General features: G+C 35.7%; 1 protein-coding gene across 1 annotated transcript; it reads left to right on the top strand.

Moving 5' to 3' along the window:
* The first annotated feature begins 37177 nt into the window (after positions 1-37177).
* Positions 37178-55917, top strand: LOC138704260 (atherin-like). Its single transcript, XM_069832132.1, has 4 exons — positions 37178-37253; positions 38564-38659; positions 43400-43594; positions 55182-55917. Exons 1-4 carry the CDS (start codon positions 37178-37180, stop codon positions 55859-55861), a joined length of 1047 nt encoding a protein of 348 aa, XP_069688233.1. The 3' UTR covers positions 55862-55917.
* Positions 55918-67515: the final 11598 nt, after the last annotated feature.

The following is a 67515-nucleotide window of genomic DNA, read 5'->3' as shown; positions in this document are numbered from 1 at the left end:
ATGTACGGTTTGGTTATAGCTTTAATATGTTCATTATTTCTTGTGTGAAAGATTCTTCCTGTCTGTCCTATGTAAAAATGTGGGCAACTATTGCATTTTAGTTTGTAAACTCCAGTTGAATTATATTTATTTGAATGTTTAATGTGATTATTTAGATATTTCTGTGTTGTGTTATTTGTTTTGTATGCTATCTTGTATTTTAGTTTTCTGAATCAAGTTGCAATTTTGTGGGTATTGGTATTGTGATATGTTAATGTTACGTATTTATTCTCGCGTGCTGTTTGTGTTGGTTTGTTCTGTTTTTGTTTTGCCTTTTTTATTAGTGTGTCTATTATGTTAGGGTTATATCCATTGTCTTGTGCTATATATTTTATTGTGTTTAATTCTTCAGTGTAGTTGTCATTGTTCATTGGTATATTAATTAATTTGTGTGTCACTGTACGGAAAGCTGCATGTTTATGTTGTATGGGATGGTTTGATGAACTGTGTATGTGTGTTGTGGTTGTAGTGGGTTTCCTGTATATTTTGAATTCGTGTCCGTTATTTGTTTTGGTTATGGTGATGTCTGAGAAGTTTATAGCTTGGTTATCTTCTGTTTCTATTGCATAAGCCTACTTCAATTTGGGATGTATTTTGTTGAGTTGTTGATGTAGGTTTTCTATTTGTCTTTTGTTTCCATTATATAGGACTATTATGTCATCTACATATCGATGCCAGTACATTATTTTCTCTGCATGTTTGTTGTTGTCGGTGTTTAGTATGTGTGTTTGTTCTATGTTGTGAATAAAGATTTCAGCTAATATACTTGATATAGGTGAACCCATTGGTAATCCTTCAGTTTGTGTATAATATTTATTGTTATGTGTGTTATGTATGAATATGAAGAAATTTTGTCAGTTCTATTCAGAACCTTTTTTCTTGCCTTTTCAAAGCTTTAAGATAATTAGATGGTGCATTGAAGACCGTGATGAATGAACAGTGAACTCTTTTTTTTTTTTTTTTTTATGTAACAGACTAACAGAGGACAGATGGAGATAGGATTTATTTCTTCCATTAAAATTATAAATGTATTGATTACTACGTACTAAATGTATCTTGGTTTGTAACATAAAATACCATCAGGGAAAGAATGTATACTCACAAAGTAAGGCCAATAGCATATTTCTATAGTTTAGAAAATAGGTTATTTTAAAGATATGATGTGAAGGCCTTGACGTCATTGATGATGTTACAAACATATTTGTAACCAATACAGTAGTCATATTGAATTAAATATAGTCTCCATTTTTGTAATAAATTTTATACTCGACCATGCCGAAATGTAGTAATTGTACACCTGGTAGCAGTCCTTTAATGCATGTCATTAAAGTACACCTATTCATTAAAGTTCAGGTTTTCGATTATTCTCGGATATGCAATCGAAAGACAACGAGGCAAACATCACGGAGGCTGGAAATCCAATTTGTCGCAGAAGGTTATGTTCTGTTACTATAATAATTAGCGTTAATTGTAAATAATATTCAAATAAATTCAATTTGTCATCTCGTTTTTCAATTCTAAATCAATTTTCAGGTTATATCAAAATTAGTTCATGTTATTCTTTACATTACATCAAGGTCAATGACATTATTGTTCCTCGGAAAAAATCAATACTTTCGCGTCTGCACACATCTCACAATATACGAGCTATGCACAAGGTCACTTCCGATCTTCAGTCAGATACAAATAAAATGAATACTTCTGAATAATTTCAAGTTAGAAATATGGTCGAGCATAAAAAGTCGTATGAAACTTGCCTATAATGGTAATTAAGACGCTTGTATGAAAATTATGAAACTCGCGCTCATTTCATAAACAAACATACTCGCGTCTTAATTACTATCATTATAGGCTCGTTGCATAATGTACTGTTATGAAATTCACATGATGTAAAATATAATTACCAACAAAACTTCCAAACGTTATATACCATAACATAAGAGAAAAAAACCATACATTACAAAAAAAAAAAATCCCGTTGTTTTCATAAATTTTCTTATATGTTCCATCCCATTTGAGCTAGGTAGGCTGTCTCTCTTGCTTTGCTTAATGCATTCATGCAATGGAGATGGTGGCAGCAGAGAGACTGTGGTCTCGTTCTGAAAAATGTAAATTTAGGTAGACCACCATATTGTCAGATAGAGATGCTAAAAATCGCAACATTTGGGTCAACTCAACATTTATGATGATACCAAAATTATGAAAGAGGAGTGCATGAACCATGTTGCCAAGCGAATGGGCACAGGACTGAGAAATTTGATCAGAGAGTGGAAGGTAAATGCATAACACTTGGAAGAAGAGGTGTGGGAAAGCTGAATGAAAAAACAATTTCAGCTCTCACTAATTACTATAGAGCTGCAATTGTAAGTGGCATCCCTGATATACAGGGAATGAAAAAGGGAATTTATGCAACTTTGCGCCATTGCATGTCAACTGATCAGAAACCGAGCCATAATCACAGTCCAACAGGTGTCGATTCCTGATGCTTTTACAATAGAAGCCAGGCTAAGGGAGAGGAGCTTCAGAGTCACCACAAAATGAAACACCAGTTGAGCTCTGGAGTAGTGACAAAGTTAATCCCCCTATATCAACATTTGGCATGTAATGAAATTCTAGCCAGGTATACACGGAGTGCCACACAAAATACAAATGTGTTCATTCAGTAATCTAGGCCAAATGTCCAAAAAAAATATTTGTTTCAAAGAAACGAATTGATTTTGCAATGACAAATAATGAACTGAAGAGGTAGCCCAAATTGTATACAAGAGACATGACGAAAAGAGAAAATGTATAAGTGAATGGAAAAGCTCTGAAAAGAGAACAAGAATATAGTTAGCCATAAAATCCAAAAAAAAAAAAAAAAACATGCAGAGGATGAATAAAGAAAGAAAAAGGGAGAACATATGATCCTGGGCAGTTTTAGAAGTGTGAGTTCGCTTGTTGCAGGGTATTTTAAAAATTGCCATTTCAGTTCTCACTGAGCGACAAGTGGAGCTGGATGTGAATGACCGCGCGCCGTATAAAGTAGCGAAGTGAAAATAGTACATATAAATCGTTCTAAAGTTTAAAGAATTGTGAAGTGAGTGTTTCGAGTAAAATGGATCCGGAAAGTCTTAGGGAAAGCATCGTTAAAATTAATAAGAAGATAGTAGAATTGCAAGAGGAGAACATGATGTTGAAGAGGAAAGTGAAAGACTTAGAAGAAAAGAAGCGGAAGAATAATTTAGTATTTTTCGGGATTGAAGAACAGGAAAGGGAGCAATCTTGGGAAACATATGAGGTGATACTGACTGTGTGCTGGGAGGGGATGGGATTAGATATTAGTAACGGACAAGTGAAAGAGATCTACAGAGTGGGACATGGGGCTAACTGGCCTATACTAGTCAAATTGGCGAACTGTATGGTAAAGGATATGATAATGAGCAAAAAGAGTGAGTTAAAAGACTCTAATATTAGAATCGATAGTGACTTTATGAAGTGAGGTGCAGGAGGAAAGTGTTAGTGCCTTTTTTGAAAGTGGCAAGGTCAAACATTCACTACGCGAAACTAGTGAAGGACAAATTAAAAATTAATGGCGAGACTTTCGACGTAGAGTTCTGTTTGGACAGCCTGAATAAATCTGGAATAGGTGAAAATATAAGCGAAGAAAAAAGAAAAATGCTTAAGGATAAAGTAATGGGGATAGTGATGGAAAACTCATTTAGTACAAGGAACCAAGGCTTGAAGAGGAAGAAACCTGAAATGCTAGAGAGTGTGGAAGTCGGAGTTTTGTCGAGGACAGAAAATTCCGATCGAGAAGCATGCGGCAGAACGACGACCCCGGCCCGGTGGATGACGAAAGGTGAAGACAGGGAAGACCGCGAGGAGTCGAGAGGGGAAAAGTGGCATGGACGCATGGAGGAAATCTGTAGTGACGTCACCACAGGTTCACAACAAGAGTGTAATGTGTCAAGTAAATGAGAGCGGTAATGTAGACGTGTGTGGTGTCAGCGAAAGAAATGAAGGCAACGTGAGCCAACAGCAGGTGCAAAAGAGAGACGATAGGGATAAGAAAGAGGAGTTAGTGGTAAGAAGTGAAAATATAGAGAAGGTAAATAGAGCAGTTAGAGGAAATAAGGCGGAGAGTAGCAAAGACAAACCAGCATACAATCTAAGGAAATGGTGTGTCAGTGGAATGAAGGATTAATTAAGGGTGCAGTGAATATAGATGAATAGTGTTTAAGTATGAGAAGGGTCATGATGAGTTTATTTAATTAGTAGGAATGAGTAGGACGTACTGTAAATATAGGAAGAGTAGAGGAGCTAGACTAGCTAGGTATCAGTAGGACAAAGAAATAATATAGATTGTTATAAAGCAAATAATAGAGGGTAGGCCTAGTAAGACTATGGTACAGTAAAATGATTGTAGTGATTTGTAAATAAGTTGGGTCTGTGAAAATGCAGAGTAGAAAAAGTAATTGTTATGTTGTTATTACGAATAGGAAATAGCAGAAGGTAGGATTAGAAGGAAAGAAGGAATAGTTAATAAACGCAGAAATATAGGAAGTGTGGTGAACGAACATGAAAGACATAGTGGGTGAACATTAAATGATGAAGAGGTGTCAGTCATTAACATCGGGTATTGTGCAAGTTGTAAATAGTATATGGAAGGGACTGCTGGCCCGAATACTAGAATGTGAAGGGCCAGCAGGACCAAAGGTTTGAGTGAGAATAAACCATACCATACCAAATTGCCATTTTTCTCAGAATGACATTTTCACATCTTCAAAACGCTCCAAAATGATTATTTTTCATCTGATTGCTGTGAAATTTTGCTTGCATATCACTAATATGTGGTTAACAAACTGTAGTGGCATTTTTTGGAAATTCACAATATGAACTGGTTAAGGAGCATTTATAACCCTGCAAAACTTAAAAAAAAAAAGAAAATTAAATATCATTATTAATTTTAACAATGTAGTAACCCACTTCTACATATGTGGTGTAGTATAGAACAGTCTTTACTTTTTAGTCACATGGATTGGATCCTTAGGTCTTGGCGTTGACAAACAGCAGTAACAAGAATCTATAGTCAGTAGATAGATGTTTTATTCTAGTATAAATGTTACAATTTTAAGTGGACTTTCCTGAAGCAAGATCCAGAGAGAAATCAGACACAGGTTACAATGTCCCTCTTCTTTTATAATATTGGGTCAGGATGTGATATAACCTTTCGACCCTTTAATTGCTTCTTTGAGAAATGAAATGTTCGGAATATGTATGATAATAACTTTCTTGTGTTAAATTTTAACGTACCTTGTTAACATGTTTCGACCTATTTTGGGTCATCTTCAGAACTGGTCGTTGTTGGTCTTGGCGCCTCTTGTTTCCTGTGAGGGTGCATTCATAGTGTAGAGTCAAAGAGTGTATGTGTTTTGAAATTGAGTTGTGTGTTGAGAATATCGTGGGCGTGTGTTTTCGTGTGTCTGTATATTTCATATTGTTCTAGTGTGTTGAGTTTCTGGCTTTTTGGTTGGATGTGCAGTAACAAACAACACTCTACAAAAACATCTCAACACACAAACAACACAAACAAACAAATACAACCCCACAGGCGTGTACAAACTCAAATGTAACACCTGCAACAACTTCTACATAGGACAGACAGGCAGAACATTTCAAACACATTACAAAGAACACATCACAGCCATAACAAAATTACAAAACACCTCCACATATGCAGAACACATCACAAATGCCAACCACACCTACAGAGACATCAACACAGACATAGAAATACTGCACATCCAACCAAAAAGCCAGAAACTCAACACACTATAACAATACGAAATATACAGACACATGAAAACAACGATCAGTTCTGAAGATGACCCAAAATAGGTCGAAACATGTTAACAAGGTACGTTAAAATTTAACACAAGAAAGTTCTTATCATACATATTCCGAAGTGATACAGTGTTAAAAGTTGTGTAATCAAGATGTATAAAATAAAATGTTTTCTCAAGTCTCTACGGGAATTAGGTATGCTTAGGGTCGTGTGAAAGGCTATGCCACCCCCTCTCACCACATATGTACCGTGAAGCAAAATCGATATTCCCTGCAAGAAACTCTATTCTGAGGGTTGCTTTAGCTGCATGCAAGAAGAGTCCATCTTACTTCCTAATTTTACCTGATACATTATACTAGCTTAGTACATCAATTGACATGGTTAGACTTTACAAATACATTCTTATGCTGTTACATTTCATTTACATATGGTACAGACACATTTCACCACACACATAAGAATGGCAAACCTGCACTCAGAAATCAAAAGTAAGGTTCAATTTATTATTTAAACAAGTTAAACATCCAAAATCAAATTTTTCAAATTTTGAGGCTCGTCAAATAAGCAAATTTAAAAAATACAAAATACTTAATAACTTCGGAACCAAACAACCAATCAGCTTCAAATTTTCCAATACTTAGTTTTATATCATTGCATGTACTATATAAAAATCATTCAGATCGGTTGAAAATTGTAAAAGTTAGAAAACTGACTAGTATTCCCCCTTAAAAGAAAATGTTTACACATAAAAGTAGAGTATTCACAGATGATCGCTTGATCAAATCTCAATTCGACTACGACCATTACTAAAAATTAAGCTATGTTTAGTCGAATTCGGCCACAGTTGGCAATGCTGGCAGGATGTCTTTCTTCGGCTTCCTTGTTAGGACTTAGGACTGACAACTTAAGTCAAAAGCACGCATGTTCATTTTCCATTTCTTTGAATTTGAATTCATTGGTGGAATGTTGGTAAGAATTGGTGGTAGCACTCATAGTGCTGGTTAGAAGAGTTAGCGATTAACAGGGAAAAGGATAGTGATGAATCCCTCTCTTATATTATAGCCCTCTTGATCTTTATGGACAGGGAAAGCTTAGTAAAGACAATTCGGTTTGGTTGCCAGTAGTTGAGTTTCCGAGATTTCCAAAAAGTCTAACAGCCAGTTTAAGGGGAGGTTGTAAGCTGATTTGGATCAAAATTAACATTTTTTGGTTTTTAGCTGAACTAATAAATTAAGAAAAAGTCGGTAGGTTAAGGAAGGTCACAACTACAGGTGTGCAAATTTTCATAGATGTAGATTGAATAGTTTCTGAGATAAGTGTACCTGAAGTTGCTAAATTTAACACGGCGAGGATAGGGCTTACAACCTCCCCTTAATTAAAAATAGAAGGAAAAAGGAAACCCGGACAATGCCGGGTGCTTTCAACTAATCTTATACAGGGTTTCCATGAAAGAACTCCAGGATATAAAAAGAATCATAATAGGAGAAATAAGTGAGATGAAAACATCCTATTTTTCACGGATGTTCAGTAACTCAAAATGTTTGGTGTAGTATAAATGGGTCGTTAGTTGGCTCACCTGCACAAATTTACAGGCATTTGTTTGTTTTTACATTTCATTGCTATCATCTGTGCATTTCGAGCTGGCAGTTCAAGGTCACATACAAAAGTACAAACCATGCACGAGTCACTGAACTGAAGCACTGATAATCCCAGCTGTTCCAGCTGACTTGAGAACGGTCCAGGATTGGGGTAAGTACACATCACAAATGCAGTCCATTGCTTGACCTTGAGCTGCCATTTCGAAATGCACAGAAATGTCAGAATGGCAATGCCACAGCAGAAAGCACAGACTGTAATTTGGATATTTGAAGCACGGTCAATTGTAAAAGTTCAACGAAATTTTCGTTGAGAAGATTGTGGTGATGCTCTAACTCAGTGGTCATCAGCACAGAGCACCCTGGGGCTAGCGTCTCTTACCTGTGGAGAACACAGTACACCATGGTGCACTCATAGCTGCTAGCAGGTATGCTCTCTACCTCTTCCTGCTGCACGACGGGGCACACAGAACGGCTCCACTTACCCTTTGCATATCTCAGCACTGCTCTAACTGGTAAGACTATTCATCAGTGGTTAAAATGTACAGCGTTAAACTTGTGGTTTTCTAACAGATGTGTTGGAAGAGGAGGGTGGATCTCATGGTCACCACAAAGTCCAGACATTATAACCTCTTGACTTTTTTATGTGGGGGTATGTTAAGAATGTTGTGTACTCTGAAAAATTTCGTGACCTTCATCATTTATGATCTACGTGAAAGGATACTTGCAGGCCTAGCAAACATAACTCCCAACATGATGGCATGCATATAGAAGTGATTGAATATTGTTTACACATATGCAGAGCTACAAACTGAGTGCGAATTGAAATCTACTAAATGTTGCTTTCATGTCATATATACATGTAAGTTGACCTTTTGTTCTTAGTGTAATAAATAGACATCGGATTTATATGCACTAAAAATATCTAAAATATGCATGCATTTATGCTGTCAAAATCTTTAAAATATGCTCCATTTCGAAAATATGCATTAAACATGCACTAAAAATTTTAATTTTAGGCTTATGTATTTTGTTACTTATGATGTACATTCTTCCTTAGACGTCATTCTGGTCATTGTAATTTGATTTGCAGTACACAATGATTATTTTCTCCAAATGCTCGGGTAAGTTTATGAGCACTCTGAAGTTTACTCTAAACATCCTTGAGGATGGATAAAGATACATGTAAAGACAAACCATATTTTTTAAGTTTCATGTGACTTCAGCTACGTATAACTTTGAAATATGCCTTGATTACAGCCAACTCCCTTTGCATATATTCACTATTAAAATATTCTGTGAAAGTTGAATTGACAAGGCATCAATTGGATTTAGTGCATCAACGAATTCTTTAAGTGCATTGAAATTATCTGAATAGAGAGAGCAGTTTCAATCCACGTACCCCAGCAGGTGAGTATTGGCTCTGGGAGTAATGGGAGGCCTGTAAATTTTTCTTTGTAAGCATTAACTCTGGATGGGACTCGCAAACACTTCTGCTTTCAACTGTAAATAGGAATGTTATTCCCCAGTAACATGTTATTTTGTCAGTAGCACTCGGAGAGACTCCTTACAGGTGCCTCCACAGTAAGGACTTTATTATCTTGTCACTAATATGTTTAAATTTTAATTTTAAAATTAAAAAGAGTTTCCGAGATTTCTGAAAAGCCTTAATAACCTGTTTAATTAAAAATAGACGTAAAAAGAAAAACCCGGTCAACACTGATATTTTCAGGCAACGCCAGGTGCTTTCAGCTAGCACAACATAAAAATTGCATTATTTTGTTTTGTTAAAAAATAAAATGAATTAAGAATACAATAATGATTACTTTCACGTGTTAATAGAACTAAGTTTAAGAATACCATAGTTGAATACATTTGAAACACATTCCAGTTACAAAGAACACATCACAGCCATAATCAAATCACACAATACTTCCAAATACGCACAACACCTCATGAATGCCATCCACACCTACAGCAACATAGACACAGACATTGAAATTCTACATATCCAACCGAAAAACCAGAAACTAAACACGCTACAACAATACCACACCAAATATACAGGTACACAAAAACACACCCACAACAAATCCTCAACACACAACTGAATTTCAGAACACACACTATTTGACTTCACATTGCACAACACAAACGCATCCCCACTGGGGGGCGAAGATACCTGAAACCACGAGGACCAATGCAGTTCTGAAAATGGCTCCCAAGCCAAAACTAGTCAATTAAGGTAATTCTTAAACTTACAAGAAGTTGTCAGAACAATGTCACAATTTTGTATGGGGATTTTTTTTGGTGAAAATACACTAAAAATAAAAAGACTCGTGTCTCAGTGTTCTCTGCCATAGGTCATAAAAAATGTACTGTATAAGAGCAAATTTTTTAATATTCGTATGTATTGGAAATGCAATTTAACATCATGCAGAAACTTGGATTCTTTTTAGTTGATAGAGAATAAAAAATCAAGGGATACATGTTTCGGCATTTCCTTTCATGTGATCTAGATAAACCCAAAATAATAGTCCCTTCTTGCGCGCATAGACTCATTGTCAGTTATAGTTATACCACAGTGTAGTACATACAGTCACTAAGCTCAATACGTAGGGAATATGCATGCAATGACAATAGAACTTCAGTTGCTAGCTGCTAGGATCACACAGACTATCGTTCCTAGTACCCTCAGTTGCTAACTGCTTGGAGCATTGTATCACGAGAAATGCAAAAATCACCTCAAGCTTCGTGACTGTATGTATTAGACTGTGGTTATACTCCCACGTAGCTACTGTCATACTGCAGATCAATTCATGAAGGTCATGCCGCATCTGTTCTGAGGCATAGCTGCCACAATACCGTGATGAGTCAGAAGTAGACCTAATGCTTTACATTGTTCTTTCAAGGATTCTAATCAAGACATTTTTGGAAAACTTATTATGTTGTCTTTCATGTGTTAAAAGTTGTGTAATCAAGATGTACACTTAGTGGCAAAAAGAATGGGCCGGCCGACAATTTCTAAATTCCGGAGACATAACATTGCGCATGCTCATCTCGTCAAAGCTGTAGTTCACTAGGTAACAATAATTAAACCATTTAAATTTGCTATATTTTGTTTAAAAGTCTAAAATATGTAATAAAATCGAATGGAGGGTTGATTCTAGATACATCAGGGCCCTTAAAGAGTGAAATAATAATAAAATTGATAAATACAAAATCAACCAGAGCGAATATGAATAGGAAAACCACGTATTATGCTGAACTGATATTAACAGTCACAGTCATTACGGCATTGGTGTATTGAACAAGTTGAACAAGTTGATACAGTAGCTCAAGGTTCGAATCTCCTCCAATCTTTTTTTTTATTACAAATTTGCCATCATATGTGTCTCGCAAAGCTATAATTATGTGGTGATATCTCTTAGAATATGCCCAAACTCTAATAAATAATAAACCTCCCTCTCTCTTTCAAGCAATACTGCTATCTGTTAATACAACGGAAAACGATATCCAGAAGGAACACTTTTCTTCCAGCAGGATAATCATCTGATACACACCGCCAACCGGATTCATAGATGGTTTACAAGGAGGCGTGATGTCGACCCAGTCGACTGACCTCCAAATTCACCAGATATGAATCCAATTCAAAATTTGTGGCTGCAGTCAAAAGGATCCTACGCTCTAATTGGGCAGAACAACCACCAGTTTGGACACCTGAGGAATTGTGGGAAGAGTTCGAGATGCGTGGGAGGAGATGGCCAAGAATTTAGACCTATTCCATAATCTTGTGGACTCCATGCCGCCCAGAATGAAGGCAGTTGTTGACGCAGGTGGTTTGTGGACGAGATACTAGTCCCCACCACAGGCCTTGTTTTGTCAATATATTAAAAAATTGTTTGTTTTTGTTAATTTAATTATTTATTTGTGTTTGATATGCGTCTGGTTTTTTAGAATGTGAAACAAGTATTTTTGTTTATACAGGCCAGGTCTCACCTATTAATAGCCCACAGGTGATGGGTAATAATAGTTTTAAAAGGCAGGCATAACGAAGTTTGTTAAGAAATGCCATTTCACATTTAAACTAATAAATTAAGTAAAAATTAAAATAAAAAATAATAATTTTACCGTACCGGGAGGCGAACTCACAACCTCTGGTACGGATGTCAGACTTCTTACCACTGGGCCACACACTGCTCGTAAGGTTTGCTACATTATAGACGGACGACTTTCAATGAAGAGTCACCTCAGCAATGCCTTGGAGTGGGTTACGTTTACATGAGTGAACCGTGTGATAGAACTTAGCATTTCTATCAACCAAGTGTCAGCCCATTCTTTTTGCCGCTAAGTGTACAAAACATTTTAAGAAACAGTTCATGTAACAGAGAAGCATGCTGTACTAATTAATGTAAGGACTCACCTACTCCTGGTCCTTTGTAATAGTGCACTCACTAAAGAACTGTGGATGGTAAGTGTTGAAAAAGCAAGGAAAATAGATAGACTTACTGCACCAAGCACACGTCATGAAGCTCATAATTCCACATTCAAACTTAGCATAACTTTAAAAATAAGAGCCGACAGCTGATTATGTAAAAGGGAATGAATTTCTATTTCATCCTCCCGGCAAGAGATATTTCGACTCCTTTCTAATAGATATGTGATATATGTAGACTGTTTGATCTCCCTGTAAAAATACACGTCACGTGACTGACGTAATGATGTACATTTAGGAGAAATAATTTTTAGAGTACATGTTGGCAGGTTGCCTTCATTAACAAACTTTTCGTCGTACTATTTGTCGATCCCATGAATCCAACATAAGAAGGACCTGTTTTTGTTTCACATATGACTGGAGGACTGTACCTATCTAAAAATTTCTCAAAAAGTTTAGAAGTCAGTTTTCCTGAAATTGAACATGTAACAACCACATTTTTTAGTTCCTCCTGTAATTCATTAACCTTTGCATTTACTCTAAACCAAATTTACCTCCAAGTTCCTGCATACACAGTAACACTTTGGGTAAAACTTTTCCCAAAGATGTTATTGCATATTGTGCAGTGTACGAATGTATGACTTTGTTCAGGTCGCCAACAGTAACAACAACTTGTTTTTCTCCTTTGGTAGTTAAAGTTCTTTTAACGTTGACCTGATATGTGCATCCGGTATTAATGACGTAATCAGGATCAAATTGTGGAATGAGAGTGGATGCCTGCTTTTGGAAACGATCTGCTGACTGCAGTATTTCCTCTGTCGAACAAGTTTCTCGAGTAGAGACCAGATTCGTATTTTTCTCTGCCTATTTTATGTCGTTTCTTAAATCAACGACTCAGCTGTAACTTGCTGTGAAGTCGAAAGAATATTGAAAGGCCACCTCTAAAGCCCACTCCTGCAATCTCTTGATTGTCACTTGTTCATTCCTTCCCTTACTTACTTACAAATGGCTTTTAAGGAACCCGAAGGTTCATTTCCGCCCTCACATAAGCCCGCCATCGGTCCCTATCCTGTGCAAGATTAATCCAATCTCTATCATCATATCCCACCTCTCTCAAATTCATTTTAATATTATCCTCCCATCTACGTCTCGGCCTCCCCAAAGGTCTTTTTCCCTCCGGTCTCCCAACTAACACTCTATATGCATTTCTGGATTCGCCCATACGTGCTATATGCCCTGCCCATCTCAAACGTCTGGATTTATGTACCTAATTTTGTCAGGTGAAGAATACAATGCGTGCAGTTCTGCGTTGTGTAACTTTCTCCATTCTCCTGTAACTTCATCCCTCTTAGCCCCAAATATATTCTTTCCCTTAGCCTCCACAAATTTGTCATGCACCCACATCTATCATCACCATTTTATTGTACCGCAAGAAGTCTCTTGTGTTTAAACAGATGGGAACCCTGTTGCTGCAATGGATGCAAACTCCAATTCGGATGCTCGTGAGCCAAATTGATCACTTTTAATTTTGTGTCCAGTGGTATCACTCGTATCTCAGGAGATTTTCTAGACTTGGTATCACTCTCTTCTGTTGAGGTAGCAATACGTGTTTCTGCATCATTTTCAGGAACAGCTTCATCGAAGATTAATTCTTCTGTATCTTGGAACTTGAAACTTTCTAGAGTGTTCATGAATAAATTTACTGCTTCGTCACCTGTCAAGACTGCAAATTTACTTCTGCACTGGAGAGGTCTTCAATCAGTCCCACCTCTAGAAGCCGATCTGGTAGTTAAAATAAATAATATAAAAAAATTCTGTGCTAACAAATTAGTAATCTTTCAAATTATGTTTTATGTAGTTAATTTTGTTATTATTTTAATGATTGTATTTCTACTATGAATGAAAATTGATTCCAAATTTTCATAAAACGAAAAACCATTATAATGATCATGGTAATTTTAAAAAGTAGTAATACATAACGTCTTTACCTTGAAAATATCGCACACTCCTGTGAGAACAGCTTTATTGACAGTTTCCACATTTATCGGAATGTCAGACGATGTGTTTGTGTCCATAAAGTCAACAAATAATAATTATAATAAGTAAAAAATATTAGGCTTAATAATATCAAAACAAAAAATAATATAATGTATTGTAAATTCGGTTACAGAGATCAAAGACATCAGTCTCTGTTGCTGTATGAACAGTGATGAATATGCAACAGCAACTCAAGAACACCTGATAGTATTTCATACTTTATTTTTGACGTGTAAACTAGGGCCTATGGGAGAGAAAGCTGAGACACTGGTTGTTTTATTTTTTGTGTATTTTCACCAAACAAATCCCCATACAAATTTGTGACATCGATCTGACAACCTTTCCTTGTGCTATTAACGCGTGAAAGTATTATTGTATTCCTAAGTGATATAGGCCTAGTGTTAAAAGTTGTATAAAATGAATTAGTGTACTAAAAGAACAACGTATTATAGCTGAAAGAAAAAATAATTGCATTTCATCAACATCCTCTTGGATTCCAGAATGGGCACTATTTTCGTTGAAATTAATGAATTTTCCAAATAATGTAAGCTTCGAAAATTAAATGCAGTGTTAATTATCAACATTCGTTTCAAAAGCAATTACTAGAGAAATAGACATTTATTCCAATTATCCAGTGTCGAATTAGGTAACATATTTCTATTGTATTATTATTTGAAAAAGTTTTGACCCTTACAGAGGTTTCTAATCTTTATTTTCAGTCAATACCGTCTTACTACTTGTACGTAACTGACATAATGTAGTATGGTAGAGAAAACTGTGAAATTTCAACTCTTCTTTCACTTGTTTAAGAGAAAATTGAGACACATGCAAAGAAATGTAATTTTTTAAAAACCAAATACACAGATGAACACGTGAGAAGAATTGTGTTTATATTCAATTGTTATTATCAAAGACTTTCCCTAAACAGGGATTGCCTAGAAGACAAATTATACCATTTACAAAACAAATTTTGAATTGTACGTATTACATGGATAATTTGTTAACTGCACAGTCACAACATTAAGGTTCATCTTCTAATCACAGTCATCATCATCATCTTCAACAAGTATTAGGCCTCTCGAATGGCCTGTTACGTCTCCTCACAATTGATCTCGCCGTCTCTTTCTAGGTCTTCCCAGCGATCTTCTTCCTCTAGGCAAATACTGTAGAGCAGCTTTTGTTATGCGTGTTTCAGGCATTTGGTCTACATGTTGTATCCAGTTAGTTCTACAATTGTTAATCATCTCGGTTAAACTTTCCATTTTTAGCTCCTTCCTTATATCTTCATTTCTCTTCTTATCAAGGTGTAACCTGCCACATATCTTAAGAACTTCATTTCGCTGGCTACAATTCTACGTTCTTGATCTTTTCTTAATGTCCAACTATCACTGCCATAAAGAAATGCTGGTAGAACCATAACTTTGTAAAATTTTAATGAAGTTTCCTTCCTCACTGTTCTGCCCAATGTTCATCATATAGTTCCGCAAAAATGATTAAAAACATTGATTTTAGTTTCAACCTCTGAGTTTGCCTTGTAAGTCACATTGCAGCCTAAATATTTAAATGTATTTACTTGTTGTACAATTATATTATTTAATTCAATTTTCACCCGTAATGGTTGTGATCCTATAAATGCCATAGTTTTTGTTTTTTCTGCTGAGATTTTCATATTAAAATCACTGGCTACTTTATTCAATCTGAAAATTGCTTTCTGTAGTTCATTTTCACTGCCACTAATTATCACTTGATCGTCTGCATAAAATAATGTTGTAAAATTTAGCTTATTAATGGTAAAATGTTCAATCTTCGTCATCCATATTTGTATGACTTCGTCCATGTATTATATTAAACATAGTGGGTGAGAGGGGACACCCTTGTCGCATTCCCTGATTTATTTATTTATTTATTTATTTATTTATTTATTTATTCTTATACTGTGTCCTAACTATAATGAGAACACAGCCAATATAGTATAGAATGAGTTTCAGCTTTGTTACAAAATTAATAAATCCGTACTATTATTTTTCTCGCGGTATATGGCATTCATATCATTCTAACCTATCTGATGATATTCCTCCCCCCCCTCCTTTCTTAACTGTAAATGAGCACAAACGCTACTTAGGTGTAAATTTTTCTGACATTTTGTATATTCGATTATCTCATCGTTTCAAATGGATATCATTTTACCTTTTAGGTCTGTTTCCAAATTATATGTAATACGCTTTGTCAAATCTGGCAACCTTTTCATAAGGGAAGCTAACTTTCTTCTTCTTCTAAGAAAATCTTTAAGCCAAAGAATTTTGAAATTAATATTCTCAAGAAAAGTAAAGATTTGTGATTTTTATACTGATAAACATCAAGTAACTCGATTGCAGTGCATGGCTCTGTAACTCTCAAGAGGGATCCTGTCTGAGAATTGACATGCATGCCATTCCACCAGGCTCTACATCCGCCTACATTATCGACCCGACAGTCAGGTTCGAGGCACAGGAACAACAGCCCTCTGACGTCCACGCAGAAAAATGCAGAATTTATGAGCCCACAGTTCCATTCTATTTGGAGAAATATCACCTCACCTCCATTGAAGTAGTTGGGCTAATGGTTGGCGCTAGGGGCACAATACCTCGCCTCTTTGCCAGTTTCTGCAAGAAGTTCCAGCTGAACAATGACTTCATTCGTGATGTTTCCCTTGCCGCTATCAGAGGATCACTTGCCATTTTAAAATACCATCTGTACTTTGTTTCTTAAAAAGGGAGAATTTTGCTCGAATATCTAATCTGTTTGTTTACTATGTTTAGGCCTGTTATGCATGCTATTATCTTTCCTGTACTTACTTTTCCCGTTTGTTCATTCCCCTCCTTTCTCTTTTATGGTCTTTTTTTTTTTTTTTTTTTTTTTTTTTTGTTTTCACTCAATATGTTTATTATGCTTTGTCCAATGAGGCAGTCCGTCATTGGGAAAGCTGTTTATAAAATTATATAAATGTAAGTTATATCAATTTCTTCAAAAAACTTAAAAGTATGTTTTAAATATAAAATATGAAAACAATATTTAAATTCCCTTGAGGCCAGTTGACTACATTTTAAAATCAGGTCGAAAGTTCTCAACCCAAGTACTATCAGTCGTCTTATCTACAGTTTCTACTCACTGACACTAGATCCATTTTTCATTCTCTATGGAATTCACATTCATCTCTCAATGCGTAACGCGTAACAATGCAAATGACATATTGGATCGCCATTATGATTTTTTATTTCATTTAAAGGATGCAAAATAATGTTTTATGGAGAGTACATGTATTGAGGAGTTCGGTTCGAATTCCATGGGACAACCAGGATGAACCTCTTCCAAATAAAGGTAAGCTTTCTAAGTTATATTTACGATTCCTGCTTGAAAACTGCAACAATAAGTAGGGAATAAAAACATTTACGTTTTGTAGCGTCAATGGCGATTCTAGGAATAAATGTCTATATTATTGGGAGCGCATCAAAATCCACAGTTAATTCCCGATTTACCACGCAAATCGTCTGTAGCTGTATTTAGATTGGCAACAGGCCATGATTGTTTGGCCAAACACCTGCATAGAATTGGAATATATCGGTCCCCTAACTGCCCATTGTGCAACTCAAACCAAGAAATGGATTCGGAACAATTCAAAATCTGTGCTTCAGTGGCTAGTCATGATAATATCTTTGAAAAATATTGGAGTGCAAGAGGTCAAATGACTTTATGGTCAAACGCATGGCATTAGAAAACAACAACAACATATTATTGGGAGCTGATAATAAATTAAGCCTCTATTGGACAGGCACATTTAGAAACACCGAACGTGTGGTGCAGTTTAAAAATTACTGAGAACAATGAGGTTTTATAGTTTTAATGCATGATATATTTTTTGACCAACCTGCCTTATCAATAAATACAAACAAAATAAATCACACAATGCAGTGCTTCTGAAAGTGTGGAATTCTGTGAATTGTAAATTGTATTTAAATAGTATTTTAAATTTGAAGAATACTCCCAAAATATATACAAAGTCACGAAAGTACGAATCAATAAAAACATGAAAACTCACCAATTAGAGAGAGAGAAAAAAACTCATCCGGCCTTAATTAAGGATGACCACGAGGATCCGGAAATGAATAGCAAACAAATACAATTAATTAAATATGAATATTGTTATAAAAATAAAGTGTAATAATTAAGCACCATTGATTATCAATTGTAAAATAAAATCTTAGAATATGACTAAATTATACTGATAAAAAAAGATTTTATTTAAAATTAGCATATCCTTAATTAAGGCCTCCTGAGTGGTATAAATGAAATTGTATAATCTGCAGGGAATCTTTGAGAATTTGCGAGATGATTTTTTGAATTTCAAAAGATGATATTGATAATTGTTTTAAAAAATTATATGTAAATTTTGGTAAAGAACTCCGAGCACCAAAAAATAAACCTGTCACTGACCAATTGAAGAGAGGGATGTTATACTTGGCACTAAGGTAGGGAATACAAGGTTCATAAATGGCCCTCTTTTCCTGATCAACCTGATGAGCTTGCTTTAGATCTCTCTCCATGCGTATAGTTGGATCTATGATAATAGCCTTTTGTTGTTGCCTGTTTATTGCTATTACATCTGCTCTTCTATGAGAGTCGTCTTCAGAAATACAGTGGACCTCTTCATGAACTTCCCAACTCTTGTTCCGAGGAAGACAGGCAATAGCTCCACGGACTCTATGATGCCTGTTGTTACGCAATAACTCTCCTTTCCGACAAAACCCCAACACGTGGCCAAGAGTTTCTGTCTCGTTGCAGTCTGATTGATGGCAACGGGTCGTGCTGAAAGCTCTGCCAGGAACGGAGCGCACTGCAGTAAGGTTGCAGGACATCTTGATTGCATTAATATGTTCTGAAGACGACAAATTCCTTTTGGTGCTGACCCATGAATTGGCTCTTGGATATTCTTCATAGATGACTACACCTTTCCCCTTATGAGGTAACTGACACCAGGAGTCAAACGATCTCTTTCGCAATTCATCACGTAGATGTATTCCAGTTGTTCGAGGTGTTATCTTGGCTTCAGGAATTTTCAGGCGCTTGAGAGCAGTTTTCTTCTCCTCTTCAAGATTCCTGACAAGAAGGAGATGAACAGCACTGACTTGTGAGAGTCGTTTACAGATGTTAAAATGCTGAATATTAACTTCCCATTCAGCCTTAATAAGCCCTAGGCCACATACTTTTTTAGAAGAATATAGCATGTCATTAGGTGTATCATCAGGAAGAGATATTTCTTTGAAGCACTTCTAATTACTTTATCCAGATCTTCAAGGAAGCTGTCAGGGAGCTGATCAAGTGGAGCACATTGCAAAGGATAGATGAGCCCAGGCCATATATATTCATTCACAATCTTCAATTTCTGATCAGGCTTCAGTAATGGAGTTTGTGTAAGATTGTTAAGATCACGTGTTAAATTTGTTATAATTTTCTTTTTATCTGAGAATATTTTGTCGCGAAAATCAACTCCCAGATATCGAATTGTTTCAGATTTATCATCAGTACTATGTATGGCTGATTCATGAAGTGAAATGAGAGCTCCTTTAGTTAAAACACCTCTTTCGAGAATTATACACTTGCTTTTAATAGTGTTAATTTCAAGACCTAGTTCATCTAATTTACTTTCAGCCATATCAATGAGAGCTGTTGCTGACTTTTCATCTTTTCCAACGAGAGCCAAATCATCAGCAAATGCAAAAGCACTTAGGTTTTGAAGATCATTGGAAAATGTAAAACCATATTGGTTGCTAATTTCATGATCTGTTAAATTTTCAAGAATGCAATTCAGTGCCAAATTGAAAAGTATTGGAGACAATGGAGATCCTTGAGCAACGCCTCGTTTTACGCTTATTGGCTTGGTTTTTGTGTGGTTAGTTTCTATTTGAATTGTATTATTAGTTAATACTTACTTACTTTTGAGGGCCTCTCCACTTTTCAGTGGTTACCCTTTATTCCCATTTTCCATCTGCATCTGTCATTCCAATCCTGCTCATTTAGTCCCTTATCATTCGTCATTCTCAATATTCCAGCCCTCCATGAATTTCTAGGCCTTCCTCGTTTCTTTCTACCAGCTGGAGACCACTGAAGTAGCACGTTTGGCCATCTCCCCTCATCCATCCTCCTTACATGACCATACCACTGAACCAATAAGTCTGAACAAGTTCTGCAGAACGCCAGATGATTTAAGGGCTCTAAGAATATGTTCATGGCCAACAGAATCAAAGGCTTTAGACACGTCCAGAAACACGACACAACAGTCTTTCTTATTAAGCTTAGATGATTGAAGACAGCCATTTATTAAAGATGCATTGATATGAGTTCCAGGTATATTAATAAAACCTCTCTGATGAGCATTTAATACAATATAAGACCGAAGCTAAATGTCAAGGGCTCTTTCAATGACTCTTCGAATGACGGAGTGAATAGTAATTGGCCTCCAATGTTTTAAATCGTTCATGTCGTCTCCTTTATGAATTAAAATTGTACGTGCTAATTTCATGAATTTTGGAACATGATTAAAATGAAGCATAGTGTTTGCAAGCAGTGTAAGAAATTTGGTAGCTTTGAGGTGCCTTAAAACGCGTACTGTTATTCTATCTGGTCCAGGGGAAGTGTCAACTTTAATATCAAATAATGCATTATGAATATCACTCTCAGTAATCACTATATCTTCAGGAAATTGTATGGACTCTTCATCCTCATCAGAAAGAGGGGAGCTATTATTTGTAGTACTAAAAACATGTTCAAAATGTTCGGTTATCAGACGTGTCGAGATTTTACAAGTAGCTTTGTGATTTAATTTATGTAAAGCTTTTCTTGCTACTTTACATCTTTGATTGTAAAATTGATACTGGGTTAGTTCATACTCATATTTTTGCCTATTTTTCATTCGCTGTCTCTTAGATTTCTTTTGTGGATTGGATGTTGTTTGATAATTACATTTACTGTTAATTTTACTTACTTTAAGAGCTTGATAATGCTTCACGGCTGGGTGTTGGGTCCTGGCAATTCAGTCATTTGCTGTGTGAGAAAATGCCTAACATCTTCCATTAGAGCTTCAAAATCTTCGCTCGCTCCTATAGACTGGATGTGGCATAGCTTTTCTTCCCACTCTTTCATTGGATGAAAACTTATATGATCACTTTGTGTATTTTCTGGATAAGATATTACATCTTCACTCTGTTGGAAAACTTGAACAGGATCCTGATTGTTAACTACTACAGAATTTCGATTTGTTGTTTCGAGGGGTTTTTGCAAACTCTATTGATATGTAGCTGAGGTGTCAGTAGTGTTTTTGTTAGGTAAAATATTGCTTGCGTTATTAAAATCTGATGAATATAGGCAAAACAAATATTAATAATTATATTTCATTAGTATTAATATCATTAATACTATTAAAGGTCTAAAAAGGAATGTAATATCAGTTTCATATCTGGATTCTCTGAATATCCATGAAAACAAATTACCGAAATAGGCTAAATGCAAAAGCAGAAATACGGCTACAGCTTTCCTTCCTAAGGGTGAAGCCACAGTATTTCTGTTCAGAAGAGACCAGACATCAAATGAGTGAAAGACAATTGTGTAATACATCATTTTAAAGTTTGATATCTCTATAGATAGATAGATAGATAGATTTATTCGTTTCATAATACTCTTACATTTGCTTTATAGCATAGAATAAAGAACATGTCCAATTCTTACGTTTAACAATAAAATGCAAATATGAAATATGTACAGAATTAATACCTTAATAACAATATTTTATACAGTGTAATATATTTACCATTTAATAGTATTATAATATTTACACAGTACTGTGAAATGTCAAGAATTCATCTACAGAATAGAAAGTGTGAGATATTAAGTAATTTTTTTAGTTTTACCTTAAATAATGCAGGGTTTTGGCTATGATTCTTAATGTCTTCAGGAAGACTATTGAACATTTTTATCGCCATGTAACGTACTCCCATGGATAATTTTGCAAAAATGTACAGAACTTTGAAAGGGACCTTGAAAATGTTTCCAGTGGTGTAATTTTGTGTACATATTGGACAAAGTTTAAAAAGGCTTAAATTTTAAATAATTTATTCGAAATATTTCTATGTTTTCGAAAACATGTACTTAAAAGTCTTTCATACTATATGTTTAAAAGATTTATTGAATTTAAAAGTTAGTGGTATTCTGTTAAAAATGAAGATGATGTCCCATACGTAACAAATTAATCGACATTTTAAAACTTTGTGCCTTATTATCAATGCAGAAAAATTTTTAGTATTTATTTTTCAAAGTATGGTGTTATATTGTAACTGAAAATACATTAACATAAAAAATGTGGAGTATGAAATAAGCATTAAATTTTATTTTAAAATCTGTTACTAATGGGACTATTTCCTTAGATATTAAGGAAATTCGATTTTAGGGAGATATATGTTCTGTAAAATTTGAGAATTTATCAGATAGTCAGGTTGCAAGCATTATGGAGGAAACGCCAACCCCCTATTATGGCTTTGGTATACATGATAGCAACATATAATTAGCCCATACATAAAAAACTTGATAATTAAAAAGATAAGTTCCATTACTTATACGATTTTAGTAGGGCTGCTTGAACTAATGTGATTTTGATCATTATAATAATTTAACTTGTGAAGGAAGTTTTTGTTTCACTTGTTTGATTAGTTATTTTTTATTCATAAATATTAGTTACATAATTTTGAGATTAAGAAGCAAAAACATTTAGGTACAAAATTTATTGTAAATGTTACCCACTTATAAGGTCTGCTCCTATGACAGTTGCAGAAAGAGTCAGAAAACATAGGAAAAAAAGAAATAAAATAAAATAAAGAAAATCTGGAGCTTCGGGAAAGTGAAAAAAAGAAAGGAGGAGAGAAATTGAGAGTATATAGAAATACTTAAGAGATGTAAAATGAATAAGAGAGAGATTGATCGAGAAAGAATTTGGAAAAGAGAGAGAGAAAAAGTTACAAGCTGCTCAACCTCAGATAACAGAGGCATCAACATCAAAGATTTCACCACAAGTAATAGGCAAGGCATTCAAGTGGGTTGAACACAATCTTCCAACATGTCTGCCTCGGTAGCATAGTTGGTATAGCACTGGTCTTCTATGCCTGAGGTTGTGGGGTCGATGGCATTTAAGTGTGTTTAAAAGCGACAGGCTCATGTCAGTAGATTTACTGGCAAGTAAAAGAACTGCGGGACAAAATTCTGGCACACTGGTGACGCCGATATAACCTCTGCAGTTGCGAGCGTCATTAAATAAACTATAATTTAATTTTTCTTCCAACATCTCCAACAAAACATGTTCATGTTCTTTCCAACACCATTTAAAATCTCTCACCTTCAAAGATGAAAAATACTTTCTGAAAGCCTTAAACTCCATTTGATAAGTGATCTAAAGGAAAGAAAGAAACGGAGTGATGCACTAAGTGAAGAATAAAAGTGTGAAGTGATACAGTTCTACAGAAGGAATGATATAAGCAGAATAAGACCAGGAAAGAAGGAATATGTTTCTGTGAAAAATCTTGAATCTCGAAAGCGGAATCAAATACAAAAGCATATTTTAAACGTGAAAGTTCAAGAGGGATACGGTTTGTTAAAAAAAAAAGATCATAATTTTAAAATAGGATTATCCATGTTTAAAACACTGAGACCGTCAGAAGCATTTCCAACATCATGCAAAGTTCACAATATATGCATGTGCTCTTATGAAAACATAGAAATGCTTGTGGAAAGGCTGAATAAAATGAATGCCAATATTTGCACTTCCAGCTGATGAAATTGAGATGATTAAATCCAAAATTCAAAATTTGGGTATCTAAAGGCACACTCTGAAACAATCTTTTATTTATTATTAAGTTGAATAGGATAACTTAATACCAGTGTGTCCCATATGTAACCAAACACTTATCCCATACATAACTTACACTTCTCAGAAATTATATTTTTGTTATTGGAACATGTAAAGGAAAATCTTTGAGCTCATAGCACATGTTAAGTATATATTGTAAAGCAATGCTGAGCACCAAAAAGCATTTTTAACTATAAGAAATTTCAGAAAAAATGAAGTGGAAATAAACCTGTTAATAAAGGCTGATTTTCTACTGTCCCATACGTAACAGGTCTTATTTATTTATTTATTTTTTTTTTTTGCACTGAAATGAGATTTTGGATTCCTGACTTCGGTATAATGTAAGGAAAAGCATTCTGTTGAATTATATGTGAGTCTGTATTTTTAAAAACTGTAAATTATATTCCAGTTCAAGAAAATATATTGCAGAGTGTCCCATATGTAAGACACAAATACTGTGGCTTTATTCCTAAACCAAATAATTATATAAAAAATTTGTAGTCTTTAAAAAGGAACATATTCATTCCACCGAACAGACCAATTAAGTACTAGATTTTATATGAGTAATTACGTGTGTTAATTATTAAATACTGGTTCTATTAAAATATATTGACATTTGCATCTTAAGGATTATAATTATATTTTTTTAGATCTTATTCAAGTTCATCCCTCTCGTGGATATTCACCTTGTCGTGGTGAGGGGCTTAAACTTGTTGTTTAAGCTAACAAGTAACAAAGAGGTACCCATAAGCTGCATTACCACCAACGCAGTCCCACTATATTTTTCACTGTTTATATTCATGGAGTCCCTCAGTGTAAAATTCTCCGGAGGTAAAATAGTCCCTCAGTCGGATCTCTGGGTAGGGATTGCACTGAGAGATGCCAAGAATCGTACTAAAGTACTTATTTGCAACACCAAAAGACACACCGTCCAGTCAATCAGAGCCAAATTTAATATTGAAAAGAACCATATAATGAGACAAAGAGGCAAATATAATACCAAAAGGATTGAAATATGGTGTCAGTCCAATGCAGAAGCAAAATTCTTTCTCTGTAATATAAAAAAGAGGCTAAAAAGAATAAATTCCATGTCTCATTGGGTAGTACATTTAAAGACCGAGAATTATTCAAGTTCATAGTAGGCCCACAGTCTAATATCATATAGTCACGAAGCTTGAGATGATTCTTTGCATTTCTCGTGATACAGCCTACAGTTCCATTTGTTCTTTGTTGTAAAAAGTGCTAAGAAAATAGAGAAGTTGTATAAAATAATTTTTAAAAATTCTTCTGATGAAAGAAGCTTTTCTGTTTGAAAAGATTGAAAATTTCACTCGGAATGCTACATCATAGGAGAGACTTTCATCATTAGCCCCACAGTTTTGCATAGAGATATACTGTCCACCCTCAGTTAAACTTGGACCTTTTGCTGGTTTACTGCTTTGAAAAATAGGAGGATTGACTTGGTATGTAAGAAATTGGGTGAGTCCTGAAATAAATTAATTTTCCTGTTTGCATGTGTTCTAAAACTACCGGTATTAAAATTGCACGTTGTTTTTGAATAGTAGCCTTACTAATTGAGGAGCGTTTTTGCAAAAGTCGATAGATGCAGAAATCAAGATTTTACAGAAATTACACTAAATGACAGGATCTATCGAGTTTTGAAAAAAACCTGGAAGGTTTGGTAGTCTCTACATACAGTATGAATCAAGTTTTGGTAAATCTGATTTCATAGATCGATTCAGGAGGTAGAAAACATACGATATCCATATGTAACTCACTTTCGAAAATTTCTGCATCTATCGACTTTTGCAAAAATGCTCCTCAATTATACTAGTAAAACTGTTAATGCATTTGTGTATGTGAACAGCACTTCACCAATTTTTTTATGGCGAGCCCCTACTGATATTTACATTTTGAGTCACAACTTTCGTAACAGTTGGCATGTCCACAGTATTTGCAGAAAAGTCTTCTTGGTGTAGAATGCAATGGAAAGTACAAATATTTTCTACACTCTTTTCCTTAAGAAAGGCTTCGAGCCTGCCAATTAACTCTTTCTTATCCCCAATCATAGAGCGAGCTCCATCCCTTGCAATTGATGCTATCTTGGACCAATCTAAATTGTGTTTATTTACACATATGAAGGGTACACGGGAATAACGATCAAGGTCCATTTTAGAAAGTTTCGAGAAAAACGAATTTTAAAGTTTAAGCACTTAATACTTTGTTATGTGTGTATTTAATAGAAATTGACGTAGTGGAATGTCAAAAACGATTATTTCTTATTACTAGCTAGACCACATGATAGTACTTCCTTTCCACTATAAGATGACATTATTAACTGAATTTCGATTTTTGATGGACCTTGATCATTTTTCCCGTGTACCCTTCATATATAAACAGCATTAAATATGTCTTCTCCTCTAGTAGTATCTTCAAGAGGAATCAATTCTAGCACATACTCTCCCACATTTAATTCGTCATCAACTCCTCTTACAAATATTGCCAACTGAGCTGTGTCAATCAAATTTGTACTTTCATCAAGAGCTAGAGAAAAGTACTCAAATTTGCGATTTTCGCTTCCACCTGCCTGCTTGTATCAATGGACAACAAAATTCTTCAGGAGATACTTTGTCGTGAAAGATGCAAGTTTTTAAAATTAGTCAGTTCTTGGGGGCACAAAATTTTTACCAAGTCAACCATACATGATTTAACAAACTCCCCCTCTTGAAAAGATTTAAGTGCTTTACCTATTTTCCATTCCACAACGTAACTAGCTTACTTACTTACTTACTTACAAATGGCTTTTAAGGAACCCGAAGGTTCATTGCCGCCCTCACATAAGCCCACCATCAGTCCCTATCCTGTGCAAGATTAATCCAGTCTCTATCATCATACCCCACCTCTCTCAAATCCATTTTAATATTATCCTCCCATCTACGTCTCGGCCTCCCTAAAGGTATTTTTCCCTCCGGTCTCCCAACTAACACTCTATATGCATTTCTGGATTCGCCCATACGTGCTACATGCCCTGCCCATCTCAAACGTCTGGATTTTAAGTTCCTAATTATGTTAGGTGAAGAATACAATGCGTGCAGTTCTGTGTTGTGTAACTTTCTCCATTCTCCTGTAACTTCATCCCGCTTAGTCCCAAATATTTTCCTAAGCACCTTATTCTCAAACACCCTTAACCTATGTTCCTCTCTCAGGGTGAGAGTCCAAGTTTCACAACCATACAGAAGAACCGGTAATATAACTGTTTTATAAATTCTAAATTTCAGATTTTTGGGCAGCAGACTGGATGATAAGAGCTTCTCAACCGAAAATAACATGCATTTCCCATATTTATTCTGCGTTTAATTTCCTCCCGAGTGTCATTTATATTTGTTACTGTTCCTCCAAGATATTTGAATTTTTCCACCTCTTCGAAGAATAAATCTCCAATTTTTATATTTCCATTTCGTACAATATTCTGGTCACGAGACATAATCATATAGTTTGTCTACGTAACTAGCTAGTAGTTGTTTTTCTGTCATATTGTGTGTTTTACTGTCTTCCTCCGACGAGTTTAGTGCTGGGACCTGAGGTATTCTTGCCATCGGTGCGGGGGGATTGCAGGTAGATTCTTTTGTTGCTACAGCTAAGCCGAGCGGAGTGGGAAGTATTAATCGTCCAAAAATATGCAGTCTTCAGTTTGTAGTAGTATGTGAATATTTCATATACATATTGTTTACCTAGGCCTATGTGATTTTGTTACAAATATATTAAATATATTGTTGCAATTTTTGCTCAAACATCTCCCTGATGTTAGCTATGTTAATATTATATGGATTACTCGTATTAAATATTTCACCGTTACAAGTCATTTTTAAGGAAACATTCTGTGGAAAATGGGTCAACGAGACGAGTAGATATTTTAGTGTACAATGCTGACACTAAACAGGGCATCATTGTGGACCCCACGATATGTTTTGAAGTAGAATCTCATCAGTCAGCCGAGGTCCACCTTGAGAAGAAGTCGATCTATGAGCCTACAGTCAACTATTTCAAGCTGAAATATGCCTTAATTCACGTTGAGATATTCGGTTTGCTCATAGGTGCTTGAGGGGCTATACCAGCTTTTTTCGAAGAATTTCGACGGTAGTTTGCTCTGCCAACATCTCTGAGGGATGACATTGTGATAATTGTGTTAAAAAAATCCTGCCAAATCCTAATTAATCACATGGTGCCACATTAATAGCAATTGTAATTTTTCACGCCCTTTTCTTTGTTTCCCTTTTTTAAAACTTAATATCTATGTTTACATATATGTATAATAATTTTTTTGAGGATATACTGAGTTCGTAAGGGCTACCCTCAATGGGGGGCAGTTTAATATTATTATTATTATTATTATTATTATTATTATTATTATTATTATTTTTAAATTGATTACTTTACAAATTTAATTCAATTCTACTAATCACTAAATTTTATAGTACAGTATGATTCTTCTTTTCATTTATATTATTGTAGTTTTATTATAATTTTTATGTTTATTTATTTTATTGTATTTGTATTTCTGATGGTGTGATGGCCTTAACTTCACCAGAATAAATAAATAATAGACTAAATAAATAAATAAATAAATAAAATGTTCTACAATACTTTCCTTCTCTAACACGTAAGTACGAATGATTGTATCTCTGTCTCACTAAAAATACGTTAGAAAACTAATAGGCATACTGCTCTCGTAAATTGGGCGAATGTTTTCAGTATGATTGTACTTCCTTCCAGACTGGCGATGTCACTGTTCCCTCCCACTCCAATACCGCGCTAGACTAGTTGGAACCGCATTCCTCTCAGCACTAAACTTCTCAGAGGGTGACATAGTAGCAGGAGCAGTATGCTTATCCTTCAGTTCAGTAAGTTTCTTGACTCGTTCCAATCCTGATATAATGAATCAGTAAACGCCATGCAAGTAATCTACAGTTTTACGGTAATAATAATAATAATAATAATAATAATAATAATAATAGTAGTAGTAATAACAATACTTTTCAGTTCTGCATATTCGGCATGACATGTAAAATAGTACTGCTGTATATTACTCGGTTGTGTATGTTCAAGTAAGCGGCTTGGTCACGCGCAAAGAGAAGAAAGACACTGGTGATTACCAGAGATTATGGAGATATAATCGTGAAGCTCGATGTAACCGAGAGTACTACTTTGGACGCCTTTGATCTACATCATGGGACACCCCACTTTATTTTTGTTCTAAAGTGAGCTAAATTACAGCATTTATAGCTCTTAAAATTTCTCCATCGTTGATTAAAATTTTACCTTCTATTAATCCATATTTCCGAAATTTTGTAGGAACAGCAGGAATCCATGCTGTGGGTAGCATCGATGCCGAGAATGACATGCAGCCCATGGAGTGGAACGCTACAACTAACCCAGCTGAACATCTGGCTACATCAGGATACCAGACATTGGAATGGGATACCCGATGGAAGTAATGACGCTGGCTAAACGTTCACTAACAAAGTAAGAATTTGCGGCTTTCATCTTCTTTATTAGGTCAAGTAATTGAATTAGCATGAACTACAGTGAAACCTGTTCAAATGGGAACCTGAATAATCCGGAATCCTGTCTATTTCGGAACAATTTATTGGTCCCGGCGAAATTTGTATGTATTATGTGTAATTTTTCCTGAATAAAACGGAAACTGTCCAATGCGGAAACGGAAACTGTCTGCTACTGTTCAAAACGGAAACAATATTTTCTACACACTATAGTTTGTAACTATATTTTGAAACAGCGTGTAATTTCAAGGAATATACGAAATATGTAGGTCACTAAGATAAAAACAAATTTTCTTTGCAAAATTTTAGAGGGTACGAGGGTGTGTTGGCCTGTCGGTCATAAATTTTATTACCCTGTTGACTAGGCAGACGAGTCCATTCAAAGATTTTCAATGCTTCACACCCGTATACTCTCATTGCTAAACAGAGCGCAAGTGTAGTGTTTTCCAGGTTTAAAAAAAAAATTGCATAAAATGTGGCATTAACAATAAGTGATGAAGTAAAAGTTATCGAGATAAAGGAAAATTAGAAACAAAGACTATGTGAAATAATATTGAAGTACAGTTGTGGAAAACTCAGGTGTGACACTTTAAAAAATAAAGATCATAATGAGTGAGTGGTGTGTGGCCAATATTGGTGACACAAAAGGAGCCAGAAAGCAACTGTTTATGTGAAAATAAATTAACTGTTGTGGGAGTGGGTTCTTCATGGCCTTTCAAAGAACAAGCCAATTTCTGGATCTATTCTGCAAAGCAAGCTATTGAACTGGGAAAGAAATTAAATAAACCAGTATTCAAGGCTTCTAATGGATGGCTCCTAGTCCAATTAATTAATAATGTGCAGTGATATGCAGTACAGTATTAGAGTATAGTGTTAGATATTAAATATGATGAGATTAGTAAACTTTAGTAATGTTTAATGACTAATGAGTGAGTTACGATAATATTTATACAGAAAATGAGATTTTAGTCAAGATGATTCACCGACATAATAAGTGACAGAAAGCTGATTTAATGTGATTAGTGTTAAGTGGAATATTTTGTACTTCTTGCAGTTTGCGGCATGCCATTTTGTTTTTCATGTATATGAATGACAAAATATTCCATTTTAATGTCACATCTGAATAATACAGAAACCTGTCCACAACGGAAAAAAAATTAGGACCATGTCACTTCCGTCTTGAACAGGTTTCACTGTATTACTCCAGCAGTATTCCTGGTCTGCATTGCAGTAGCAGGAAACTGGGGATTTAAGATTATTTATCTCTAGAAATATAAGGCTTTTGCTTTGAGAAATATTCGTGTTAATTATTGCATAAATATTCATAACGTCTTGAATGGGCAATTCTCCTTAATTCCGGAACTCTCAGTTACATTTGCAATATAATATAAATCGTCAACAATAGTATTTAACCACTTTCCAGCATGTGCACTATATAATTCAATATGAAAGGTTGTTGTTGTTTTCTAATGCCAGGTGTTTGACAATAAAGTCATTTGACCTCTTGCACTCCAATATTTTTCAAAGATACGAGGGGGATCCAGGAAATAACGACCGTTTTGTTGTAATAATTAAAAAAAAAAATATTTATTTGAAAAAAACAAGGTCTGTTACATAACTGAAGCTTCCTTTACTTCTCTACATAATCACCACCTACATTTAAACATTTGTCGTATCTGTTCACTAGCTTTAGAATTCCTGTGTTATACTCCTTTGCCGCCAGTTCATTAAGCCAGGTGTTCACTGTCTTCTTCAACTCTTCATCACTTCCAAAACGCGTACCACCCAGAAAGTCTTTCAGCTTAGTGAAGAGGTGAAAATTGCTAGGAGCAAGGTCTGGACTATAGGGCGGATGATCAAAGATTTCCCATTCGAATTGATCCAGCAGTTCTCGAGTTGAAGCAGCAGTGTGCGGGCGGGCACAGATTTTGTGGTATCCAAGATGTTGCGACACAATTTCACCAAGCAAAGAACGAGAAATGTCAGGAAAGGCAATATGCAATTCGTCGAGTGATGTGCACCTGTCTTGCAAGATTCTGTCGTTCACTTTAGTCTTCAGGTCTTCTGTGATGAGTGATGGGCGTCCGGGTCGAGTTTCATCGTGGACATTTGTTCGCCCATTGTTGAACATTTCGCACCATTTTCTCACAGTTCTTTCATTCATTACAGTATCACCATACACTTCTTTCAATTGCCGGTAAATTTCTGCAGGTTTCAAATGTCGGGCATTCAAAAATCGAATCACACTCCTCATCTCACAGTCGGCGGGATTATCAATCACGTCGTTCATTTTGAAGTAACACAAAATGCACAATGGCGACTTGTTGCAACCAGTACTCACAACATTATGAGAACACATGTTAAGGAAGCCAGTTGACCTTCAAACAAGGAAGGGGAGTCAGCTGCGTGGCGGGTATGCGCGAACGGTCGTTATTTCCTGGATCCCCCTCGTATTATCATGGTCAGCCACTGAAGCACAGATTTTGAGGTGTTCCGAATCCATTTCTTGGTTTGAGTTGCACAATGGGCAGTTAAGGGACTGATATATTCCAATTCTATGCAGGTGTTTGGCCAAACAATCGTGGCCTGTTACCAATCTAAATGCAGCTACAGACGATTTTCGTGGAGTGAAAATGGCAAGTTGTAGCCGATTTAAGTGAACACCATATTTTAACGTTTTGGTGGCTACTTCATTCACACACAACCCCCAGAATGTCTGGAGGACCACACCTGCTGTTGGTCGACGGGTCCATTGGACCTAGCTGGGAGATCTTGTTGATCACCAGCTTTCCCTCCTTAAGCCACTGGAGGAGATTTTAGTGCCATAGCAGGTCAGGACTAGGAACAGAAAAGTAGAAAGAGGAGGAAGGAAAGGGAAATGAGCCCCTAGGCCTCGAATGCTCTAATGCCGTCGGGGTCGAAGAAAGTAAGAGTTCAGTCAGAGTACTGGATAGGAAAGGATAAAGAGGGAATTAGGTATTGAATAGAGGAAAATTATACCAAATTCAGTCATTAACTCATCAAGCTGACCAGTGCTAATTGATGAGTAGCCCCTCCCTTTAGTTCAGCTTGTAAAATTATGCTTACTAACAGCTGCACCACGGGAAGGTAGGGATGGGACATTGGGTATTTGTCCAGGTTGGTTCCTTAAAGCCTTCAGAGGGAAGGATTAATGGCTCTCCCCCCTGTATCCGACAGAGACCCTTATGAAAGGTTTATTCTGCAAAGAGTTGGAGTTTATTTATCAATTTACTTTATACTTCCTATCGAAGTAAGAAATACTCGTAATAATAATTATACCACCAACAAACCCAATGCTTATAAATAAACCACAGCTTGGCTTTCACAAATCAATTTTTTTTTTTCAACAATAAAAAGTTCTAATATATTTCTTTGCATCAAGTCTCATGTGCTTTGTCAGATCGACTTTGATGACATCATTAATGCCTTCTCTGTGAAGAAAGTGCGAAGGAAATCTTTATAATTCACAAGTAAGATGCATACATTTTGATTCCAGTAATTTATTGTTTTCTGAATTGTAACATTTCATTAAAACTAATAAACTAAACGTGACCTGCATAATAGCTGCTCCTAAACTGTTTGTGAGACTTGGGGGGTGGTAAATTTTAGCACTGCCTAGGAGCGATACCATAGTCTAGTACATAAAGTCACGAAGCTTGAGGTGATTTTTTGCATTTGTCACGATACAATGCTCCAAGCGGTTAGCAACAGAGAGTACTAGGAACAATAGACTGTGCGATAGTAGCAATCCTAGTGGCTAGCAAGTAAAGTTCAACTGTCATTGGATGCATATTCCTTACGTATTGAGCTCGTGATTGTATGTACTAGATTGTGGTGGTACTGTACCTAAATCCAGCCCTGCCATCACCATAAAAAACACAGCTTGTTACAAAACTACACAATAAGCCTCGGAATGGAACTGATTCTGGCATGACCACAGCAAAGGAATAAAGTTACGAGATTTGGTACTTGGAGCATAACTAGTCTTTATAGAACAGGAGGGGTAACTTTAGTAGCAAAAGAACTAGCTAGAAAGAGAATAGACTTTTGGGTGCACAAGAGGTTAGGTTAGATGGGAATGGCATATCACAAATAGGAGATTATTTGTATTATGGAGAAGGAAACAATACTCACCAATTTGGTACAGGATTCTTTGTTCATAAAAGAATAAAATCAGCAGTAAAAAAGGTAGAATTTATCAGTGACCAGTTATCTTATTTAGTACTTGATAGTGCGATATCGTAGTTGTAAATGCTCACTCCCCTACAAAAGAGAAATACGGTCATATAAAGGATAACTTCTATAAGGAATTGCAACACATTTTTGATCAGTTATTTAGATATCACATGAAAATCTTATTGGGGAATTTCAACACTAGGACGGGAGGATATTTTTAAACAGACTATTGGAAAAGAGAGCCTACACATAACTAGTAATGACAATGGAATTAGGTTAGTCAACTTCGCCACATGAATATTTATTAACTAAAAAAATTTAATTCTCAAACGCACAACATTCCCCCATAAGGATATATATAAATATATTTGTACTTCTCCAGATGGATTGACACACAACCAAATAAATCACACCTTGATAGATAAACGAAGACATACTAGTATAGTAGACATTCGAAACTTCAGGGGAGGGCAGACTGTAATTCTGACCATTATTCGGTAATTGGACTATTAAGAGAAAGACTATCAGTAGCCAAGCGAGTAGAGCAACAAGTTAATATTAGTAGATTCAATATTCTGAAATTAAAGAACGAGGAAACTAAACAACATTATCAGGTCGAAATTTCAAATAGGTTTGCCAGTTTACAAAGTTCTGACGAAGTTGAGAAAGAGTTCGATGTTAATAGCATGTGGGAAAATATCAGACATAGTACCGGTATCGAAATTGTAGCTGAGCAGAGCATAGGTTATTATGAAACTAAGGAAAAGATGGGAAATGCCTGTTGTTATTTGGTTGAGAAGCTTTTGTCATCTAGTCTGCTATCAAAAAATCTGAAAGTTAGAATTTATAAAACAGTTATATTACCGGTTGTTCTGTATGGTTGTGAAACTTGGACTCTCACCTTGAGAGAGGAACAGAGATTAAGGGTGTTTGAGAATAAAGTTCTTAGGAAAATATTTAGGTTAAGAGGGATGAAGTTACAGGGAAATGGAGAAAGTTACACAATGCAGAACTCCACACATTATATTCTTCACGTGACATAATTAGGAACATTAAATCCAGACGTCTGAGATGGGCAGGGCATGTAGCACATAGCGAATCCAGAAATGCATATAGAGTGTTAGTTAGGAGGCCGGAGGGAAAAAGACGTTTGGGGAGGCCGATACGTAGATGAGAGGATAATATTAAAATGGATTTGAGGGAGGTGGGATATGATGATAGAGACTGAATTAATCTTGCACAGGATAGGGACTGATAGTGGGCTTATGTATGGGCGGCAATGAACATCTGGGTTTCTTAAAAGCCATAAGTAAGTAAATATTCTGTTAAACAGTGTAACGTACACAAATTTACAATATGAGTAATAACTAATACTAACATTGGGCAATTCTGCAAAGCATAGTCTATGGAAAGTCTGAACGGTAGTTGTTATTGTGCTGACCATAATGGAGACTTGCAATATGTAGGCCTACCTGTCTTTAGTGTCAGTCCAAAGATAAGTGCACAGTGCATAATATAATCTTTGCACGCAATTTCTCATCCACGTCAAATGTGACCTCTGATAGATATATTTTCACTCAGGAACACCAAGACTCAAGGGGCTTTCGTAGCACAGTGAAAATTACCCCATGTCTACATGTGCGTCCCCATTCACACGAATATAAAAATTGAAGTTAAAACTTTTTTTTCTTTCAGCATAGTAGTTGTTCAGAAGAACCACCGTTTTCTTTCTTCCTAAATTTTATGGCACAGATATTCCACCAAGAAACCACCTCTTGAGTATACATAGAGGTGCCATCTATGTTTTGAAATTGTGTGCAGAGTTAAAATGTTGTAAAAAATTGATCGAAGCTTTGTTATGATCCATGAAGTGAAAAACATAAAAAAATTAATTTGTGTTGCAAAGGGTTAATCCTATAATTATTACTTTAATAATTTATATTCAGTTCACGATTTTTCCTTACCATTTGTTTCATAACCTTTCTTATCACTACATAAATTAATAATTTTGAAGTGTTAGTTTGCTTCATCTTCATAGAAGTTTAACTTCATCTTGTTCCTATTTCACATCTAGGTGTTACAAACTGAAAATTAATTAATGGTATTTGTGAAAAAAAATGGTGTCATTCTAATAATCTTATTCTTAATGTAGACAGAACATCATGTTTATTTCTTAGTAATAATGTTAATTTTGAGTATGCCATTAGGAAAGTCCAAGATAACAGAGAGGGTTTGGAATTGAACGGGTTACATCAGCTGCTTGTCTATGCGGATGACGTGAATATGTTAGGAGAAAATCCACAAACAATTAGGGAAAACACGGAAATTTTACTGGAAGCAAGTAAAGAGATAGGTTTGGAAGTAAATTCCGAAAAGACAAAGTATATGATTATGTCTCGTGACGAGAATATTGTACGAAATGGAAATATAAAAATTGGAAATTTATCTTTTGAAGAGGTGGAGAAATTCAAATATCTGGTAGCAACAGTAACAAATATAAATGATACTCGGGAAGAAATTAAACACAGAATAAATATGGGAAATGCTGTTATTATTCGGTTGAGAAACTTTTATCATCCAGTCTGCTGCCAAAAAATCTGAAAGTTAGAATTTATAAAACAGTTACATTACCGGTTACTTGGACTTTCACTTTGAGAGAGGAACAGAGATTACGGGTGTTTGAGAATAAGGTTCTTAGGAAAATATTTGGGGCTAAGAGGGATGAAGTTACAGGAGAATGGAGAAAGTTACACAACGCAGAACTGCACGCATTGTATTCTTCACATGACATAATTAGGAACATTAAATCCAGACATTTGAGATGGGGAGGGCATGTAGCACGTATGGGCGAATCCAGAAATGCATATAGAGTGTTAGTTAGGAGGCCGGAGGGAAAAAGACCTTTAAGGAGGCCGAGACGTAGATGGGAAGATAATATTAAAATGGATTTGAGGGAGGTGACATATGATGATAGAGACTGGATTAATCTTGCTCAGGATAGGGACCAATGGCGGGCTTAAGTGAGGGCGGCAATGAACCTCCAGGTTCCTTAAAAGCCAGTAAGTAAGTAAGTAATAATGTTAATTTTACATATGTAGTATTTCAATGATATAACTTTAATCTTAAATCGTCTTGGAAGACTAACTTTCTTGATGTCATGTTCGATAAGTATCTTAGTTATCTTTTCACATTGATGACTTTTATAATGGTTTAGACTCAGTAAGGGGGGCAAGGCTAATTGGGATTTCCAGGTCTCTGATCTGGTCAAAAACCCTGATGGAACTGATATTTAACCCTTGCGGTGAATTTCGGTGAAGTACGGAGGGCCCAATTAGTCAAATCCACTCTCCTCACCTCCACGTTGGGGCCCCCTGGGATCTTTTAAGATGCGAAAGAGAGAGTGGTGTGCGGACAGCAATGGGAGGCTACCGCATTTATTTATCCCATGAAGAATATTTGATAAAAAATGGCATGATGAGTCTTTCCCTGGTAAAAAATTCCGGACGTAAATTATCCCCCCAATCGGATGTCCGGGTGGGGGATACCGGGGAAGGACATGTCATGACGCAACGCAACAGAGAGAAGAGAAGAAGATCGACGACTACAACATGGAATGAAGAAACTCTAATGCTGCCAGGTAAGTTGGAAAACATGAAGGAGAAGTAACAGAGTAGATATGATGGGACTATCAGAAGTGAGGTGGGAAAATAGTGGTGAGTTGATGTGTGATGAATGGGGCTTGGAAGTTGATGAAATATCATATTTCTTCTTAGACATCACAGACAATGCAGGATACAATGAAACTCATTTCAGCTCGCAACATACCGGTACTGTATTTTACAAGTGAAGACAGTATTGATAGAGAAAGTGCTGCTTCTGTAGCAGTTTCTCAAAGCTTGCTGGCTGATCTCAAATTAAGGGATGTTTTCATATAACAGTGGTAACTTTTCAATTTTGACAATAATAGAGCAGCTGGCTACGGACTGGAAGGTCCAGGGTTCGATCCCAGGTGGTGACAGGATTTTTTCTCGTTGCCAAACTTTCAGAATGGCCCCGAGGTTCACTCAGCCTCCTATAAAATTGAGTACCGGGTCTTTCCTGGGGGTAAAAGGCGGTCAGAGCGTGGTGCCGACCACACCACCTCATTCTAGTGCCGAGGTCATGGAAAGCATGGGGCTGTACCTCCATGCCCCCCAAGTGCCTTCATGGCATGTTACGGGGATACCTTTACCTTTTTTTTTTTTTTTAATAACATGGCTAGAGAAAACAGAAGAGAGTATTAATTCAGCTGTCAAAAAGACTAAAGGTTTCGAAGAACATTTACAACATTGAGTAGGAAAATTTGGACAAGAATTAAGAGAGAAAATGAAAGGAATTATTGGAAAACAACATTGCGCACCAGTCAATGTTTGAAGTCGAGGAACTTCTGCAAGGTGAAAACACTGCCACTAGCAGACCTTGGTCACTTAAAGTATGTGCCCATGACGTCAGTTGAAGTAGAGAGGAGCTTTTCAATATACAGGAATGTCTTTCAAGACAACCGGCAATCCTTCAAACCCGAGATCCTACGAATCTTATCATTGCTATTATTATTATCATTATCATCATCATCATGTTGGTCATTTTCTTCAATTTTGATGTATTTTCACAAATTTAAGGCTATTTTATAAGTCATTTTGCTGTGATTTTTAGGTCTTGAACTTCCGAACCCTAAATGTAAATAATTGTAAAAAATATACCCTTCACCACAATTCACTGACTTGTAAGTCAATTAAATAAACATGTATGATTTATACAATCTTGGCCACTGGCTACGGGTAGATTTTAAAATGTTAAATAAGAGCATAGTAATGTGAACAAAGTAAAATTGTTTGAGGAAAACAAACTTAAAAGTGTGCAATTCAGTTATGTTTTTCAATGTTATGTTGAGTCTGCATTGCTCTACAGGTGCTGTGGAGACCAAGAGCCTGATTGACCTCCGGACAGCTCTGGAGAAGGAAAACACCATCTACAGGTGCACCATCTTGGATGCAGATGATGAAGGTAATATTATGAATATGGTGAAGATTTGCTTCTGTTCACGTGACTATAGTTACTTTTTTCTGATAGTGCATAATATAATCACGGCTTCCTAAAAATGAGGCTGGAGAATATACCTAACATACCGACACCGCATCAGCTGCGTTTCGATGGCTAGCTGGCTATCATGGGGCCAGTTAGCAGACGGCATGTTAGGAATTACCGATTGGAAAATGTTTTATTTCAATTAGAATTGTAAATAAATATTTCAGTTTCACTCTCAGAATGTTGCGATAGATTATGATTTGAGTTTATAATAAGTAAAAATGAGCCTAGGGCCTAGGGGCTTTAATTAATGTTATATAACCACATGTAAACCTTTGTTTCCAATCTTGGGTATTTAAACAATGTAGCTATATATTATAGACCATTTAGTCTTCGTACACAATACCTCTGCAAAGATATTATATGTTATGAGATCTAAATATGTCAATTTAGATTGAATTCAAGGCGATACCGTCAACCGGGGTTACTTTACACACTTTTTTTGCTTATTCGTTAAAATAATTGAAAATTATCAAGTTGATACATAAATTAATTTTTATATGAATGTTCCTGGTTAATTTGAATAAATTTGAAAATCTAGTGGTTGTAGATATGCATTATGACACACTTGTAAGTAAATAATCACGTGTGTAAAGATGCCCCATTTACGGGGTTACTTTACACACATATTTACTTTGCCTTATAACCGAGTATTCTGTTCAATATGGTCCAACATTGCATTTTTTTTAGTACTGGGATTGGAAAGGTAAAACATTTCTGAACAATATGATGTGTTTCGCAATTTATTAGTCCACTACAGTTAGCACAGTGGGAACAAAATATATTGGTAAATTCCTGAAAATGAAATATTTTATATAAAAGTAAAGAAATGTAATAACAGTACAATAAATGGTTATATGCTGTTCATGAATGTGCTGCTACATTGTGATTTTCCTGGGGAGGTGCTGTAGGAAGCCTTTTCAGAACCTGGTGACGGTCCAACGGTTGAGGGATAGCGTCATGCTAACCACATGACTATACTGCTACCTACTAGTTGCAGTAACCGATTCAATTGACATTGATCCTTCAGAGCTGACGTGCCACGGATTATTTAAAATAATAATAACAATAATAATAATAATAATCTCCATCTTACTATGTTTGGTGACGTATACACGTCCGTTGATGTGACATATTAATGAATTTAATACTATTATAATCACAATCATGCAGGAAGTCGCAGGTTCGATTCCCGCTCGAGGTTGTGAAATTTTTCTTTCATACCATGGCATGATTGTGACTATAATAGTATTAAATTCATTAATAATAATAATCTACAAGTAGGCTAACGACCTTGTCTGTTTGAAAGTCATTTATTTTCCCCTATCATTGACGAGAATCGATCCTACCACTATTAATAGTGACATTATACATCATATTAAAAAGAGTTTTTATTTTTAATTAGTGTCCATAAACACTTCACATCTGTGTAAAGTTGCCCCGTTCAGAGGTACACTAGGCTATCATTCTTGTTTTCCCTCTCGCAGGGTAGCACATGTAACGAAAAACTGGTCAGGCAGTCATTTCCCGCGTCCGAAAGCTTCATAATTTCATACAATACTAGTCACAATTGAATGTATGAACTGAACTATTCAGTACAACACAAAGTTTTTACACATAGAAAAAAAGAGTAAAAATACTTGTCTCGTGAAATTCACCAGCAACAGTGGTGTATAACAGGTTTAATAATGGCACACACTTCAGACTTCTGCACACATGTGCTGTTGTCACACAGAATCAGTTCCACGGAGTTGCTACACATTGTCTGTAATGTGCTGCCATCTAAACATTTTTTCTAGAAATGTGTAAAGTTACCTCCTTGTGTAAAGTATATCCGGTTGACGGTAGTAATTAAGTTGTACTGTATGTATCGTGATTCTACAGTTTATAACAAATTGACAGAAAATTGTTAAGCATTTGAAGCCTTCAAGCCAAGAGTGTAAGTTTGACTGATGAAGGATCCTTTTAACTCCATTAAGTTTTAAGTATATTGATATTATTATGTACCTACCCTCATTTAATAACAGTCCAATTTATTAAAAATATACTACTACTACTACTAGCATATAGTCTACCACTGTGGAGTAACAGTTGGCATGCCTGATTGTTAAATGAGCTGGCCCGGGTTCAAAACCTGGTTGGGACAAATTACCTGGTTGAGGTTTTCTCTGCGGTTTTCCCGCAACCCATATAGAACAAATATTGCTTGTTTCTGGACTTATTTAGCTGGCATTATCACCTACATTTCATTCAGATGCTAGATAATAATAGCAGTTGATACAGTGTCGTAAATTAACGCATGAGAAAAGATTACTAGCACATGGGTTCAAAAGTAAAAAAAATTACTTCATTATTATTGATTTATTGCATTTGTTAAAAGATTTCATTATTCTATTAGTGTATGACAGTTTCTAATAACACTATAGGAGGAAGATGACTGTTTGCACAACAAAAATGCACTTATAATACATCACATAAGTTTTTTGGCATTTTACTCAATGTGTTTGAAATTTGTTCCAATAAACATAAAAAGCGTCTTTTGAATACTTCCTCCAATAAAGCATTATACTTAAGTAAACATACAAACGTGACCAACATGCTTTCAATGTTAGCAATAAACATCATTACACTGTAATAATTATTATGGAATAATTTACATACTTCAAAAGAATGCTGTCTAGTTGGAACCACATTTCTAATTTCATGTTTGCACTCAGTGAATATCATTTTGATTACTTACACACAATTGCACTGATCAATTTTCATATATTTTAAAACTCACATCAATTTGTGACATACCCTCAAAATTAACCAATAAAAAGTACACAAACATTGCATTGACATTAATGATCCAGCTGCTATCTTTTTTAAAGTATCTATATTACACAGTTCTCAAACGAATTAATTTTGTCCATTTGCAAGCACTTAATTTTTTGCTGCTCAAATCTCTGAATGTACTTCTGTCACCTATTAGCAGGGTCCATTCTTGTTGAGGAATAAGATTATCTAATTGTTCCGGTAAACATGGAAATATCCTTGTTTTAAGAGACATCTATTTCGGGGCTATTCTTGCATATTTCCTTCTCTGACTCTAGAAAAAATGTACTAGATACAAATCGTTTACTTAAAAAATTTACACAAAAATGAATGCTTTTTTTCGTGGTATACGAGTAGCTTCTAGCCACATAACATCCTTCTCAAGGTACGATCACACGTCGCTACTTTTGCAGTGCTGCAGTACAAAAAACTGCGCAACTCTTGTACTGCGACGTGTGAACAACGGTGAAACCTGAAAAGTAGCGGCTGCCGAACCTGCTGCCTGCTACTTTTCCATGCTGCGCGCAACTTAAAAGTAGCGACGTGTGAACAGGGTTCTCAGGGTTGCAGCCGCAGCATTTTTGATATCGGTTTTGTTGAAACTTTTGCTGCGGTTGCAACCAGTGTTACCACCCAAATGTGTCAATGATACTTTTATTGTTTGGATATATTTTAATGTTAAATGTGATGAAAATAAATTATTTGTAACAGTTATTAAATACACAACACAGTCTGAGCATAATTGGTGACGATATAATTCATTTTTTAAATTTTCCATAGCGTAGTTCCAAACAGGAGGGTTGCCAACATTGATTACGTGAATATACTGTTTGGTTATCATTTAAGTATATAGGCGTTTTTAAAAGCTTTATAGTAAAAATAATGTCAATTTCTCAATACTAGATACGACAGAAAAGCAAATAATAGATAAGGAAGCTTTCGCATGAGTTTCTTAATGCGAACATAACCACAAAATGTATATTGAGAAGTCAAGACGGAGATGGAAACCTGCAGCATGACTGCAGCTGCAAAAGTAGCGCCTTGTGTGTGAACAGACTCGCAACCTCCAGTTGCAACTTTTGCAGTACTCGGGTTGTGCAGCACGAAGAGTAGCGTGCAGCGCGCTACTTTTGGCTTACGTGTGAACACGACACGCAACTTTTGCAGCTGCAGTATAAAAGTAGCACTGCAAAAGTAGCGACGTGTGACCGTACCTTCAGTTGGAAATTTGAGAACTGTAACATAACACTCTCACTTAAAGCACTCTGGTAATTGTTGGTACATACAGGCACACAACATTTAGGACCTATCTGTAAATAAAAGAATATAGATAAATTAATTTCATTTTTTAATAAAAGTCTAAATTTCTTTATTTCAGTTCCCTGAATTCATTTTTCTTTGATGTTATACCTATATTAGAAGTAACCGTTACTACGTGCTTCATCTTTTGATTCCTTTTCATACTTTACTTTTATGATTCACTTATTCTTAATAGTTTGATGACGTACATGTTGTCATGCTACTGTCCGTCCGAGTGGTTATGTCACACAGTTATCAAAAGGGCCCCCCACATGATAGTTACTTACTTAACGGTGCCCTTTTCTTTAAATTATTTTAAACAGTTGTATAATACTATGTAAACTTCCAAGTCCGTGCAGCAAATATTTGCAGAGAAGAGCTTAATAGCTCAGCCACTAGTCCTTACAGAGAAGACAGGAGAAACAAGTGGGGCAAACCGGGATGCGACGTAACCATTTGGCTGGACAGTACCTATTTATCCTCTTCACAGTTAGCAGTCAGTGTATTACGAAAATTTTAACCCAGAATTACACTACCTTTTAGCTCCACATGATACAACTGGCAAGCTGGCAAAGCCGATGATGGTGCACGCTGCCACCCAGACCTCGAGAAGCGACTACTTGTTTGAACCCAGCAGCCAGTATGCCGAGTGGGAGAAGAACGTCTGGAATGAGGGGCAGCAGAAGATGTTTGAAGTGGAGTGCGAACTCGCTTTCTTGCAATGCTATACCGAAAGAGGTACAGTAACTGTTTACATCCTTAATTAAAGGCGTTTTTGTCCATGGCTCCTAAAATTAAAAATATTTTTTTCTGATTTAGGCTTCATTCATTCCCTATACAAATGTATACGGCAAATAGCGTGTGCTGGAATAAAAATGGCAGATTTGTGCAAAGGGTTGTGGTACTATGGATATCCACGGAGTCTGTGAACAAGTTCAGGAGATCTGAATTCTTATTGGCAGTGAATAGAGCATTTATCCAGTGGTTTCATTCAGCCAGTTCACACCAGTCTCCTGATTCACTTGTTGAATTTGTCGCAGTTCGTAGAACCTGTTCTTAAATGTCATAAAATAATGTTATAAATTTCAATCAAAGACACAACTATCTGCAAATGTTTGTTTGCTACATGAACATAAGGTATATAAACGTTTTCGCCTTGTGGGGCATCATCAGATATATTAAAATTATGTGATCTGAACTTAGATTAAATTAGATTTATAAAAGCAAATACGAACAGTGTGTAATACATGGTGATAAAATTTCATGAGTTGTATGTATACTAATTGTAACAAGAAATAAGATAAAATGATGAATTTCAATGTAGTGTAAATTCAAATATGATTAAAATTGGAATTGTGTGTACATATAACTCCTGTTACATTATAATACATATTTATCAAATAATATTATGCAAATTATGATCATGTTAAAATCACATGAATAAATGGATAAAATCTTGGGTTAAAAGTTATTCAATGTTTAGAAAATGACACGTCTTGGAGAACTGTGTATCATACCGAAGTTTGCAGTAACCGATGTTGTAGGTTGATTGTAATGTGCGTATAAATTATCATTCATATAGAATACTTTGCTTGGTTATAATCTAATGTTGTCTAGTTTCGATGCAAATAGTGGTTATCCTTGATCCTTTAGATCTGAATAATCTATCTTTTATAATGCATATCGTTGATGAATTACTGTGTTTAATTAAGGAAACTGTGTGTATATGGAAGAATTGTATATGTCTCGGTGTATGTGAGAGTGTTGATGGTTTTTATATTCATGTAGCAAATAAACATTTGCAGATAGTTGTGTCTTTGATTGAAATTTATAACATTATTTTATGACATTACTAGACACATCTGAAATATAAAATGAATTGCAAATTACTGTTCTTAAATGTTTGAAGTTGAAACAAATTAGGTTCTTGACAGAAAGAAAGAACATTAATTTAACATTTTAACACGAAATTCTCTAGCTTTTTAATGTGACAGTAAACATAATCATATCTCATTATTATTAAATTGTCGCTTCTTATCCAAGTGTGCAGGCAGTCAGAACAGGAATACAATATCGACGGCCCAGCTTGAATGGCACACAACTCAAAATTTAAAGTTTTGAGAAACCTGCATTTTGAAGCTTTGTGTTGCTGTGAAAAATCAAAGAATCATTTAACTTCATCCAAATTCAATTAATCATGTTTTATATATGCTGTAAGTTTCAAATTAGAGTGTGTTGGATGTTTCACAGCAACATGATGTTTTAAACTTCAGTTTTCTCAAAACTTTAAATCTAACTGACCTGTCGATATTATTATGTTTGCAGGCTTGAAATCGATCTACAATTGAGGACTGTTTTTGCAAAACTTGCTAACTGCAAAATTTGCAAAATTGAGATTCTGATGGATTCGTTAACATAAAACAGGCCTCTACATAATGTTCAAAGTGTCTTAGTAAAATTGGGTTATTTCTCTTCATTGTAGCGTGTCAAAGTGTGATCGTTTTTTCAAAACTTGCTTTCTGCTATAAGTGAGAGATACAGCAAAACTTGCTTACTATAGTGTTTTGTCTCTCCTGTAAAATTTAGTTTTTTCAGTTAGCAAGTTTTGCAAAAATGGTCCTCAATTACTTTGGCAGTCGTCTACCAATACCTCTTTTCCTTTGAGTGCTAATACTGCATACACAATAATGAACCATACTTTATTAATTCAAAATATAATTTAATAGTACATTACGCAACGAGCCTATAATGATAGTAATTAAGACGCGAGTATGTTTATGAAATAAGCGCAAGCGAGTTTCATAATTTTCATATGAGCGTCTTAATTTCCATTATAGGCAAGTTTCATACGACTTTTTATGCTCGACCATATTTCTAACTTGAAATTATTCGTAAGTATTCATGTTATTCTTATCTGACTGGGGAGCGGAACTGACCTTGTGCAATATCTCGTAAATTGTGAAATGTGCGCAGACACGAAAATATTGATTTTTTCCGAGAAACAAATGTCATTGACCTTGATATAATCTAGAGAGTAAAATAAACATTAATCTCGTTATAACCTTGAAATTGATTTATACATTGAAAAACGAGATTACAAATTGAATTTATTTGAATATTATTTACAATTAACGCTAATTATTATAGTAACAAAACATAACCTTCTGCGACAGTATTGGATTTGCAGCCTCCGTGACGTTTCGCTAGTTGTCTTTCGATTGCATATCCGAGAATAATCGATACTTGCGCTTTCATATTGCTACAATGGTGTTTTCTGATTGGTGGAACACCTGAACTTTAATGAATAGGTGTACTTTAATGAGGTCCATTAAAGGGCTGCTATCAGATGTATAATTACATTTCGGCATGGTCGAGCATAAAGAAATAAATAGATTTTCAACTACAAAATACATAATTAAGCACATTAATAAGATACTTCGTTTTCCTTTTTTAATACTCCTCTTACAATTTTTATTCCATTTGAATGAACTAGATTATTTTTTTCATTGAAAGTACTGACAATTCAGAATGCTTTATGGTTGCTGGGTCGGTAGTAGTCAGTATCATTTAAGCTGCGCTTATGTTTGAATATAAATCCCATACAGCAATCAGTGTAGTGCAATTAAACGTGAAAGCATTCCATCAAGTCTTCAAAAGACTTGTTTTTTTAAGAACCGATGCATGTGAGCGAGGTGAGAGGCCAGTTTCGTAAAGATCCACACTACACGAGCAATAGTGAGTGGTTTGTAGAGCTAAGAGGTGCGCGATCTGAAGTGCACTGGACTCCTGTGGCTTACGTTTCCACCTTGACTGTCTCAAATTCGGCAAAGCTCAGTACGAGGCTTTTACATTAAATGAATCTTCCGTCTTTCCATGCAAGAAATGTTTATCATCAGAAAGATTGTCGAGGAGTGACAGTACACAAGTTCGTGGCAGTCCACATCATGTTTCCCTAGTGAGATAACAACAGGATGCAGTCTGCAACAGATCGTCTACCAAGAAAATTTTGTCTCCTGAGAGAACACTAAATCTTTCAGAGATACATGATACCGAATCTCTCGCAGTCTAACTAGAAACAGTAAGATTCAAAAAATCAATCTTTTTAATGTATCCAGCTGTTTGCTGACAACATAAAGTCCACTATAGTCCACTGTAATATATTCAGTTGTTGTTTTTCACGAGAAATGAGGGGTATTTTGATCAATGTTCATTATAGATGCCTGTTGCTAGTAGCCAGATTTGGGGTGTAGTCAATATATACTGCAGGGCTGTGTCTTCTGCAACTGGTACTGATGATTTTAATTTACTTCCTTTGTGGTTTATGGATGGACAGTATAGAAGAATGTGTTCCAGATCTTCATCATGATTATTACACCACAGACAAATAGGATTATCAGAAATGTGAAATCGGTGTAGGTACAATTGAGTGACAATGTGACCTGTTCTGGCTCTTGTTAAAAATGTTTGAACATGTCTGGGCAAGTTTTTGTGCATTTCCACGTCATTTGGTTTCTTTTGAACAGACTGTAAAATTTTTCCTTTGTCAGAAGAGAGCCAATTGCTGATCCATAGGTTTGTAAAATGAAACTTTACTGAAGCAAAAGCAATGGACAGAGATATCACTTGAAAAGGTCTTGGTTGCAAATATGTTGCCTGTTTTGCAATATTATCGACTTTCTCGTTTCCAGGTATACCACAATGACTAGGTATCCATTGAAATGTTATTTCCTTTTGGAGTTCTTTTAGTTTACTTAGTTGTTTCTGAATTGGAATAATTTTATGTGCATATGGGTTTGGTACATATTTAATTATATTAAATTTAGCCCCCTTGGAGTCGGTAAGTATGCAAATAGATGTTTCAGAAATTTGAGTAATACACTGAAGAGCAGCATCAATAGCTAGCAATTCAGTGTCAAGACTGGAGGAGGATGAACACGGTATAAAATAACTTTCTTGATATTTTGGAATATAATACCCTGTTCCTGATGTCCCATTATTAGTGTTTAGAGATCCATCTGTATAAATTTGAAGGTGATCCTTATATGTGCTGCAGAGTAGTTCCATGGCATCTAACTTAAGAATGTATGGAGGATCATTTTTGGAATTTGTATGCTATGTTCTGGAATCACCCATTTCCATGGAGGAATTTCGTTCACAACTGGAGTTTTAGCAATGAGTGTGTCTGTGATATAGATTGGTATTTCTTCTTTTTTTATTTTATAGAAATTACACAGATATCACCTGACAGTTTGAAGAACATCTGAGATCTGGATGAGGCTTGCAATTTTAAATGTATTTTTAGATCCTTTTGTAATATATAGTGTGTGATTGGTTGAATATTACATTCAATTTCTAGGACAACAGTTGATATGGATTTTGGTACTCCTAGGCATAATCTTAAGGCTGAGTTTTGAACAACAGAAATTTTTTGTAGATTAGTTGCTGATGCTGAGTTAGTAAGATTAAACAAGCAAAATACATTTGATACCCTCAATCAAGTACTTAGTTACGTCAAGATTCTAGAATCTCACATAAAATGTCTAAAAAGGATATATCAATGGATCGGACGATTACTGGAGTTGCGATGATGTGTTAACCTTACGACCAGAGACTTCAACGTTGACTACGAAGCTGAACAAACATGTCCATAAGAGAAAGTTTTAATATTGTAATTTTAAGTTATCATAATACATACTTATCATTAGGAATTTTATACAATACACACCACTATGTAACACAGAAAGAGAGAAGGACTGTCTTTATTTAGAAATAAGCCTATGTAGATAAATTAACGTGGAACAACCTCAAGTGAAGTATTCATATCATGAAATAATGTTATTTAATTATTATGTCTATTTACAATCCCCTAGTTACTTTCTTCTCACTAGATATGGGAGGTAACTCGGATATGGTGTTCTACCTCCTTGACCCCCAAACACCTTCATTGCATGTAAAGGCGTCACCTTTCCTCACACTCTTCACCACTTAACTGTAGGAACGAGCAAGGAATAAACACTTAGCTCAGTTGCCAATTCTTGAAGTCATTGTCATATTTTATTTCTGCTACGCGCCTAAGGGTTTAGGAGAAGATGGGTGTTTATGAGGGTTTACCAATCCCATAAAGAAAGGCCGTCATGTTTTGAAACTAGGCATACCCTCACCATTATTACAATCTAAAAAGAGTCACATTCCATTACAGTGCTCCGAAGTTTTCGCATGATTTACATTGTGTGAATACTGGATGAAAGAGTTAGTGACAAAATTTTCTCCAAAGAGCTTTTTAATTCCACAACTGAACAACACTGCACAATACAACATTTCTTAGTAGTCTACTGTAGTGCAATCGTTTATTGTTATAATATGGTTTGTGTAACTTTTATTATTATAATTGTAACTAACAAACAATAAAATTAAAAGAAATGTTGTTGTTGTTTTCTAATGCCAGGCGTTTGGCAATAAAGTCATTTGACCTCTTGCACTCCAATATTTTTCAAAGATATTATCATGACTAGCCACTGAAGCACAGATTTTGAGGTGTTCCGAATCCATTTCTTGGTTTGAGTTGCACAATGGGCAGTTAGGGGACTGATATATTCCAATTCTATGCAGGTGTTAAATGGCAAGTTGTAGCCGATTTAAGTGAACACCATATTTTAACGTTTTGGTGGCTACTTCATTCACACACAACCCTCAGAATGTCTGGAGGACCACACCTGCTGTTGGTCGACGGGTCCATTGGACCTAGCTGGGAGATCTTGTTGGTCACCAGCTTTCCCTCCTTAAGCCACTGGAGGACGATTTTAGTGCCATAGCAGGTCAGCACTAGGAACAGAAAAGTAGAAAGGGGAGGAAGGAAAGGGAAATGAATCCCTAGACCTCGAATGCTGTAATGCCGTTGGGGTCGAAGAAAGTAAGAGTTCAGTCAGAGGACTGGATAGGAAAGGGTAAAGAGGGAATTAGGTATTGGATAGAGGAAAATTATACCAAATTCAGTCATTAACTTATCAAGCTGACCAGTGCTAATGGATGAGTAGCCCCACCCTTTAGTTCAGCTCGTAAAATTATGCTTACTAACAGCTGCACCACGGGAAGGTAGAGATGGGACATTGGGTATTTGTCCAGGTTGGTTCCTTAAAGCCTTCAATGGGAAGGATTAATGGCTCTCCCCCCTGTATCCGACAGATACCCTTTTGCAGCCAAATTAAAAGAAATGGATTAGCACTAAAGAAAACCAAGCAACTTGGCTCAAACAGTAGTGTTTGAGACTTGTATTCGAAAGGTCCAGGGTTCAAACCCCGTGGTCAGTCAATCTGATTGAGGTTTTTCATGGTTGTTTCCCTCAGTCACAAATGCACATGCCGGATTGGAAATTTACATACCATGATTCATGATCTCCTTAACATCAATATCATAAACATTAAAACAAAATCTAAATCAGTTGCTATCTATAACACACGACAATAAAACAGAGTCAGAACAAAAATACGCGACCTACTGATATACCCAAAGATCCTACACATGTGATATGAGTACAGATGTTAAAGTGTGTATAAATAAACTTCACAAAAAAAATTGCCAACTGAGAATAAGTAAACAAGAGAAAAGGTGGTTATGGGATTTTTAAGTCAGGTAGGACAAATATAATTTCAGTTAGAATTGATACAGTCAAAATGAAAACTGACCAAGTGCAAAAAAACAAAGTTCTGAGAAAGCTAGCAAACTGACCCATATATCTAAATGTGGGAAAGTAAGAATTAATTAAACTTTATTATAGTAAATTGTATGCCAATAAGTTGTACTTGTAACATTTTCAGGTCATTATTCACATAAAACTGAATAATATACGGTTTTTTTTTTTTTTTTTAGTTTTCTCAAAACTTTGCTTTTGGCACTTGGTCAGTTTTCATTTTGACTGTATCAATTAATAATGGGAGTTCAGAATGGCTCGAAATTAACACAGGAGTAAAACAGGATTATGGTCTCTCCCTCCTTCTGTACATAATGCACATGAATAAAATTCTTCAGGAATGGAGACAAATGCGACATGGTCAGTTGCAGGTAAACAAAAATTAAAAACTAGGTTCATTGATATTTGCAAATGATTAGTTTTAATAGCACTTACAGAAAGTTATTTACAATACTCAGTACATAATTTAATGGTTCTTCATTTTTGTATACACACTTTTTACACTTATATATCACTGAATAAATAGCAAACTTCTTTACAGTATTAATATTTGGTATATACAGTACCTGCTTCACTAGGTTCGAAGTCTTGTGCTTCAGGATTTGGGCAATGAAGGACAAGACTTCGAACCTAGTCAAGGAGGTACAGACTAAATATTAACACTGTAAAAAAGTTTGGTATTTATTCAGTGACATAATTAAAATATCATTGCAAAAATATATAACATGGAAAAAAAAAACGAAGTTATGGCATTCTGGGGAAAATATCCTGTTCCTAGTAAAATATGTTTAGATTCAAAATTTTATAATTAGTTAAAGATTTTACATATCTTGGCTACAAATTATTATTTGATAATGATTTGGATATGAGCAAAATTGTAAAATACTCCAAAACTATGGGAATAATCAACACGGTAATGAAACCTTCCCTGGTACAGAAAAGCACTAGAATACTCCTTTAACAAACCTTGCACTCTTATGGTAATAAGGTATGGACATTAAAGTGGATGGATGACAGCAGAATAACAGCTAATGAAATGAGATTTATGTGAAGAACAGCATGATATACAAAATGGGACCATAAACGCAACGATGAAGTAATGGAAGAACTCAGTCTGGAATCAGTATTCCTTCAGAGATATCAGAACAATTGGATGAGCCATTTGCGATGCGTGAGATCTCACAGAATCCCAAGAGCTATATTTCACTATCAACACCATGGGAAAAGATCTCTGGGACGTCCCAAAAAGATTTGGAGAGAAAATTCCTCTTTATTATCAGATCGTAATAGGCCTCATGTCCCATGCCATGGCATCGTGGTCTAAGGCATCCTGCCTGGGACTCGCGTTACGGAATGTGCGCTGGTTCGAGTCCTCGTGGGGGAAGAAATTTTCTCATGAAATTTCGACGAGTGTATGGGACCAGTGCCCACCCAGCATCGTGATGCACTTGGGGAGCTACGATAAGTAGTGAAAATCCGGTTTTGTAAACCAGCTATAATAGCTGGAGGGATCATCGTGTTAACCACACGATACCTCCATTCTGATTGGATGATCGTCCACCTCTGCTTCGGTATTTGAACGTGAGGCCAGCAGCCAGCTGATCGGTCTTGGCCTTCATGGGCTGTAGCGCCATAGATTTACAATAGGCCACATGGCCTAATATGTATATGGATAACTACTGAAGCTTTCCTGGCGACGTGATAATTCGAAATTTTCTCGGGCTTCCAGCCAGGTCATAAGTTGGTGATCCACCGACGTTTCGAGGATGTTCATCTTCCTCATCTTCAGGGTTAAGTGATATCTGAGGGTACCTAGCTCCTTAATTTATAGTGCCAGAGGGAGTCAGCCGAGGAGCTGTGCGCCGATTGGCTGTTATTAGTGCAGACAGCGGCGAGAACATTGCCGACGTGTCGTCTTGCTTTGTGCTTTCCGGCTGAATGACCTTGGGTCTCACGGTGGGCTCGGCGGACGAGTTCTCCGCTGATGACGCCCCGTCGTCCGGGCGGTGAGAAATTTAATAGCCGGTGACCATGCCGTGCTTAGTTGGAGACCCGTTCCACCGCTATGGCCAGGATTTCTTTTACTCTTCTATCCCAATAGTCCGCACACTTTACCAGGACCTCGGTGTTATTGAAATTAGCCCTTTGGCTTTTTTCAATGCGATGTTCAGCCAATCCGGATTTTTCGGGCTGCATTAATCTGATGCTTCTTTGATGTTCCGAAAGACGCGTCGCTATTGTGCGTCCAGTCTGTCCAATGTAAGCCGCATCACATTCACATGGGATGCGGTAGATCCCTGGTACTCTGAGGCCTAGATCGTCTTTTACTGATCTGACCTTGTTCCTGATTTTTGGCGGAGGTTTGTGGATTGTTTTTATTCCATGCTTGTGGAGCAGTCTGCTTATCTTTCCCGACAACTTCCCTGTGAATGGTAGACAGGCTGTGGCTGGTTTTTCCGCTTCTAGTGAGTCCGTGATGGGCTGCTGCTGCTTCTTGTGTCTTGCTCTATTCAAAGAGGCCGTGATGTCTTTAGCCAAATATCCATTCTGCTGGAGGGTGAGCTTCAGGTGTTGAAATTCAGTGTCTAATTGCTCCGGGTCCGATATAGAGACTGCTCTATGGGCCAGTGTGTTAAGTATGCCCATCCGCTGCGCTTTGTGATGGAAACTATTCGCGTTCAGGTACAAGTTGGTGTGTGTGGGTTTACGGTATACTGCATGGCCCAGAGATCCGTTGTTATTTCTGGAGATAAGGATGTCCAGAAATGGGAGTTTACCGTTCGTTTCAACCTCCATAGTGAACTGGATCTGGGGTCGTAGACTGTTTATATGCCTGAGAAAATCTGGTAATGTGTCTTGTCCATGAGGCCAGATGACGAACGTATCGTCTACGCATCTGAAGAAATGTGTAGGCTTTAATGGCGCTGTAGCTAGTATTTCATGCTCCAGATGCTCCATATAGTAGTTGGCGATGGCTGGTGAAAGCGGAGAACCCATGGCGACTCCGTCTATCTGTTCATAGTAGGTGTTGTTCTGTAGAAAATATGTGGAGGTGAGCGTGTGGCGGAACAATTCCGTGATGTCAGGTGGAAATTGATCGGAAAGCAGTAGCATGGCTTCCGAGAGTGGAACCCTGGTGAAGAGGGACACTACATCGAAGCTGACTAGAAGTTCGGACGGTTTCACTTTGATGTTGTCGAGGATCTGTACAAATAGTGTAGAGTTCTTCACATGATGTACGCACCCACCCACCAGTGGTTGCAGCAGGTTGGTGAGATAGCTGGCCAAGCGGTACGTAGGGCTGTCAATCGCATCCACTATAGGCCTTAGCGGTACCTCCGGCTTATGTATCTTGGGTAGACCATATAACCTGGGTGGTATACTGCCTGACGGTGAAACTAACCGCTTACTCTCGGCGCAGAGACTGGATTTCTTGATTAGCTGGTTGGTGCGTCTCTCTACTGAGCTGGTGGGATCTTTCTGGAGAATTTTTAAAGGCTGGATCGTTCAGCAGTTGATCGATCTTCTCCTGATACTGCGTTGAGGAAAGGATGACTGTAGTGTTTCCCTTATCCGCTGGCAGAACGACTAAGTTGTCGTTCTTCCCGAGAAGTTGCCAGGGCTCTTACCAAGGCCACCATTCCTAAGCCCAACATCAGCCGAGAGGAGAATAGAGCCTTGCAGATGCCGAGGTCCTGGTAAAGTGTGCGGGCTATTGGGATAGAAGAGTAAAAGAAACCCTGGCCATAGCGGCGGAACAGGACTTGGGTCTCCAACTAAGCGCGGCATGGTCACCGGCTATTAAATTTCTCACCGCCCGGACGACGGGCCGTCATCAGCGGAGAACTCGTCCGCCGAGCCCACCGTGAGACCCAAGGTCATTCAGCCGGAAAGCACAAAGCAAGACGACACGTCGGCAACGTTCTCGCTGCAGTCCGCACTAATAACAGCCAATCGGCGCACAGCTCCTCGGCTGACTCCCTCTGGCACTATAAATTAAGGAGCTAGGTACTCTCAGATATCACTTAACCCTGAAGATGAGGAAGATGAACATCCTCGAAACGTCGGTGGATCACCAACTTATGACCTGGCTGGAACCCCGAGAAAATTTCGAATGTATATGGATGATGATGATGATGATGATGATGAAGTCAAGTAGATAAAGGTGTTTGGGAATGCTTCTTGTTGTGCAGTAGCAAAATGGAACAAAAGCATAGTGTGGTTGTTTTGGTTTTTCCACACCCACACTGCATATGCAAGGAATTTCCCACCATCGAGTACAGTTAAGAGAAAAATATTATGTGCTGACAAACAATTCAGAATATATTATTGTTTTTACAAAATATACTAATTTGGGGCTTTATGCCACAAAATACTAACAATACGTTACATTGCATGTTCAATAGTCTATTATATATAGGAACACCTGAAATATGCAAAGATTGTGTACAATTAATTTTGAATATTCGTCTTTACAGTCGTTCAAAACATATATAAAATGAATTTGTATGACTTGCAAATGGACAGTAAAAATATGTAGTTCCTTATGAATCCTCGGTCTGTTAATATGCCATTCACTGAAAGCCAGTGAATGCAATGGCACACACTTAACCATAAATTTTATTTTGTTTCTTGTAGACCTCTCAGAAGCCTGTGCTGAAGCCTGTGCTTATCTCCTGGCAGCTCACGCTCCCAGGCCAGCACCCATGCAAGCTCCCAGGCCAGCACCCATGGAAGCTCCCAGGCGAGCACCCAGGCAAGCACCCATGCAAGCTCCCAGGCCAGCAGCACCCATGGAAGCTCCCAGGCCAGCACCCATGGAAGCTCCCAGGCGAGCACCCAGGCGAGCACTCAGGCGAGCACTCAGGCCAGCACCCAGACCACCACCCATGCCAAGATCCTGGCCACCACCCATGCGAGCTCCCCGGCCAGCACGCATGCGAGCTCCCAGGCCAGCTCCCAAGCCAAGATCCTGGCTAGCACGCATGCAAGCTCCCAGGCCAGCACGCGTTCTAAGATCCTGGCTAGCACGCATGCGAGCTCCCAGGCCAGCACGCATGCTAAGATCCTGGCTAGCACGCATGCGAGCTCCCAGGCCAGCACGCATGCGAGCTCCCAGGCCAGCACGCATGCTAAGATCCTGGCTAGCACGCATGCGGGCTCCCAGGCCAGCACGCATGCGAGCTCCCAGGCCAGCTTCATCATTGGAGCACCTGCCAGGAGAAGAAGAAGATGAGGAAAGAAGAACGAAGAGTTGCTGCTGCCCCTTTTTAAGGTATGTATCTTCTGGGCTTCGTCGTCTTTTTAGGCGTAAGTAGTTATAAATTTATCTAAGAGCCATTTTCAGATAGATTGCCCTCGGCATGTTCCTATGTTTCCCTCACCACTTGTTCACAGTTACGCAATTCTGTTACAGTAATAGTACATTATGTGCACTCATTAATGTTACCAACCATTAAAACTTTAATTTTGTTTGGCAGCCTTTTTCCTTATGTGCCAAAAATATATCTGAATCTCATGCTCTGTCCCTTGGTTTCACTTAAGGTAGCGACAATTAAGCACGTGTGGTCGCATTTTTCATTTAATTTTTTCGTTTCCCGATAGGCACATCATGCTTAGAAATATTTAGAGCTGTATATTATGAATTACAGTAAAACCCTGATAAGACGCTGTTCAACAGGCCAGGTGTAAATCACGTATTAACCTGGACCACGTATTAGGTGAATAGGCTATACTAATTTTGACTTACATACAGTAATATATTAGCATTTTTCTTTATAGAAATACATGATTCATGAAAGGTAATACAATATTACTCTATTACATAATTACTGCACTGTACGTCAAAGACATTTACAATATGTATTGTACTTAATTCTTTCGAAAAAAGTCATTTATAGTTGTTTTGCCACATGCGTGTTCTCCAAGTCCTCATGTTTATCACACTTCACTTTCCTGCACTTACATCCTCCCGACGTTGCAGCTGCAGTGATCGAGTCGTGATTTTTTTGTCGTTCTTAATGTTATTGATGGGATTCCTAATGAATCAAAGAGTTGTTTCTGATTAAGAGTACTGTTTTCATCATACTGTAAATTTATTTCAACTCAACAATAGGGTTTTATTCTTCCAACAATAATTCCTTTCTACAATTCGCCTTAAACGCTCTCGTCAACAATTGGATTTTCACTCAACACAGTATTCGTTATAGCACTCCGCCGACGACAATGACAATTTACTTGGACTAGTACGAACAACAATGAACTGTTAATCTTAACTAATATTTACAAAGCACTATTTACAAATCAGAACTATCAGTTCTCAGTTCACAGTTCTTCTAGCTCAGTCACTCGGGTTCACAGTATCTCGAACCACAGACCTTCAGAGACAGTTCACTGTACTCGAACTCAGGTCCCTCCAACTGCGGTCCACTGCACTCGAACTCAGGTCCCTCCAACTGCGGTCCACTGCACTCGAACTCAGGCCTTCGGATGCTGATACAGTTGCGGACGCACACTCGAGTTGAACTCCGGTACACAAGACTGGCTTGCTTGCTCTGGCTTTCTCACTGACTGGCTGACAAATCAACTGAAAACTCTCGAGTTCGCTGGCGCTTCTTCTTTTATAGCAAAATCATAGTTGCGAGAAATTTCTACAGGTGTGTAGAGAATTATCTGGATATCTCCACTTCGACGCACTTCTGGAAGAGTCGGGAAGGTCCGTTCCCCATTCACTGCGTTAAGTAGCAGCTGCGCGCACAGCCTCCCCTCACGTGTAGGCCCCTTTCCCCACTACTCTCCGCCGCGCACCGTCCCTCCATGCTCCGCGCGATCTGCTTTCTTGCGGGACGCTGGTCGTGAGTTCGAATCTCACGTCGCTGTCACAATACTTTGGTACGATTTCCAACTTTTCCGACACAGAAAGTGCTTTTCGTTTAACACTCATTGTAACCACATTTACAGAGATTTCAATACACTAAAGAACAATAAACTGACCAGCAAAAATTTCCAGAATTTTATTACAGCCGAGTCAGGATTGTTGTTTGAGTGAGAGGATTAGCAAGAGGTTTGGGTATTGTAATTGTATGTAGTCTTTAATCTTGCAGGCAAGGAGACGAATAAAGAGCATAACAAGAGTGTGGGGTATTGTACAGTATGAAGGTTTAGATGCGCAGGTAAAGAGTCGAATACCAGCACTTTTCTGGTTAATGACACCAGTAAGTTCAATGGCCAAAATGTTTCATTGCTGTTACAGTACATTGATGAAAATTACATCGAAAATATTCCACGAAATAGTGTATTATGCGGGACTTGAGCGCCAACAAACGGGATATTTTATAAAGGCATTATATATGAAATGTGCAGGGACCGGACAAAAAAGCATATTATGTGGTATAGCGTAATAAGCGGGCATATCTTATTGAGGTTTTACTGTAATCATATTTTTATGGTCAAGCAACAGGAAAGAGGTATACGTTTTTTCTTGGTTCTTATTTTCTTCACACTTCTGCCCCAAGAAATCTCTTTTTCTTTTGCTGCCACTAGCGTGCACTGAAATTAATGTGCAAACTTGGATTTATTCCTGTTATGTTTGAAATCTGCTTTTGTTTTTTTTTTGTTATTTAACGACGCTGTATCAACTACTAGGTTATTTAGCGTCGGTGAGATTGGTGATAGCGAGATGATATTTGGCGAGATGAGGCCGAGGATTCGCCATAGATTACCTTGCATTCACATTACGGTTGGGGAAAACCTCGGAAAAAACCCAACCAGGTAATCAGCCCAAGCGGGGATCGAACCCGCGCCCGAACGCAACTTCAGACCGGCAGGCAAGCGCCTTAACCGACTGAGCCACGCCGGTGGCTGAAAACTGCTTAATGCTTACTGTAACAAGTTCTGAAATTCCTTTTGGTTGGACCTACGTATTTGCTACAACAATTTTTACAATTTAATAAATATATTCCGCTGTTGTCTAGATTGTTTTGACTTTTTATTTTATTAGGAATAATATTGTTCACTTTATTATTTGTCCTGAAAGCAATTTGATTTTTTACTTTTTCGAAGAAATTACATAGCTTGTATGAGATATTTCCGAAAAGGGTAATTGGTTTTTCTTTTTTGTTTTTTTGTTGAATTTTGGTTAATGTGATACCTATGATGGTTTTACTTTTAAACTTATTTTTCCATTTGCGGATCATGTTAACAATAGTTATTTTGTTGAAGCCATTATTTTCTGCTAATCTTAAAATGTGATTGTATTCTGTGTTGTATATTAAGTAGGCGGTCAATTAGATAGCGAAAATTACAAATTCAAATTATACAACCACCTCCCCTTAAAAAAAAAGATTTACATAGATTTACATCTATGAGAAATAGTCTATGCAGGTCACTGATAGCTTGTGCATGTCGTGTGTGTGGGTGGGGAGAGTGTGTATCAGTTTATGTGGATATTATAAAGAAATTACGTTCCATAAGTGAATTAAAGTGTTAAATATTAATGCCAGTATAACTGATTCTGTGAGAATATCAATTCCGTTCTAGAGGGAAATGGAGATGAGAGTCATTACTCAAAAGTGGAAATTAAGAAAAATATATATTATTAAATATACAGTTGGAAATCACCGCGCACTTCAACATTAAGATGAGTACAGGAAAATGTATTACTTTAATAAAAATTATTTTATTTTTATTTTGGGAAATTGAAAAGGGTGAACGTCTGATTATGGCAAGTTGTTTCATTATAAAAAAACTAGTAGAAAGCAACAAGAATTATAGTACTGGTAGTAGTAGTAAGTAAGTTAGTAGTAAGTACAAAGTAAGTAGTCAGTAAGTAAGTAGTAATTAAGTTAGTAGTCAGTAGTAAGTAAGTTAGTAGTAAGTAGTAAGTAAGTAGTCAGTAAGCGAGTAGTAAGTAAGTTAGTAGTAAGTAAGTAAGTTAGTAGTAAGTAAGTAAGTTAGTAGTAAGTAAGTACTAAGTAAGTAGTCAGTAAGTAACTAAATAGTAAGTAAGAAGTAAGTAGTAAGTAAGTTAGTAGTAAGTAGTAAGTAAGAAGTAGTAAGTAAGTAGTACGTAAGTTAGTAGTAAGTAAGTAGTAAGTAAGTAGGAAGTAAGTTAGTAGTAAGTAAGTACTAAGTAAGTAAGTAGTCAGTAAGAAGTAAGTAAGAAGTAAGTAAGTAGTAAGTTAGTAGTAAGTAAGTTAGTGGTAAGTAAGTAGTCAGTAAGTGAGTAAGAAGTACTAAGTAAGCTAGTAGTAAGTAGGTTAGTAGTAAGTAAGTAAGAAGTAAGTACTAAGTAGTAAGTAGTCAGTAAGAAGTAAATAGTAGGTAAGTAATAAGTAAGTAGTACAGTAAGTAAGTAGTCAGTAAGTAAGTAGTAAGTAAGTTAGTAGTAAGTTGTAAGTAAGTAAGTAGTAAGTAAGTTAGTAGTAAGTAGTCAGTAAGTAAGTAAGTAGGAAGTAAGTTAGTAGTAAGTAAGTTAGTAGCTAGTAGTAAGTAAGTAGGAAGAAGTAGTGAGTAGTAAGTTAGTAGTAAGTAATTAAGTAGTAAGTAAGTAGTAAATAAGTAGTCAGTAAGTAGTAAGAAGTAGTAAGTAAGTTAGTAGTAAGTAAGTAATAAGTAAGTAGTCAGTAAGTAAGTAGTAAGTAAGTTAGTAGTAAGTTAGTAGTAAGTAAGTAATAAGTAAGTAGTAAGTAAGTAGTCAGTAAGTAAGTAGTAAGTAAGTTGTAAGTTAGTAAGTAGTAAGTAATTAGGAAGTAAGTTAGTAGTAAGTAAGTTAGTAGTAAGTAGTAAGTTAGTAGTAAGTAAGTAGTCAGTAAGTAAGTAAGTTGTAAGTATCAGTAAGTAAGTATTAAGTAAGTAGGAAGTAAGTTAGTAGTAAGTTAGTAGTAAGTAAGTAGTAAGTAGTATGTAAGTTAGTATTAAGTAGTAAGTAAGTTAGTAGTAAGTAAGTTGTAAGTAAGTAGTCAGTAAGTAAGTAGGAAGTAAGTTAATAATAAGTAAGTTAGTAGTAAGTAATTAGTAAGTAAGTAGTAACTAAGTAAGTAGTAAGTACTAAGTAGTAAGTAAGTAGTCAGTAAGTAAGTAGTAAGTAAGAAGTAAGTAGTAAGTAAGTACTAATTAAGTAAGAAGTAAGTAGTAAGTAAGTAGTCAATAAGTAAGTAGTAAGTAGGTTAATAGTAAGTAAGTTAGTAGTAAGTAAGTAGTAACTAAGTAAGTAGTAAGTAAGTAGTCAGTAAGTAAGTAGTAAGTAAGAAGTAAGTAGTAAGTAAGTACTAATTAAGTAAGTAGTAAGTAAGTAGTACAGTAAGTAAGTAGTCAGTAAGTAAGTTAATAGTAAGTTAGTAGTAAGTAAGTAATAAGTAAGTAGTAAGTAAGTAGTCAGTAAGTAAGTAGTAAGTAAGTTAGTAGTAAGTAGTAAGTAAGTAGTAAGTAAGTAGTCAGTAAGTAAGTAGGAAGTAAGTTAATAGTAAGTAAGTTAGTAGTAAGTAAGTAGTAACTAAGTAAGTAGTAAGTACTAAGTAGTAAGTAAGTAGTCAGTAAGTAAGTAGTAAGTAAGAAGTAAGTAGTAAGTAAGTACTAATTAAGTAAGAAGTAGTACAGTAAGTAAGTAGTCAGTAAGTAAGTAGTAAATAAGTTAATAGTAAGTAAGTTAGTAGTAAGTAGTAACTAAGTAAGTAGTAAGTAAGTAGTCAGTAAGTAAGTAGTAAGTAAGAAGTAAGTAGTAAGTAAGTACTAATTAAGTAAGTAGTAAGTAAGTAAGTAGTACAGTAAGTAAGTAGTCAGTAAGTAAGTAGTAAGTAAGTTAGTAGTAAGTAAGTAATAAGTAAGTAGTAAGTAAGTTAGTAGTAAGTAGTAAGTAAGTAGTAAGTAAGTTGTAAGTAAGTAGGAAGTAAGTTAATAGTAAGTAAGTTAGTAGTAAGTAATTAGTAAGTAAGTAGTAACTAAGTAAGTAGTAAGTACTAAGTAGTAAGTAAGTAGTCAGTAAGTAAGTATTAAGTAAGAAGTAAGTAGTAAGTAAGTACTAATTAAGTAAGAAGTAAGTAGTACAGTAAGTAAGTTAATAGTAAGTAAGTTAGTAGTAAGTAAGTAGTAAGTAAGTAGTAACTAAGTAAGTAGTGAGTAAGTAGTCAGTAAGTAAGTAGTAAGTAAGAAGTAAGTACTAATTAAGTAAGTAGTACAGTAAGTAAGTAGTCAGTAAGTAAGTAGTCAGTAAGTAAGTAGTAAGTAAGTTGTAAGTAAGTAGTAAGTAAGTTAGTAGTAAGTAGTCAGTAAGTAAGTAGGAAGTAAGTTAGTAGTTAGTATTATGTAAGTAGGAAGTAAGTAGTAAGTTAGTAGTAAGTAGTAAGTAAGTTAGTAGTAAGTAGTAAGTAAGTAGGAAGTAAGTTAGTAAGTTAGTAGTAAGTAAGTAAGTTAGTAGTAAGTAGTCAGTAAGTAGTAAGTAAGTTGTAAGTTAGTAAGTAGTAAGTAATTAGGAAGTAAGTTAGTAGTAAGTAAGTTAGTAGTAAGTAGTAAGTAAGTAGTAAGTAAGTAGTAAGTAAGTAGTCAGTAAGTAAGTTGTAAGTAGTCAGTAAGTAAGTAGGAAGTAAGTTAGTAGTAAGTAAGTAGTAAGTAGGAAGTAAGTTAGTAGTAAGTAAGTAAGTAGTCAGTAAGTAGTAATTAAGTTGTAAGTAAGTAGTAAGTAGTCAGTAAGTAGTAAGTAAGTTAGTAGTAAGTAAGTAGGAAGTAAGTAGTAAGTAAGTAGTAAGTTAGTAGTAAGTAATTAAGTACTAAGTAAGTAGTAAGTAAGTAGTCAGTAAGTAGTAAGTAAGAAGTAAGTAAGTAGTAAGTAAGTTAGTAATAATTAATTAATAAGTAGTCAGTAAGTAAGTAGGAACTAAGTAGTAAGTAATTAAGTAGTAAGTAAGTAGTAAGTAAGTAGTCAGTAAGTAGAAAGTAAATAGGAAGTAAGTTAGTAGTTAGTAGTAAGTAAGTAGTAAGTTAGTAGTAAGTAGTAAGTAAGTTAATAGTAAGTAATTAAGTAGTAAGTAAGTAGTCAGTAAGTAAGTAGTAAGTAAGTAGTAAGTAAGTTGTAAGTAAGTAGTAAGTAAGTTAGTAGTAAGTAGTCAGTAAGTAAGTAGGAAGTAAGTTAGTAGTTAGTATTATGTAAGTAGGAAGTAAGTAGTAAGTTAGTAGTAAGTAGTAAGTAAGTTAGTAGTAAGTAGTAAGTAAGTAGGAAGTAAGTTAGTAAGTTAGTAGTAAGTAAGTAAGTTAGTAGTAAGTAGTCAGTAAGTAGTAAGTAAGTTGTAAGTTAGTAAGTAGTAAGTAATTAGGAAGTAAGTTAGTAGTAAGTAAGTTAGTAGTAAGTAGTAAGTAAGTAGTAAGTAAGTAGTAAGTAAGTAGTCAGTAAGTAAGTTGTAAGTAGTCAGTAAGTAAGTAGGAAGTAAGTTAGTAGTAAGTAAGTAGTAAGTAGGAAGTAAGTTAGTAGTAAGTAAGTAAGTAGTCAGTAAGTAGTAATTAAGTTGTAAGTAAGTAGTAAGTAGTCAGTAAGTAGTAAGTAAGTTAGTAGTAAGTAAGTAGGAAGTAAGTAGTAAGTAAGTAGTAAGTTAGTAGTAAGTAATTAAGTACTAAGTAAGTAGTAAGTAAGTAGTCAGTAAGTAGTAAGTAAGAAGTAAGTAAGTAGTAAGTAAGTTAGTAATAATTAATTAATAAGTAGTCAGTAAGTAAGTAGGAACTAAGTAGTAAGTAATTAAGTAGTAAGTAAGTAGTAAGTAAGTAGTCAGTAAGTAGAAAGTAAATAGGAAGTAAGTTAGTAGTTAGTAGTAAGTAAGTAGTAAGTTAGTAGTAAGTAGTAAGTAAGTTAATAGTAAGTAATTAAGTAGTAAGTAAGTAGTCAGTAAGTAAGTAGTAAGTAAGTAGTAAGTTAGTAGTAAGTAATTAGTAAGTTAGTAGTAAGTACTAAGTAGTAAGTAAGTAGTCAGTAAGTAAGTAGTAAGTAAGTAGTAAGTAAGTACTAATTAAGTAAGTAGTAAGAAGTAGTAGGTATTAAGTAGTGAGAAGTAGTAAGAAATAGTAAGTAGTAAGAAGTAGTAAGAAATAGTAAGTAGTAAGTAGTAAGAAATAGTAAGTAGTAAGTAGTAGTAGTAAGTAGTAGTAAGTAGTTTGTCTTCCCTCTATCCTATTCCTTATAACTATGCAATACTTGTCTACATTATTCTTGTTTAGAAACACTCTCAGCTACAGTCTAACTAATCCTCCTCTTCTATCATTGCTACCTTTCATTTCTGTTATCCGTAATTTTCTGTTTATCTTCAGTTATTTTTAGATCTGATTAATATTCACTAATTATTATCTATATTCCACTCTTTCATCTACATTACAATATTATACATTATTTGCCTATTTTTCACTGTCCTTTTCTCAGAATTTTACTCTTGCATTCATTCAGTGTTCCAATATTCGAATGTTTGTAGTACTTCCTTACTATCACTTCTTCAATTCGCTTCCACTTTTTCTCTTTCATTGGTAGCCTATAGCTTTTATGGTTCACTTTCTCTACTAGCACTCACTTTCACTTTTTCTTTTCTGCACTTCCCAGATGCTTCCTTTCTCTAGTACATATAACACTCAATGTTCTTTACTTACCATTTCTAACTTACTTTAACTCTCCTTATAACTTTCCTTTTTTACTGGTTTATTCTATTCGTCTTCCTCTTAACACTTAACTAATTATTCCTCGATCTTTTCCTCAGTTCCACTTTAGTTACACTTCACGATCGAACCCTCACTTTTTTTTGTTTAGATTAAGTCGCTCAAATTACAGAACTGAAATTTAAATTAGAGCAAAGGATTTTCATGGAAAACTTATCAGAAAAAGAGAAATTTTGGAAAGGTAGAAAGAAAATTTCTTAATTTTACCGTTCTACATAGCAACAGATAATAAATACCTTCAAAATTCATGATACCAAGGCAAAACACAGTTTAGGCTCTTTTCCAACTGTATCAATGTATTTGGAACCAACTAAAATCAGTTGTACAATTCTGTACCACAAGGATTTTCAAAATAAAAGTTGAGTAACCGTATTAGGTGTAGTATATAGTTTGCACAGTATAGTTATTTATTTATTTGTTTGTTTATTTACTTATTTTTTTGTTTATTATTACTTATTTACTAATTTATTCATTCATTTGCATTTATTTCTTTATTTTTTATTTATTTATGTACTTATATATTTATTATTACTTATTTATTTATTCATTCATTCATTTTTATTTATTTATTTATTCCTTCATTTATATTTATTTATTAATTTATTCATTTTTTATTTATTTATTATTACTTATTTCCTTATTTATTTACTTATTCATTTATTTATTTATTTATAATTATGTACTTATTTATTTATTTGTTCATTCATTCATATTTATTTTTTCACCATCATCATCATCATCGACGCTACAGCCCATTTTGAGCCTCGGCCTCCCTTAGAACTCTCTTCCATGCATCTCTGTCCCTGGCAACCAACCACCATCCTTTAATTCCCACTTTCTTTAGATCCTCTAACACTCCATCCATCCATCGCAGTCTTGGTCGTCCTACACTCCTTTTTCCTTTAAATTTATTCCCCATAACTTTCTTGGGTATCTCATGATCTGCCATCCTTTGCACATGTCCTGCCCATCTTAATCTTGATATTTTAATGACTGTAACCACATCAGGGGACTTATATAGTTGGTAAAGTTCAAAGTTGTATCTTATTCGCCATTCTCCATTATCACATATTGGGCCATATATCTTCCTTAGAATTTTGGTTTCAAAGGATCTCAATCTTGACATACGAGTCTTTGAGAGGGTCCACGTTTCACTGCCATATGTTAATACAGGTTTTACCAGAACATTATAAATATTGCATTTTGTTTCCATTGTAAGAAGTCTTGACTTAAAGTGCCTCAATAATCCAAAATATGCTTTATTAGCATTTTGAATTCTTCTATCAATTTCTTCACTAATATCATTAGTGTCATTGATTAAGGAGCCCAGATATACAAAACTAGAGACCCTCTGAAATTTATATTGATTAATTTTTAAATGGGTTGTTGTTGTCAAGTCTCTTTTTTGTTTTTTTACATCCAACAATCATGTACTTAGTCTTCTGTTCGTTAATTTTCAGCCCCATTTTTTGGACTGCTGTTTCTAAAGCAGTAAATGTTCTCTTAACATTCTCCTCAGATCGACCAATGATATCTATATCATCAGCATAGGCCAGTATTTGGGATGATTTGTAGAGTACTGACTTCTAGTTTGTATATCTGCATCCCTTATCACTTTTTCAAGGGCAATATTAAATAAAAGACTCACTAGTGAGTCGCCCTGTCTTAGACCCTTAGTTGTTTGAAATAAATCTGATAGTTCAGATTGGATCTTTATTTGACACTGACTGTCATCCATGCATGTTTTAACTAGTCTCACCAGCTTCTTCGGAATGCTCAGCTCTACCATCGCCTTATAAAGCTCAGCTCTATTGATGCTGTCATATACCGTTGAAAAATCAACAAAACAAGTGATGAGTTTCGGTATTTTTTCATTCATTCATTTTTTCATTTATTTATTTACCTATTTAATTTGCTTGCTTGTTTATTTATTTATTTATTTATTTGTCTCTTTATTTACTTATTTATTGATTTATTTTTACTTACTTATTCATTTATTTATTCATTCATTTTTATTTATTTATTATTTATTAATTTTATTTATTTATTTATTTACTTATTTATTTATTATTATTTATTTACATATTTATTTATGTATTCATTCATTCTTTTTCATTTATTTTGCTTGCCTGCCTGCATTGCCTTGTCTTGTCTTGTCTTGCCTTGCTTTTGTCCTTGCCCTTGGTCGTGCTTGCTTGCTTTCGGTTGTTACACAAAATATTGATTTCTTTTGTAATTTGCATTCCATTATACGTCTAAAACTAGATGGCTTGGACAGATAATAGATGCCTGAAATTATTATAAAATCGACAATGACATAACATTAGAACAGTTGAATGTATTCTTGTCTACTATCCAGAAACAATATAGTTTCTTATTCGTATCCATTAGACCTACATGAGTTGCATATGTGTGTGTGAAATGATTTTGAAAATACCAATTTAATAAAGACAAATTGGAGGAGAACAAAATCTATAGCTACAATGGTAATCGCACCTTAAATACAGGAAGATAAAAATAGTTCTATAATATGATACGTAAAATTAATGTCGTGTTTCATTGCTGTTAATTATGATTTCTTTTTTCAGATAACATTAAATACTTTTGCATATTATAGTATTATAGAAGTTCTTCACTGTCTGAATTGCTGGTTGTGATACGGTATCTTGCAAACCAATAATAAACTGCATTCTAGTATTGCTATCTCTTACCATCGTAGTTTTGTAGCTAGAATTGCCCTCTATTCCACATGCTTCTGTTCATTAATATTTGTAATTTTTATTTAGCTAAACTTTAAATTACTGTTCTTCCTTGATAATTATTAAACTGTTAGCATTATTTTCTCGAAAATTATATTGTCACATAAATCCTAGACAATATCTTTTAGTTTAAGTTTCTGTAATCCAGTAATGTGTCATTACACAATCAGTGTATCGATTTCAAAATACCTCGGAGTCTTATCAATAACTGGATCTTTAATAGAAATATTTTTATTCAACTGCACATTTCCTGTATTAAAGTCGTAAACATTTCAAGTTGTGGCAGCAAAGGTACTGGGCTGCATCTGTTCTAAGTTCTTCCAGTTGAAATTGACTTTACTGTAGCAGTTACTCAGTAGACAGAAGTGCAGACAGCTTTTACTGGACGTGTAGCTATGATAATCAGATATCACCTATTCATATTAATGTTACGCAACTCATGAAGTAAGATTATGTAAGTATCGGAAATTCCATCATGTTAATGGAATCTTTTGTTAAACTAAATTTGAAAAACGGAGTGCGCTCAGGCG

Source organism: Periplaneta americana, chromosome 8 (genome assembly GCF_040183065.1).
Source record: "Periplaneta americana isolate PAMFEO1 chromosome 8, P.americana_PAMFEO1_priV1, whole genome shotgun sequence".
Classification (NCBI taxonomy): Eukaryota; Metazoa; Arthropoda; class Insecta; order Blattodea; family Blattidae; genus Periplaneta; species Periplaneta americana.
The sequence above is the reverse complement of the archived record's forward strand: the minus strand, read 5'-3'. Positions and strand labels throughout refer to the sequence as shown.

Excerpts from the sequence above, each read along its gene's own strand:
- LOC138704260 (XM_069832132.1), top strand. The coding sequence starts at position 37,178 with ATGACGCAACGCAACAGAGAGAAGAGAAGAAGATCGACGACTACAACA. Across the intron at positions 37,254-38,563 it reads AGAAACTCTAATGCTGCCAG|GTGCTGTGGAGACCAAGAGC; the intron begins GTAAGTTGGAAA and ends ATTGCTCTACAG. Across the intron at positions 38,660-43,399 it reads CTTGGATGCAGATGATGAAG|CTCCACATGATACAACTGGC; the intron begins GTAATATTATGA and ends ACTACCTTTTAG.